The sequence below is a fragment of the Astatotilapia calliptera genome, chromosome 15 (assembly GCF_964374335.1).
Source record: "Astatotilapia calliptera chromosome 15, fAstCal68.1, whole genome shotgun sequence".
Classification (NCBI taxonomy): Eukaryota; Metazoa; Chordata; class Actinopteri; order Cichliformes; family Cichlidae; genus Astatotilapia; species Astatotilapia calliptera.
The window spans coordinates 34,358,274-34,416,903 of NC_137436.1; the positions used below are offsets into that span (position 1 = coordinate 34,358,274).

Below are 58,630 nucleotides of genomic sequence, written 5' to 3' on the forward strand. Positions count from 1 at the left end.
GATTCATCGATTAAAATCGATTCTGGCTTGGATAACGTAAAATCGATTCATTAAAATCCTGAATCGATTTTTTAATATAAATTTATTTTGTCCGAAATGCCAGAATCTCTGGTGACATCTCACAAAAAATTTCAAGAACCACCAAACAGTAAATGAGAGCAGGTACACGGATTCTTCACATAGACTTAAACACAGGGCGTGACCCGCGGATCAGAATCAGTTAGATGTCGCCTTTCTCACAGTCGGGGCTGAAAGTGAAAGCCGACAGCTCGCTGATCCGGGTCCGCGCTTTGTGTTCACGCCCTTTATGTGCTGATTCTAAGGCTGTTAGTTTGATCTCTCTCCAAACAATATTGACCGAACCAGCAGCAAAAGAAGATCCAAACGCTTCACATAAACATCGTCATGAATTCACTCTTTTACTGTTTTGCTTCCATTGCAATGCGCAGCTCTCTCTCTCTCCCTCTCTCCCTCTCCCTCTCTCTTTCTCTCTCTCTCTCTCGAACAGTTTTGCTTTCTTCATTATTCGCTTGCTTGTTACGCACAAGTCTACTGTTGCTTACAGCGCTGTCGGCCGCTGTTTTTTTTCCCTTTTACATTCTTCCGAAAAGAAAACCTCATTTCTGCTGTTCAATACTGAACAAATTTAAACTTTTTAATATTATTCAAAATGCAAAATGCTTAGCCGTGTCTCTAATAAAACCGCTGTAACGTCAGAGGTAATGTTCATTAATTAATGGTTTTCTTTCGTTTTTGATGTACTGCAGAATATTTTTATAAAATCCCAGGCCAGGAAAATCACCTACATGTTTTTCTGTGTTTTATCTTCAGCTACTTTGACACAAAGGCATCTGCTGTGATGCTCACAGCTTGGATAAAGTCTTGCGAGTGTCAGCTTCCTTTTTATAGATACAAAAATATGTAAATGTACTGATCTGAATTATATTTCTGACTGTCAAAATTTCCCAGATTTAAATTGAATCGAATCGAATCGAATTAAATCGAATCGTGGATCGAATCGATTCGGGACCTTGTGAATCGGAATTGAATCGATTCTAGAAATCAGTGACGATACCCAGCCCTAGTTGGAATGACAATGAAGCCACTTGACTTGACTTGCTTAGGGAGGGGCAGCGACTGGGTGGCGTGAGGGGAGGAAGACTGGACAAAGACCTCCTCTGGACTCCAGATATTATAATAACTAATAATTAAATGCAGAGAGGTGTATAAATACCAACAACAAATAGTAAGCAGGTCTCATAGGTACAGCCTATGGGCCTACTTCTAGCCAACTAGAAGTAGAGGACCGCAGTCCCAACAGCTGAGTGATTAAGGTAAAATTAACGTGGTAAAAGAGTAAAATGAATGCCTATGTGACCATCAACTATGGCTAATAGTGTGGCTTTTAAAAGAAAAGGCAGCTAAGATGCTAGTAATCATTTAACTTTACACTTAAATTGTCAATAGTTTCAAATTTAAGGTTGTGGGGTATGGTAATGAAATGGCCAGGTTTATATTTGCTAAATAAGGATCTTTCCTGATGCTCACTATAATTTTTTGAAGGAAAAAAAAAAATAAATCAGAAAAGGTCTGTTCTTCAGCATTAAAGTGACAATGGTCAATCTTTCTACTACTGCACAGCAACTGTTGATAATTGGGAAACTTCATTCTGAACACTGCTTATGTGTGGCCAATTGCATTGTGAGTTCTCTTCCTTTGGGCTCTGCCCTCCAGTCACTTGATTCATAGAGTGAGTGCATCAAACTGCAGCAGTGCTTGCGCAGCATATTGAATGGTTTGTGTGCATTGCTGCAGAGTTCTGCATGGGTAGGTTGTTGATTGCATGAGTGACAACAAATGTGGCCATCAAATGAAGTTATTTGCTCAGATGATATATTTTTCTCCCTTCGTACCCAAATATAATTCCATAGCATTTTCGGTAGGAGAAACATCCCTCTCAACTTCTTCAGCCTGAAGGTGGAGTAAGACCTCCCTCTGGTGGTACTCTAAAACACAGGCCCACCAAGAACACCTTGAACAGTGAACAGACTAGTCAGTCATCTCTAATTAAAATGTACCGATCTTCCAGTGAGTGTATTACACTACGCAAACAGTTGACAGAAATCTGGTTCTCCATGCTGATGACCTCAGGCAACTGAAACTAGCAGCATATGATGCATCACAACTACACCACCTTAAACCACTGCAAATTTCAGTGTAATACACAGAACCTTCCCAGTTATAGCAGTAGCGCTCCTTTAAAATTGATATTCCTGCACAGGGCAGATGCACTGTGATAGATGTTGTATAACCTTAAAAACAAACGCTTTAATTCAAAGCAGAAACAGACAACAGGTGTTTTCCAGGAAATATTTAATTAGAATTTCCAAATAATCTAAGGACAGGAACTGATAAAACCAGACTGATGTTTCTACAGAGAAAAATTATGTCAGACCCTTGATCAGCCAAGAGTGACGGCTCCATCTTCTCGCCCGTTTTGCTTTTAAATATACATGAGAAGTAGCACCCCTGGGCCCTGAAGAGCAGCAGGAGCTGAGGACATAAATACAGTGGCTGCTGTGTGCTGTAGGAATTTGGGGGTTTAAATGTGTTGCTTCTGGAGAATGCAGCTCAGTGACAAGATGGGTTACTCTGTAAGACCGAGCTTCTTCTTCAGGGACTCGGGCATCTCAGGTGGAGGGGGGCGTGGCAGGCGGAAGTACACCTTCACAGAATCGTAGATGAACCACTGCAGGGCTGTCAGAGTACCAATCATGATGATACGGGCAATAAGACCCTTCCACACACCTGAAAGAGACAGCAGTCCGTTATTCCTCACCTCACAAAACAGTGGTTCAGGTCAATCAAGTCCTACTTCAGTAGACACAAAAGCCACTTTGCTATCCACTGAACACAAAAATGTGCTAGACACAAAGTCATCATTCAACCCTACTTGAATGTAAACCAAGTACAGGAGGTGAGCAGTGTAAAAGTGAATTGTTCACAAAGTTGCACTCCTGAACCCCTGAGACACAACTGAGGCCTGATTGCAGGTATGCCATGACTCAAACTCCTCCCACAACATAGGAGCTGCTGAGAAGCTCTGCTCCTCCAGCAGTGGATGGTCATAAACCTCGTTTCATACTACTGCTGATGAAACAACTGAAATAATGTTGATACAAACCTTTGGGTCCCAGCCTCTTGAGGACCTGCATAGCAGTGCTGCCCTTCTCTTTGTTCAGCACAGACACGACCGAGTCAGCAGGGTGGGACACGATGGCACAGAACACACCAGCTGCACACAAAGCAACGAGACATTAGAAACCTCAACCTTGATTTTCTAGCCTTATACAGCAAAAATGATTGGAGTTTACTTTGCATGCTACAACTAAAGGTCTAGTAGTTACTCAAAATACATGGCAGCATTTAATCAACATCAGCAGGGAAACATCCCCAAACTCACCAATGTAACCAGCCGTAAAGGTCACAACCAGCTGCTCAGGTTTGGTGCACTCACTGCGGGGCTTAGGGACAACATACTTGTAGAGCATCTCCACAGTTCGCTCAAAGCAGGCAAACTTCATCATGGTGTAGGGGATCTGCCTCATCCACAAGGGAGCCACTCCTTTATAGAAACTGGGATTACAGGCAAAAAACAAGGAATGAGCTCAGAGACACTTGGCACTAGAACTTCATATAGAGATAAATATCCCCTAATTTTAAAGTAAGTTTTAGGCTCAGGTACCTGTGTAGCTTACACATTTTGCTGGTTAAATGTAGTTTAAAAAATAAATTAAAAAAAAAAATCACTCCAAACTGTCTTCCAGCTCTATGCAGAGACTATGTTGAATGTGTCCGTCCCCCAGGCTCGCTGCACTGGGAGATCCCTGCCCAGTGACAGGGTTGCCAGTGCAGCAGATGGGCTGGGGGACAGGTAGACTGTTCTCACACGCCAATGACTCAAGCACCTCCAACTGTACAGCCAGAAAGCTGCTGAGGAGCTCTGCTCAGAGAACAGCGCCCTCCAGAGGTGGATCTAAGGAGCGTGTTAGCATCACAAACTTGTTCTCCGTTTAATTATTCAATCAAGTGCTACCACACGTTATGGAACAAACTTACGCCCAGAGGCCCTCCTCTGCATACATCTTGGGGGCACACTCTCTGAGGGTGTTAGCATAGCCTGGCTGGGTCTGGATACGGACTTTGGCAGCCTCCATTGGAGCCAGAGCGATGTCAGCGAAGAACTCTGCGCTAGCTGAGGCAGCCAGGTACAGGGAGGTTCTCCACAGGTACGTATTCTCCTGTTGGTCACACAGTGGGAGAAAATAAGAGTAGTTCCAAGCAAGTCACACATAGCCTACACTGCATTTACACACATGAAGAAGGCAGTTCAGATTTCTCCAAAATAATGTGACAACTCAGAGCAGCTTCATGGTCAATAAACGCTCAAAGGACTCCTTTAAACTCATCCCATCTTTCTTCTGTAGACCAGAAGCATGATTCGTGCCCACCCTGCTTTGGCAGGCGTTCCCAGTCAAGTGTCAAAAAGTTCCACTCACCTCTCCTAGCAGGTCACTGTAGAGGATCTTGAACACTTCATAGAAACCAAACTTGCAGAGTCCCTGCATGGAGTAGCCAATGAAGGTAGGAGCCCAGCCCTTTGCCAGACCTCTGACACCATCTTCTCTCACCGTTACTGCAAATCCATTGCCAATGCTCTTGTATTTATCAGGATTCACCTAAGGAACAGAAACACTGGCGTGATCACCATATCAGCTCTGAACACAGGGGTTTTAGGGGTAGTGTTGTCTGCAGGTAACCAGCACCAGAAGGCTGACACTAAGAACATACTTGGACTGGAGACGTCTGTTTTCATGTCAGGTTACTGTTAATAACACTTATAATAATACTGTGTGAGGGCAAATAGAGTCATTTACTGTTAATTAAACTTGTCCATTTCTGCTTTGCTTGGTTTAACAAGCTCTTGTACACTCAGGATCCACATTCTCAAGAAGCAAACAGTTGTCTTTGTTTATTCAAAGTCACTTCAACTCAATGACTGATATTTATTTTAATATACAATAATTCGTAGACTCCTTGATAACATACTCATTAGTTGAAGGTTTGAGAGGCTGGCGTAGATGCTGGCTACTGGGAGGTTCAGCTTCCATACAAACCTGCAGACGGCACTTGACAAGGTCGAGGGGCACCACTGCTGTGTGTGTTAGGCCGCAACTCAGGATACCCCCAAAGCCACACAGAGCATAGTACTTTGAGGAGCCAAACTCGCAGCTGACTTCCTCTGTGGTAGAAGGGAGGGGACAAAGACATGCAGCATGCAAGGTCACATGCAACAGGACAAAAATCAACAAACACAGGGCCAAGTAATGGAAGGAGTCACCACTGAAACACCAAATAAGTGTGTTTTGCTCCAGGTCGCAACTGTTTCAATTCAGTGCCAACACCCTTCCATTATGGATGCCTCTGTCACCAACATGCCACCAATCATTAGGACAGTATGATCAAATCACTGTACAAATTCAGTATGAGCGGTCAGGGACCACAGTAATGTTTTGCAGTTAGGCAGTTCTCTCTCCTCGTTTACTGCTTTTCTTAACACACTTCAAACTTCCAACAGATCGTCAATATGTCAGTAAGTCTAAAAACAAATGCAAAACATTAGCAGGATCCCCAACTGATTAAAAACATGGTCTGATTAAACTGAAATAAAACAATATTCATTTCATTGGAATGATTACACACAGCAGAGAAACTGTCGTATCAAACGTACGGCTGTCTTTGCAGTCCTGTTAATGAACAGTCAGTGTGTTGCCTAAGCCAAACTCAGCTGTGTGTAATAAAACTGTCAAAAGAGAAACTGTTCTCCCTCAGGTCGGTCCTTCTGACCTTCAGACACTGGTCCTCTTCTGTGGGTGGCATTCATTTAACAATACCGTGAAAAATCATGCAGGTATGTTATGATCACTCCAACATGTCAGATTAATGGGAACTAATGGCAAAAACAAATTCACCACAACTATGCTGGTGACATTTCTCCCATGGAAAGATGCATTAATTTTTTTTAAAAGGACAAACAGAATTATGGTAAGTGGGCCAAAGACGATGGCAGCAAGCCGCAGCGACAGACCTGCATTCGGCATTTGACCAGATCGAGGGGAACGACAGCTGTGTGTGTGGTGCCACAGCTCAGAATCCCACCAAAGCCACACAGGATGAAATACTTCTGTGAGCCGAACTCACAACTGTCTCCCTCTGAAGAAACACAGGACAGACTTTAAGAACAGGGCAATATGAGCTCAGCATGACTGAGTCTGGAGCAGTGAGCTTATGGAAAGTTTGTCATCCACTTTTCCTCTTACCCAAAGAGCTTTTTACTGCCTGTATCATTTAACTAGGAAATTGGATATTTTGTCTTCCAAACTTAAACAAACACTAACAAACGTAAAAACTGCAGTTTCTGTTTCAAAAACAAATGATCCAAGCTTGATGTCAAATGGCTGGGCCTAGACTTGAGCAGGGAAGGAAGTTCAAATCTTGTGCTGAGACTTGGTTCTCTGAAAACCTGTTTGCAGACTGCAAGGCCCCAGATAAGAACACTGTTGTACTGTGTACCACAGCCATTGCGCCATCTGCCTTCAAAGGTGACCCCTGAGCAGCTCAGAGTCAGGGTCACATTCATTTTTGTTATAATTAGCGTTCAGAAAATCCTTAAAGTGTGTCAAACAGCGCATTGCTGTGCAAAGGCTGAGCGCTGCTGTGTCCTTCCGTGTCCTCCACGGGCGGCCTGTATGCAGGGCAGGCCCGACTGCTCCAACATCATCATCCAACAGTCCTCCGGACCACCTAACCCGTACATAAAACAAATCGAGTACACGTGCCTGCTCAAATAGTAAGTCCGACTACATATAATGTGCGAAAGTAGTTAGCCGCAACCGGGTACATCTGCTCAGCTAAGCTAACGCTAGCCTTGCAGCGACCTTTCGGAGTCTCGGCCGGCTTTACCGTCTACGGTGGCAGCTGCTGCCAATCGTCGGCTCCTCTGGCCCTTATGGCTCTGGAGGGGTTCTTCCACTTTCTGCAGGGTGAAGAGGGGGGCGCTGAACGGGTTGGCCCGGGCGATCTGCGTCAGTGTAGTGGGATACATGGTGGCGTCCTGCCGGCGGAGCTGCAGTGCAATGAGAGACAAGGTTAGCGTGAGCTAAGCTAACTGCTAACACAACCAACCCACTCGCGAAGAGTGGGTCACGTGCTGCTCAGCTTAGTTTGACTGTCAGCAGGAAAATCTTGGCTTAATGACCTCAACGCACCTAAACTACAACAGTTATCTAACGTTAATAAAAGTCGCCGAAAGGTTACCAACCAGCTGTACATGAGCTCAAAATGCACGGCAGGCTAGCATTACACTGGCTTTAACGACACGGTAAAATGCTATGCTACATCAAGCTAACGCGACCTAAAGGAGGAGTGTCTGCGCTTCACATTAGAGACAGAAATAAAATAAACCCGCCTTTCAACATGAATCGCGGTTTGACAGTTACACGTCCATAACAAACTAATCGCCATTAATTCTTTCCTCTGTTCTCTCTGAAGAAGAAAAGCACGACTCACTTTCAGTGTCCTAAGATGGCGCCTCCGCTTCGCTGTAACCGGCTGCTCGAAGAGGCCGAATGACCTCGCGCTAAAATGATTTGTCCTTTCGTGACGTCACCAATAGTGGGAGGTGGGGCACAACAAGTAAGTCTTCAGTCGTCATCAAGGCGGTCCTTGTCGACAGGTAAGACTGGGTAGTTGAAACACACTGGACTGTCATATTATATTCAACATTCAGGTGTTTGTGTTCTATAGAGTGACTTCTAATTAGAACTGTGAGAGGAACACCTCTCATAGTTCTAATTAGTTCTCAAAGTTCCGGCTGGGTAAAGCTTTGCTCTGAAGGTGTGATGAAGCCCCTTTGGAAGTACTGACATCTGCTGGTCATTCGATGTACAGCAGCCCTGCTGTGATAATACATATGGGCTACAAACACAGTGGATATGTTCACGTAATTATGTATCAGTTGCACAATACTCATGAAGTCCTGTATAAAATATTTTTATATATATATAAAGAGAGAGAGAGAGAGATAAAACGATTTGTTTATTCTCCGAGGAGAGTCCAGCAAAGCCTAAGAGCTCAGAAAAATACAAGAAGTCCTTCAGGAGGAAGCTGGAGTTCAAGCTTCAGCAGAACACCACAGGGGATGTGTGGAGTGGAATGAAGAAAATCACTGGGTTTAAAGTGACAACCGGTGGGCAGCCCGGAGATAGGAAATGAGCTGAACAGTTTCTTCATTCACAGCCCATGTCCACATGGGTCACGGAAAGACTGGCCCTGGCTCACCTGGGCAGTTCCCAGATCAACCAAATCTGGAAGTGGATGATACATTAATCTACATGCTCCAGAGAGGTTACGCCAACCTAAATAGTAATGACTGCACGGCCAGGATCACTCACGCATTTCACAACACCAATTGCCTCAGGGCAGTTTATATTTCTGGGGGGCACCGAGTCTTTTCCAAGCCAGCCGAGAGTTATCTCCAGCATGTCCTGGGTGTGCCACTGAGCCTCCTCCTGGTACGACCTACTCATTTTATTCAGGTGTGTTGCAACAGGGACACATGGAAAAGTTTCAGGACACCGGCCCTCAAGGACTGGACTTCCAGACCCCTGCTCTGGAGGATGCTACAATGATCAGTTTGTCGATCTCCCGTTTCACTCTTCACTCAATCACAAACAAGACCCATAGATCTTTGAACTCCTCCACCTGGGGTAGTAACTCATCACTGACCTGAAGCAGGCTCTACACCCTTTTCTGGGTGTGAGCTTTTTCCTGGTCCTTCTTTCAGTCCTGCTTTATTTTGACGGTTAGTTTAGTTATGCAACTTTGAGTTCTCTCCCTGGTTTAAATTCAGTCTGTATTCATTTCCCCATTCTCTGTTCAGTTATCGTCATCTCTGGTTCAAATTCCTGAAAATATCCACTGTGTGACCAGCACAACAGATACCAAGGCCAGGGTTATTAGACAGTCTGTCATGACCAGAAACGGCTCTTAACATTACAGCGGTTAAAAAGAGTTTCCAGTTATGTATGTTAGGTACACTATAGATTTCCCACTGAAGCATAATTCAGCCATTAGACTGCATAGTTATAGTGGAAGGCACTGTAAGTGTTAAGGAGTAAGACTGGTTTTCTCCTGACCTTCCAGTAACTGCTGACAGTGCAATAATTGTCAGTAGTTACTGAATAACTGAAGCCTTTCATTGAACTGCCAAATAAACACATTGGTCCTCTCTTTCTGGCCGGACACGTGGCAGCACTTCTGCTATCATTTGTTTGTATTTAACAAAATAAAAGTGCAGACATAAGTGTACACATTAGTTTTTGACTCTCTCACTGAACTACACAGCCTCAGCATGTCTGTACTCTCTGCTCATATTGCCTTCATATTAAATCATTGTAACATTGCACACAAATCCTGCCTAACAAAAAAAGTCACTTCATTAGCATTCTAGTTCTTCATGTGAGTATACGGGCCAGAAGTAGGAGTGGCGTGGGCCGCAAGTGGCCCCCCGGGCCGCGAGTTCGACACCCCTGTTCTGCAGTATTGATCAGAATTTCATTAAACTTAAGAGAAAATGTAATACATTGTTTGAGAAAATGTATTTGGGTATAAAATTTTATTACAAGAGAAGATTAGGAAAATAGTGGGGCAGGCTTTAAAAAGCATTTGAACTATAACAAGAAGCCTCCGTGTCTCAATAACAAAGATGGTCCAAGGTACAAACCAGAATAGCAGCTTCAGACTCTTAAAGACTGTTAAGAACAGAGATACTAAGGCATATTTTGAAAAGTTACAATCACACACACATTCACACCATGCAAGTACGACTAAAAACAAAACGACGAGGCTCCTGTGTCTTTGAAAGCTCCTGTGTGTGTTGATTAGTGACTGGCTTCGTCATCACCTGAGGTCCTAGCTTAAGGATGAACCGCAGACAGGGCTGCTGGGTGCTTTCACAATGAGAGTCATTGAAATGTATTTCTCTTCTCTATAAAAGCTTATTCAGAAATGAGGGCAAAAAAGTAGAATAGTACAAAATCTGTGATCGCAGCAAAATGTAAAGAACACTTAACACACTTAAACATTAATGAAACATGAACGAGTTAAAGCAGACTAAGTCTTCTTCACCTCTCAGTCTCCAGCTGTGCTCTCTATGCTGTGCTACCAGCAGCCACCTCCATGTCTGAGGTCTGAAATGGGTTTATGGAGGTGGTCTCCATGGCCTGGTAAACGAGGAAGAGGAAAGTGGCCACGATGGCCAACAGGAAGAGCTTTATCCACAGAGACATGCTGCGCTGTGCTGCTTGGGTCTGCCCTGCAGGCGGGAGGCTGGAGGAGGTGGTTTTGGGTGGCAGGCTGGATACTCTGTTTACTGAGTAGCTCTGAGTGTAGGAGGAGATGCTGGTCTTGGTGGCTTTTGGAGAGAACAGGCTGTCATCACTCCACAGGTCACTGGATGTCACAGGGCGCCCTGCTGCTCCTCGGATGGGCCGGCGACAGGTGGCACTACAAGAGAAACATTTAAGATTTAATATTCACAGAGACCTCAGCTCGTCATGTAGAGCAGATAATGTACTGGACTTTCCACTGTTCTGAGTCTCGGTCAATCCAGTAACTGCTGTCAAAAAAAATCCTTGTTATGACAGCACTTACTGACCCTGGCCATGCCAAGTTAAAAGACACTGTAGAGACTTCTGCTCCACTTACAATGCCATGGACTAGTATTTGGCCCCTTCACACTTGTTAAAGTAGTAATTTTAATATCTTTTACTTTCGCTCTGGGGTTCATGTCCTGCTTTCTGTGGTGCCAACTTTAGAAGATCTCGGAATATTTATTTTACTGCTGACTAAAAACATCAAACTTCATTTCCGGTAAGAAAAGAACAGCCGACTGCACTTACGTGATTCCCGCTGGACCGCTCCGGTCATTAAGAAAGAGCTCCTTCAGAACGTCTTTCTCGTCTACTTTTAGGGTTTGATCACTGGCTGCGATTTTCTCCACCTACACAGACAAGAGAAATCAAGGTTAAGCTGGGAAATGAACACACTGTTGGACAGTGTAGATGCACAGCCCATCGTGTCCTCCTCTGCCACTCACTTCTCCCCCTCGATGCCTCCCTTGGACATCGATCGCCTCATTTTGTGCCAACGAAGGAAAAAGCAACACCCTATCTGATGCTGCTGTCGCATACGGAGCACCACCCGCATTGCCTTACCCGGGACCTTTCAGTAAAACAAACATCTGGCTGAGTACCACGGGACTCTGGTCCCAAGTCCAAAACAGGCCAGCGAGTGTGCTCGTCTTCCCAGATAAACTGAGCTTTGCTTTATTCGTCCTTTTGTGGTTAAATCAATTCTTAATCTCTCAACTGTCTTGAGTTATCCAGAAATGTGACGATCCACAACACTTTCCGTGTCTCCCACTTCAAGCCGGTTCATTTCAGAGGGCTTGAGAAAGAAGACAACGTCACCTCTTTAGGTCTGTGAAGAAGTTTAAGTTCTCATCAAAGAGGCTGCTGGAGAGTCTCAGGCCTACAGCTGAACAGACAACATTGTATCCACACGATGGGTATAAAGGAGCTGTTATTAATTGACCTTTATAAACCCCGTTCATGCCTTTGCAAAGGTTTTAACTTTCTTTTAAATAAATCTCAGAAAGTCAGTTTGGTTTAGATATTCAAATGATTTTTCACAACATCTGCCACCCTCAGCCTGCTGCTGGCCTTCATCTGACAGAAAGTAAAGGACCTCAGTCTTTCTCGTAAAGGGTTCTGTGTTCTTAATGAAGTCCCGTTAATTTGTCAGTGGAACCCTTTGAAATTCAGATTATCTGGTAGCAGCATAAACCAGATTGACTTGAAGTTTGTCTTGAATTTTTTAAATTAAGAAAAGGAGATGGTGGTTTTATTACTTCAGCAGGAGGAAGTAAATTAAGTGAACTGCATATTGAAGACCACGCTATATTCATTAACTTCCCTTAATCTGATTACGGAGCAATGAGAGAACCTCCACAATATTCACAACTGTACTTACTGAAATCATGGCAACACTGGTAGAAATGAAATGGAAAAACACCTCAGCAGGTGCATGTGCAGTGCCTGAGCAGCAGGGGGTTCTGTTGCTACAACCAGCAGCACAGTATCAGATCACAGCACTCACATTACATAACTTCACACTGCTGTTATTTCTTCTCTTTAAGCAGCTTTGACTGTACAGACAGAGTGGGGAGAGGGCTAAAAGTGGACTGCTTCAGGTGGCTCCAGTAAACAAGGACACAAACAGACAGATATCACAGGCACTGTGGAGAAATTAATCCACATCATGTGGTTTGAGTGTGACTAGAAGCAAGCTGATCCACTGAAGCAGTCTCACACTGAGCTTGAGTGAGTGCACTTGAGCTTCGAGGATGAAGAAGATACCATGCCGTGTCAGAGGAAACTGTGATTAAAGGCAGCTGCAGGGGTCCCACTATATTACACTTACTACATCTGCATGATACGTCACAATGATCTGCTTCTTGCTGCCACATACAGCTTTGATCGCCAAAATCCAAAAAGTCCGGTCATTGGAACCATTCCACTTTCACTGATAGAGGAGCAGGGAGTCCTGTTCCTGAAGCAAAGACTTGTGGGTCACTTCCACACTTGTACTTTAGTTTTTCTGGTGCAGTATAAATTTCATTTCATATTCACGTACGTCTTTTCATACATGAATAAGAGCTCTATGAGAATTTAGCAGGTAAATTTTCAGCAGTTTCTCATATGTAGCACAGAGCAAGAGATACAGAGCCTGGTTCATTACAGGCCTTTTAAAGGACGCATGATGTGGTCCCTCCGAACTCCACACACAATACCCGTGGCCTTGCTCTCGGCTAGAAGCCTAATAGTCAAGAAGAACAGAACCATTAAAAACATGAGAACCTCTCTGAACGCACTTTCCGCTACAGTGCATTGACGGCATACAAAGTAAACATGGGTAAGAGCAGATTACCGTTGGATGCTATCAAGTAACGGACACCTAAGAGCCTCTTTGGGACTCCCCTCACCGCTTAGCCCGTTTCTAGGTGTGACACAAACAGAGTTGCAGCTTTAAAGAGTGACCAGCAGTGGAATTATGAACGGTCCGTGTCAAGCTGCTGCCGTCACAGATGAGTGGAAGCCATCACAGGGGGTCCCGGTGAGTAAGCGACACGCAGCTCTACTAACACAGCAGCCGGGCACTGACACAGAGCACCAGACATCCCTTTGTTCTGCTGCCAGTGACGGACATTGAGCGGAAAGAGTGACAGGTCTGTTCTCTGTAAGTGCGGTGAACACCCGTCTTACCGCAGCGTGCTGGCTGCTGTGGCTGCGAGTGGACATGACCGTCTTCTCTCTGCTCCTCACTGTTCTCTCAACCACAGGAGCTGGTTCTGGTTCCTCCACAGGCTCTGGACCACCAGCTGCAATCACCTCTGGCAAAACGGACAGTCACACAAAACACTATTTAAAACATTTAATACCTTATTTATTCATTCATTTCCAATTTTTATTAATTATTGACACATTTAATTCATTATTTAATGATGCATCTCTTTAATTCATTTTGGCACTCCTGACCCTGCTGCTGTGTTCATGAATTAATTTTATTGGTCAGCCTCACCCATCAAAGTCAGGGGGCGGGGTTAACAAGACAGGTCAATCCTAGATAATCTGATTGCTTTGAACTGGTGGTAGAGATGTCGCTAGCTCTGCTAACAGCTGACAGAGTGTACCGAGCGCTCAGCCCTGGCGTTCCAGGTTAACTGTTTTTTACATTAACTGGTTAGATTTTGTTACATTGTCAAAAACATGTCCATTATGCTAGCAGTGTCCAAGAATTCTTTACCCCCTCCCCCCTGCAATGGCTCTGCGCCCATTGTTAGGGCATATAGTTCAGGTAGTAACTATATGCTATAAATCACATAGAGCTGGATCAGGTGACCCTAGGTCTAGGCTGCTGGGGGATTCCCATGATGCACTGAGTGTTTCTTCTTCAGTCCCATTTTTCATTATGTGTTCATACACCTTTCTACGATGAATCATTAGTTATTAACCTCTGGCTCTCTTATACAGCGTCTCTTTGTCCTGTCTTCCTCCCCTAACCCCAACTGGACGCAGAAGATTGCTGCTCCTCGCTGAGCCTGGTTCTGCTGGAGAGTTCTTCCTGTTAAAAGGCGGTGTGGCCTTTTCATTCTCGCCAAAGCGCTTGCTCACAGTGGGTCATATGATTGCTCTCATTTTCTCTGTATTACTGAAGGCTCTTTACCTTGCAATGCTGCAGCCTTGAGGTAACTGTTGTTGTGGTTAAAACTGAAATAAAACTGAATTGAATTAACAAATTGACAACAAATTTTTTTCTTTATCTTTGGAGTCTTGGGAAGCTCCAGAGTCTGGAATTTGCAGGCAATTTGGAGCTCCTTTAATATGGCTATGTGGATATGTAGAAATACAGTAGTGAATTTTCTCCCGTGTGATGAGCTGGCTCTGGTTGATGTGATGGAGGACTGTCTTAAAGGAGAGATGATGGACCTCCAGCACTGCAACCTTTTCCTCAAAACCTCCAAGATAGTGGCAGACAAAGGTCAGGAGCTGGAGCTGCACTGACCCCATGCTACAGAAAGATGTCTGAATACATGCCTCAGCAGATCATGTGTTACACAACATAAAGCCCCCTTGAGGTAACTGTTGTTGTGATTTGGTGCTATATAAATAAAACTAAATTGCACCTGCTGTCTTGGAACGTCTGCCCCCCTCCTCCTTTCACGTAATGGTACGATCCCAGTCTGTATTTGATTGTGATATGATTGTGCCCCTCAAAATAAAGCCCCCACCTCTGCCTCCATGATTTTTCAGCAGGGCTGAAGATTCAGCCCCCACGTACTAACAGGCCATCAATAAATGACATATGAAATTATCTTGCAGGCCGGATACAACTGTATCAGGACATACGTTTGACATCTGTTCTACACACAACATCCCCTTCATCAACACACGATATCACATTTCTCATATAGGTGATGAGGGAACATTTCAAATCCAAGCACTCATTAAAGTGCAGCAGCGCTGAATGAGCTGCACCGTGGGTCCTTCCTACCGTCCTCCCTGTCACTGTAGAGGTCAGACTCTGAGCCTACGAGCATCAGCTGTGGTGGCGGAGGCTGTGGAGGCCCTTCATCCAGCAACTTTTGTAGCTTCTTCTCATACAGCTTCCGGGTGGAGGCTGGGAGGACAAGACAAGGGTGATGTTGTAGCAGTGAAACCAACCTGGTTAATCCAGTAATGGGAGAAGTATCTGTCCCCTTCCTAATTTTTTCAAGTTTCACTACAGCTCATAGAATAAATGCTGTTTGCAGACAGTCAAGCAAACTATAAGCAATCTCAGCAACCTTGCTGACGACCAAAGCAACAACGTTTTTGGTGCAACACCCTCTTTGCAACCAATTTTCCCCTGGGACTGTCTGCATCTGTCATTTTACAAATGCGCAGTGAGTGCAGTCTCTGTGCCCACTATGGTGTCTGCAATGGTGAGCAGGATTACACTCACCCACAATTGGCCCCACGTCTAGTCCACGCTCGAGCAGTTCATCCCTCAGGCTCTTGTCACTCAGCGCAGTCACATCAAGCTCAGTCGGTCGAACCTTGTCTGTTTTCCTGGTGGCTTTCTGTGGAAAACAGCAGGGCAGCACACAAAACAAATGATCAGAGCCAGAACGGAGCCAGCGATAGATTTTTTTTAGCCTGAAGGCAAATAATCACAAAGTAATGACTGACAAGAGTCACCTAACACAGTTTCATTTTCAAAGAACCAGCACACACACTGCTAAGTTCACCAAGCCATCAAAAATAAATAAATTAAAAAATACTTAGACGTTAAGCAACATTAAAAATGAATACTGAATTATATACTCAGTTGCAGTGCCAGCCTCACACAGACACACACACCTACAGCTGGAGTAGTTAGCGTGCATCATGTTAAACTTTAGGACTGTCAGAGGTCAGTAAAGCTGCTGATTCAACAACACTCAAATATTAAATTGTTACCATAAACATTAACACTAACCATTGACAATTCCGATGTTTCCATGTGTTTTTATGTATTCGTATTGGTTAACAGACTTCAGTGAACAGGATTTACAAAGGGGTTATACATACAATAAAGAAGTTACCCGTTTTGTAGGTACCTTTATGACTCTGTGTTACTGTACCAACATGATCCCTAATCCAACCAATCTGTTGTTGGTCACTTAAAATATCTTTGTACATCTATTGTTATATATGCTTCTTTCTCTCCCCGAAGCTGATTTTATGGTCAAAGGTAGCACCTCCTCTCTGCCTGCAGACAGCTCTGTGGTCAGATGGAGGCAGTGTACAGTCTGTGGGCCACTCTGCTTGTGTTGTTGGTAAGTGAAGTTCTAAACCTGACAGTGCTGAAGTGAAACTCTGTGTTAGAAACAAGGAAACATATCGCTGCAGTCACTGCCTGTGCTTTTAGTGCTGGATTTCTTTCTTTTTTTTGCAGTTCTCTCCCTCGTGCTGAACCCCACTATCGCTCCTTCTCTATTCTGGCCCAACATTTTGAGACAATTATGTCATCTGGTTCAGGTGATGTGTAGTCAGGATCTTGGAAGAGTGCACAGGAGTGCGTCTCAGATGGGTGAAAAGCCCTCTCCCCCCCTCTGTCACCCGGAATAGTGTAGCAGAAGGACTCTGCTCATAACATGGGAACTCATGTGAACGACAGAAGTCAAACTGCAGAAATTTTCCAGAGCAGAAAGGTGGTTACCACCTGTAACGTTCTGGATAACACTGCTGTCACTGCACATAAGCAAAGCCTTTTTCAAAAATCCAGGAGTAGTATGCAGGAAGATTCGTTATTTTATGAATACTTCATTCCTAAACCACCGTTGAGCAGATGTGAAAACTTACTCATGTACACAAACACGTTCTTTAATTTCCTGAAAGGAAGCTGCCAGGGGAAATATTTAGGGAGGAGAATGGGACCGTCTGAAGATGCTGGAGGCGCTTCATCATAGTCTGAAGTTTTACTTAGCGGCTGACAGGAAATTACTTGTGAGGCCAGCATAGTGGCATGATGCTGTGTCTCCTAATTAACAAAACTAAAGGCAGCTCTGCCTTGGAGCAAATCAAATAAACGTACAGTAAATATGTTGCTGAATGCAGCAGCGACATCATACTTCTGAAGACTCAACAGGACAGCTGTCGATAGCTTGTTGGTGGACAGGAACCCTCAGCTTTCTTCTTAGCTAGGCGCTACATGGCTCCAAAGGAGCGTACATGTGTGTGTTGAATGCACAGCTATAAAAATGTGACTCCTGGTTATTGAAGTAGAATTTACGGTCAAGCAGAGCGACCACATTCGCTGTCCACTGTACTCCACGAACTGCCGTCTGTCTGCAGAGGGAGAGCAAAGCTCTAACATACAAAGAGCTGAAGTGAAACTCTGTATTAGAAACAATGACAATTGTGAAACAGCTGGATGTGAACCCAGCTGTTTCACAATCACAGCAGCAGCTCCAAAGACTGCAAGAGTGGAAGGAGGAGGAGGAGGAGGAGGAGGAGGAGGAGAAGTGCCTCTGCAGACCACACCCTGGCCTTTACAGCCATAACTGAACTAAAGAGCTCACAGCTCTGTGGAACAAACTCACTGTGGACTCTCAGACTCTTCATAGAGTCCTGGACAGACGCTCACACATTCCTCACACTTTACAACAATCCATCCAAATCTCATTCAGACCAACATCTAATCTGAAAACATGAAGCTTTGCAGACTCGAAGAGTCACAGCGAGTATCCTCTTTCATGTCAGTCACTGAAAAATGTCAGGAATTCATTTTTGGGCACCTCCCTTTGCAGCCTGTAATCCCTCAGGTATGTGAGCAGCAGCTTTCACAAGATAAACGGCATCAACACTCTAGTGCCAAGACACCAACTATGCTGAGTCGGAGTTCTTCCTAGCAAAAGCATTTCCTCAATGTTCACAATGATAATGTAAGCAGCTGCAGGAAAACATCTGTCTGCTCCACCACCTAAACCATGAAACCGCACTAAACACTCACTGCAAGAGCCACAGCACATGGTGGCTCAGTTATAATAATGGATTGGATTTATATAGCGCTTTTCAAGGCACCCAAAGCGCTTTACAATACCACTATTCATTCACTCTCACACATCACCTCTGCAATCATTATACTCTTATTGAAACAGCAGGCCTTTGGACAACATGGAAATGTGTACTTTTTATAAAAACTACATACTAGTATCATCTAGTACTGCCTGTAGTTTTAAAGTGGGCACACATCCCACTCACTTTAAAAGTGGAAACGTGTAAGATGCACTGTTTCTGTTACAACCTGAACTGATCATCAATCTGCGTCACAGCCAAATTCAGCTATTTCATGAGAAACCCGCTAAAAAACAGGCTGGAGTGCCAGCCTCCCCAAGGGACAAAGCGGGAGGGCTGCTTCAGGAAGGATACCCTGCAGACTTCAACACCGCCTCCTGGTCTATAATAAAATGCTAAATAGTAGTGTCACTCCTGTTTTCAGACACTTTGCTCTGTCAGACCTGAACAGACATCAGTTCGAACACCTGCCAGTTTGTCCTCAGCATCAGAACAAATCTCTTCCTGACTGAGTGCATGGCCTCTAACCTCAAACTCTTTATCCCACCTACAAAAACGAGTAACCGCTGTGCACATGAGCGCGCTGATGCAGAGCTGAAAACTATCAAAAGGCTCTCGTTCCAGTTCAATGTAGTCGGCAGAAACCTTCATTCACAGATCTGTGTCTGTGTCTCTGTCTACATCTTTTCTGTATGTGCGCTAAAACTTTCTTCTGCGTCACGATGGAGAGTCCCCAGCTGCTGCGGGATTAGTAAGGATGGGGCTGGAACTGAAGCAAAGAAGGAAACTCTGTGGGGAGGTGAGACCTGTGAGACTGGTTTGTGGGAAGTGATCTGGATTTGCTCTGCGATTCATTCACGAGACTGCCTTATACTTTCAATCGGAATGACGTTTCCAGTTATGTCTGTGAGGAGAGAGCGCACGTTTCAATGTGAGCCGTGTCCGATGGATGTGTTCTGAACATCCGAAACTATGCTGCGAACATTTACAGTAGTTAACAGACGACGAGTTCAGAACGTGGATTTTGGTGGCTGAGTAATCCTGGTGGGTGTGGAAGTGTGCAAATGAGACGGGAGTGGGAGAGCACTTACTCTACCGGAGGAGCGGCTGGTGTCAGGCAGCGCGGGCGGAGGCAGCTCCTCGTCGCTGGAGAACGAGTCCGCAGCTGCAGCCGCGGGGCGTGTGCTTTGGCCGGCCAGCTTCGTAAGATACAGCTGCACGTACACGTCCTTCGTGGGGTTGCCGCTCGGGAGCTCCACGTTGTTGGCCAGCAGCTCGCTCTTTAGCTTCTCCTTGGTGAGCACAGAGGGGTCGCCCAGGTACTCCGGCATGTCGGCGAGAAGACGACCGGGCAACGGGTCAGCAAGTAACAGCTAGCAGAAAACAGCGGAGCCGCTGATGGCGGATCGGGCAACCAGCGCCGCCCACTGGACCGAACTGGCAGAGTAGTGTGTGCTTCAAAGAAGCACGTGGATATGAGCTGCTGTCTATCCTCTCGCTCCCTCCTCCTCTCGGGAGAAGGAAGGAATTAAAGTGGGAAGAAATGAGGAATGCTGCACGGTCCTGACCGGAAGTGGCAGTTGGTAAAGCCCACCTCCTTCCGCTACAAGCTGGGACTGATCAGAGCCAGAGGCTCAGTCACTGCGCAGAACTCATGCCCAGTGAAATCCAGCTCTTCATTCACAGACTGCTCACTGAGGAACTGGATACAGGAACACCATTAGATGTAATGTGATCATGTTAGACACGAAGATCCTTTTGGGTTCTGTCACTGAAAATTTGCTCAGATGTCACAGTTATGGATATTTGTGCTTTCTAGTTCACACCTGATGATCAGCTCTGTTGCAGAAGTCAGCCAGTGCTACATTATTTTATAGATTTAATTCTCTGAAACTGATGAACTATTGTTTACTCAATACAAAAAGTGTAGTTAGCAGAGAAACTCCCAGACCTTCCTCACCAGCAAACGTTATGGTTATGTTCTTTTCAGCATCTGGAGTGTGTATTTACAGTAAGCCTGCACATTTGGCAGGCGCGACGGTCAAGAAATAAAAGCTCAAAGTCCCTTTTTCTTTGTGCATTACTTTCAAATAAAAGTGTAATGCTCAGTTTATTTCATCACTGTGCACAAATGAAGACAGAAACCAAACAAGAAATAATCTCCTCTCCTTTGTCACAAAACAATATTAGCTTTGATTTGGACACTTTAGAACAACTTTAGATACTCAAGCAGAACACTGTAAAATACTCAAAGCAATGCTTCTTTAAGAAATGAAAGCCTCAGAACTTGAGCACTAACTCATTTATTCCTGTAACCATGAACAGAAAACAAGCCTTGGTCCAGCTCATCAAACACCTCAACACTGAAACCAAAACCGATGATGATGATGACGACGTCGTGCAGTTTGGGGTTGGCGGCTCTACATTAATAGAAGTTAGAGGACAGACAGAAGTGGGCTGATCAGAGAGAAAGCAGGCAGCAACGAGCTCACACTCACAGCTCTACTGCTTCACTCTGCAGCCCATGGACTGTCGGTGTGCAGGTGAGTGGACTGATGCTGTGACAGACAGGCCAGTCTTAGTGTCCACATCAGTTCTGATGGATGAAAATGCTCTGGACTTGGCTCCTTTCGTGGATCTCGTTGAGGCTCCAGAAGGCGACGCCCTCTCCTCAGGCTTTGATCTCAGGGGTGGAGGTGTACAGCTGCTCAGGGTTCTCACTCCCCAGGTCCTCTGAGAAGGAAGTGAAGAACAATGTGATACATGACAGTGTAATATCATCGTATGTGTGTGTACACACACACACACACACACACACACACACACACACACACACACACACACACACACACACGTATATGTATAATCATACTATGTTCTGTAAATATACACATACACAAACATTTTACATGCTGCCACAGTTTAAACTCGAGTATTTTCCATGTGGTCATGACATGGTTTGAAAAATGTGCTACGCTGTGGTATAACATCATATGGATAGTTCACAGAGCTCTGAGGTCAGAACAGATGACTGGTCAGCAGCAGCACCGCCTCACAACCTTTGTCTCTTGTGCATATACAGTGCACAACACCACACAACTGAAACAGTGTTGCCAAAGACTGCTTTGTATTGCTCTAATCTTTATAAAAACTTTTTCATTCATTCGTTCAGCATTGCTGTCATTACAGTAACAGTGCAACAGTGTAACTGAATCCAGATGAAAGCATGAACACGTGTCATCAGTTCAGAGTTCAGACTTACCAGGAAGGACACACTTCCACAGGCCGTAGGTTTTTCCCACCGCTGTCTGCCACAGTCGGAGAGTGCCGTCCTCCGAGCCACTCGCGTACAGCTCCCCGTCAGGACTGAAGCGAACACAATGCACCGGACCAAAGTGCCCCTTGTAGGATTCTGCAGACACATGAGCAGCAGCACCATCAGTTTCCGATTGGTCTATGAAAACATAAAGGAGTAACTGACCAAAGAATCAGGGTTTAACCTTTTTTTTTACATTTACAGATAAGTAAGTAGATCCTGTCATGAACTGAGCTGAGCTGGTCAAACAGCGAGTTTAAAAAAAAAAACAAATAAAAAAACAAAAACAAAAAACAACCCCCTCTCTCTCTAGTGACAGCAGAACAGAAACGTTGGGATATGTGAAACTGAAATGAAAACAACCTCGTGAACCCAGATGTTTTTAAATTAGTCTCCTGCTCTAGCACGCTGGCAACACATGTTTTTCATTACGCTCATTTTGAATTTGATCTCAGCAACACATTGGCAGCAAAAGACTGGGGGAAGAAAAAAAACAAACAAAAAAAAGAATCAGCTCGTGGAATGTCCTGGTCAGGAACACGAGTGGGAATGAAAAGATCATTTCTGTTAGAGAGCCAGAGGTTCACATTCAGTAAAAACTCGTGTACAGACTACGACAATCTGGTGGCGTCTCTGCGTGCAAGGGACAAGGCCAGACATAAGTATTGGATAGCTGAGACATTCAGGGCTCAGCGGAAAAGTGAGAAAAGTCAGCAGCTGCTCCCCTCAGCAGTTAAAAGAAGCGAGGATGGTGCACAGGGGGAAACACAGCCCTGTCCTCTCTTCCACAGTTGTGTGGCTGCCATCAAATTCAAAATGAACGGTTTGCTCAGTGCGATTATTCAATATGTTTCCTAGGTTCTGTTGTGAATAAAATACGAGTTTATGACTTGCATTTATTCTGTATTGACAGGTTCTGTTTCTAATTTCATTAAAGGAGTCAGACTGCTTCTCTTCATGATACAATGGAGCACTCTGCTGCTCACCCAGCTCTTCCTTAGTGCTGTAGTCAAACTTGTAGAGCTTGAAGTCATCACCACCGGCAACAAAGAAGTCCTTTTCTGGATGCAAGGAGGCTGAGTTGATAGGAGCTGGGGCCTCCACAGTCTTGATCAATTCCAAGCTTGATAATATTAATAAAAATAGAAACAAATTTAAATTATAAATGATGAATGCTTAATCAATAACAAAGTCAGTAATAAATCAGCATTAATAGAGGTGGTGGATGCCCTCTGTTTTATACACGTCACTCATTGACAATGAACGGGTGTGGCTGCAGGCTGACCTCAGAGCGTTGTAGAAAGCGATGGTCTTTCCATACGTGATCACAAGAATCTGTCCATCAGCTACGTACTCCATGCTGCTCACGGACGTGTCAAAGGTCAGTGTTTTCACCTCCTCCATGGAGCTCCTGTCCCACAGCCTACACACATGAACAGAGTGGTTGCTATGTCTACTGTCAGAAGTGAGAGGTAAGACGGGTGAGGGCGTGTGTCACAGTGCACTGACCGGATGGTTTTGTCGTCAGCAGCAGAGAGGATCTGCTGATCGTTGTTGCACCATAGAGCCTTTTTTATGGCCGACGTGTGGCCCGAAATTTCCTGTGGAGCTGACAGGGACACAGAAGCAACAGCCAGACACATTATACCACACCCAGAATCACTTCCTCCTGGTTTAGTGCCTCAGTAAACATCACATTGCAGGCTACCTCTACACCTGCTATAGCTCAACCTTTGACCTTCAGGGCATAAAATTTCATAACTGCATTTTCTTCTTTGGGGAATATCTAGGTTTTGACGTGTCCAGGATCTTTCTGTGAGGTTACAGTGAGCTGTGAACTGCTCCAAGCTGTGCTGACAGTAACCATCTGCTCACTGTAAACAAGTGATCGATAAAGGCAACTTCCTCCACCAGCACAGACGGCACCTTCTTCATGAGTTACCATAGTAACACCTGCTGCTGTGGAAGTTTTCACAATAAACTGTTACATTGTATATAATTATTTACACTTGATGAATTTGTCAGCTTCATCTCAAAAGAGTGATCATGCAGATCATTTTGTGATTTTACCAAGTCTTACTGTGTGTTCCAGCACAAACCAATGCTGCCGGCTGCTGTATAACCACCCACACAGCTCTGCAGTACATGCAGCAAGTGGCTAGTAATGGTCTAGCGACAGTACATATGGATATGTGGGAGCATGTACTGGTCATATGGTCCACACATACACGTGTGTGCATGAGCATGTCCACTTACCTGCTTCAGGGCTGCTCAGGTCATAGATACGCAGCAGTTTGTCGTTACCTCCAGTTAGCAGGCAGTTGCTGTCCTGTCAAAAAGAAGCACGTATTCATGGGAGGCTCTTCACTCCCACCCAACAAGCACAGAGAGTAAAGCTGGATTTATAATCCTGCACATGTGTCATTTTGCAAACAGTTTTCAGTTGTAAGAGGAGTGAGGGCGTGGGGGCTTGTCACTAGGAATGGGTATCGTTTAGGTTTTATCCGATACCGGTGCCAAATCGGTACTTTTGAAACGGTGCCGGTGCTCAAACCGGTGCTCAAACCGGTGCTTAAAGAATGGAGAACACAAAATTGGTCCAAAAACCTCTCATGTTCAGCTGTTTTTTGTAAAAAGATAACAATGTGTGCCTTTTCTGCAGCTATGGGGCATATATGGTATCACTCTTGGCTGGAAGCAGTGCTTAAACAATGGAAAAAACACAAACTTTGTCCTAAACCTCTCATGTTTAACTGTTTTCCACTTTTTCTTTGGTCATTTTAGCCTTTTTAGCCAGGGTGAAGGGAGTATCTGCCATTAAACAAGAAGACAGCAGCATGTAGCTATGATGATGTTTGCTAGTTCACCTTACATGCATTAATGTAATAACGTGGTTAGCCTACTCACGCAGACAAGAACGGCTGCTGCTGCCATCATCATCCGTCATCATTTCTGCTACACTGGCAGGGCTAGGGGCCAGGACTCTCCTCTTCGTGTTTTTGGGGGATGTTGCATAACAGGCAACCCACCCGCAGTAGATGTGCTCGGTGTGAGGTCTCGCAGCAAGCTATCAAATACGGCGCATTTCTGGGCTTTTAAAAAAAACGCTATGCGTCGCCAGGTGTTTCATCGGATTTGAGGTGTTACCTCCTTTGACAGTATCACAGTATCAGCTTAAAGCACTTGTTGCAGGCTGCTGAGTTTGCATATTTTGCTATGAAGTACAGCCAGACTTTTAACCGCTTCGCCTTGGACATTTTTAATCTGTAGCTCTGCTTTAACAGAACGTACGTACGTACCTGGCCCCGCCTACTATCCTCGGAAACCTAAAATGATTGGCTAGAATCTAAAGTGTATCACAGCTCAGGAAAAAAAAAGCACCGAAATAAAGCACCGAAATGTACGTTGCTTTTCGGTCTGGTTACTACCGTTTATGTCAGAACCGGTGCCACACCGGTACCCATCCCTACTTGTCACCCATGTGAGACATGCTACCGAATGTTGATTGGTTGATAAGTGAGCCGGAATAGAGCAGGAAGCTATAGCAGAGTTCAATGAGGACGAGGCAAAACGCAAAAAACAAGCTCAAAAAACAAAGCATGAAAAGCACAGATAGTGACACATTTCATTGTTCCACAGAGCTGTGAGCGCTATAGTGCAGTTATGGCTGTAAAGGCCAGGGCTTGGTCTGCAGAGGCACTTTTCTCCTCCTCCTCTCGCAGTCTTTGGAGCTGCTGCTGTGATTGTGAAACTGCTGAGATCCCACCGAGACTCAGACACAGGAGCTTGCCACTTCATGTGCCCTCCATATCTCTCACTTTGTCAACCAGTATCCAAACGTCATCATTGAATCCCTCTCATTTTCTGTGGGTTCTCTACCTTGTTTGTGTGTGTGTGTGTGTGTGTGTGTGTATTTGTATAATATTTATTTTTTCACTTTGAAAGTGAAGTTTTTGTGGGTAAACACTTGCTCTGAGTTCTTTAAGTGTGGTGCTTTATTCAAAATTCATGGTGCCCCAAATGTGTCCATCTGAGTACACTATTCCAGAATTCACCAGGAGTGGGAGAACTTCTAAGTGATTCTTAAGGTGTTTTCACAGCTGTGCGCTTAGTTCATTTAAATCAACGTGATTCAACCCCGATCAGAACCAACTACCCAAACCTCTACATTACAAGCTTGAGCTAAAAAATAAGTTATGTAGCCATCTCCTGATGATTGCTCAATCATCCAGGTAAGAAAATCCCACAAACGTTTTCAGTGGGAGAAACGTTTTTTCAGACTGATGAACAGAATGCTTTGTATTCTGGGATGGAACAAGGTACTACAGATGTGCAAAGGTCTGTACGGGCTAGAAGCTACCTGTGAAATGAATGTAAATTCTCCAAGTTTTCCAATAATACACAACACAGCACTTTCTTCCATCCCAGACACATCTAGCCAATGAGCAGACTGAACATTCTCACGCGGTTTGTAGTGTTGCATTTTGGCTCGAAAAGCTACAAGTTTGCAAACTCATCAAACAATTCAGACCAGAGGAAACCAACTATAGGTGAGAAAACACCTCACGCACTACAATAGGTTATCCAGATAATCTGTTTGCTTTTGAAGGCAATACTGTAACATGCATCCGGTGAATCTTTGCAAACAGCATATTTAACTAATATTTATTACGAGGCACCGCGTGCCTGACATTGTAACTGGAGCTGAACACTGCTAAAGCTTTGGCCCTAGAATCACTACGGGCATGCAGGCTCAAATGTTTACTTAAACATTTGAGCTTAAATCTTAAATCTTTTACTAAATGGTGATTTGAACTTGAGCAGGCCAGGGCCTGTTAACTTCTGGTTAGTGATCAACATTGACAAAGAACTTGTTTCACAGCACTGACTGGACTAAAATGTTACCTTATCAACTATATTCTGTTCTTGGTGAAAGGTGTGCATCAATTTAAACCCACAAGTAGAGAAACACATACAGAAACACATGATGAAGTGCACTGACCTGAGTAAAGCTGACAGTTTTCACAATGTGTTTGTGTGCCAGAGACAGGACCTCATCTCCACTCACTGCATCCCACACCTTTCTGCAAAAGTCCACAAGGGAGCTGTTAACAGTGACCTCACACTGGGGGTGTGTGTGTGTGTGTGTGTGTGTGTGTGTGTGTGTGTGTGTGTGTGTGTGTGTGTCAGTCAGTGTAATATGTGTGAATGCAGAGGCTGCTTTATACAAGAGACAAAGTCAGAAGACACATACAGTGGGGCAAAAAAGTATTTAGTCAGCCACCGATTGTGCAAGTTCCCCCACTTAAAATGATGACAGAGGTCAGTAATTTGCACCAGAGGTACACTTCAACTGTGAGAGACAGAATGTGAAAAAAAAATCCATGAATTCACATGGTAGGATTTGTAAAGAATTTATTCGTACATCAGGGTGGAAAATAAGTATTTGGTCACCTCAAAAAAAGGAAAATCTCTGGCTCTCACAGACCTGTAACGTCTTCTGTAAGAAGCTTTTCTGTCCCCCACTCGTTACCTGTATGAATGGCACCTGTTTGAACTCATCATCTGTATAAAAGACACCTGTCCACAGCCTCAAACAGTCAGACTCCAAACTCCGCCATGGCCAAGACCAAAGAGCTTTCGAAGGACACCAGGAAAAGTATTGTAGACCTGCACCAGACTGGGAAGAGTGAATCTACAATAGGCAAGCAGCTTGGTGTGAAAAAATCAACTGTGGGAGCAATCATCAGAAAATGGAAGACATACAAGACCACTGATAATCTCCCTCGATCTGGGGCTCCACGCAAGATCTCATCCCGTGGGGTCAAAATGATCATGAGAACGGTGAGCAAAGATCCCAGAACCACACGGGGGGACCTGGTGAATGACCTGCAGAGAGCTGGGACCAAAGTAACAAAGGTCACCATCAGTAACACACTACAACGGCAGGGAATCAAATCCCGCAGTGCCAGACGTGTTCCGCTGCTGAAGCCAGTGCATGTCCAGGCCCGTCTGAAGTTTGCCAGAGAGCACATGGATGATACAGCAGAGGATTGGGAGAATGTCATGTGGTCAGATGAAACCAAAGTTGAACTTTTTGGTATAAACTCAACTCGTCGTGTTTGGAGGAAGAAGAATACTGAGTTGCATCCCAAGAACACCATACCTACTGTGAAGCATGGGGGTGGAAACATCATGCTATGGGGCTGTTTTTCTGCCAAGGGGACAGGACGACTGATCCGTGTTAAGGACAGAATGAATGGGGCCATGTATCGTGAGATTTTGAGCCAAAACCTCCTTCCATCAGTGAGAACTTTGAAGATGAAACGAGGCTGGGTCTTCCAACATGACAATGATCCAAAACACACCGCCCGGGCAACAAAGGAGTGGCTCCGTAAGAAGCATTTGAAAGTCCTGGAGTGGCCTAGCCAGTCTCCAGACCTCAACCCCATAGAAAATCTGTGGCGGGAGTTGAAAGTCCGTGTTGCTCGGCGACAGCCCCAAAACATCACTGCTCTCGAGAAGATCTGCATGGAGGAATGGGCCAAAATATCAGCTACTGTGTGTGCAAGCCTGGTAAAGACCTATAGTAAACGTTTGACCTCTGTTATTGCCAACAAAGGTTATGTTACAAAGTATTGAGTTGTATTTTTGTTATTGACCAAATACTTATTTTCCACCCTAATTTACGAATAAATTCTTTACAAATCCTACCATGTGGATTCATGGATTTTTTTTTCACATTCTGTCTCTCACAGTTGAAGTGTACCTCTGGTGCAAATTACTGACCTCTGTCATCATTTTAGGTGGGGGGACTTGCACAATCGGTGGCTGACTAAATACTTTTTTGCCCCACTGTATATGCAGAAAACTCATTCAAAGCTCAGTGTGCAAAACTGTTTCCTCTGTGACATACATGTGATAGAACAAGTCAGAGCCTCGTCTTACAAATCAGTGAGAATGACGGGTACATCAATATATTGGCTTATAACAGACTCTTGGAAAATAAGAACATTTAGCGGGACTAAAGATTTAGCTGTTGTGTCACTGAATTGTCCTTGCTTTGCTGGAACAAAGGGATAGATAAGAATGAAATAATAGGCGCAGCAAGATATTCTATTGTCCACAGAGTTCAGCTCATGATCACACTAATAAAAATGGCTTTACTTTATTCAGTGTAAAGCTTTTTCTTAGAAGGATGCTGGGAAAGCAAGGGTCACCATGGTGACCATGTCTATCACAAAGGCATGTGGGCTACGTCACTGCTATAGCCAAGCTAGAAAGGTCCCTGAAGCTTGTACTAGCACTCACATCTAAGTGATCGATTTTCAATACCATAGCATGAAGCAAAACAGCCGTTTAAGGTTATCTTGAAATGAAATGAGACCAGATCACACATGAACTGAGGTTTCAGAGTACATACAACAATACAACACTGCCAATGGATGCATGACAGATTATCCACAGAGAGGAGCACTGAGGATAACTGCCTCTTTCAGGCTAGTTTAGTCTGAGTGTGTGAACTCACGCTGTGAAGTCGGCAGCAGCAGTCGCTGCTTTGGTGGCGTCTGTGTTTAGAGTGGCTCCCCAGACAGCGCCCTTGTGACCCAGAAACGTTCCTATCCAGTCCCCTGTGTCTCCCTGGCGCAACATGGGCTTGCCATCTGATGGAGAGAAGGAGAGAGGATGTGAGCATCACAGTGTAACGGCAGGGGGCAGTAAGGATAATCCACAGGTGTCTGCTAGGTCCTGCTGACCGTGCGACAAGCAGGGGTCACTGACTTCTAGGGTGACATTTGGTTGTTGCTAGGTAAAATTGGTTGTAAAGAGTTGGTACTGCATTGAAAACCTCCTTGCGGTTGCTCTTTTTGCTAGCAGACTGCCACGTCACAGTTTGTATGGAACATGCAGACTTGTCTGCAAGCACTTGCCAATTAGTTGCTAAGTGGTAGTGAAAGTTAAGAGTGCAGTGCAAACAAAAAGCAAAAGCTGCATCTTTTGCAATGTGTTGGTTTAACCCCGGAACAGTTAGGCACAACCTTGACACTGAAGGCACACTTTCACTGTTCAGAAAATGTTTGCCTTCAGTTGTAACAGCTTCACTACTGCTCACTTCAATACTGATTAGTTGGTGAGTCAGCATCCTCCATGCAAGCTATTAATAAATGACTCTTCCTAAAAGAAAGAAAAGGAAAAAAATGAACTTAACCTAGTAAATCTAGGAATAGGAACACTGTTTGCTCTCAAACGCCATCTTTCTCAGGGCTGTTTAGTTGCAGATCTGTAGCAACTCAGTGACATGAATACCATCTGACAGCCCAGAGACGATCATTATCTGATCATGGACTTTAGGACATGATCAGATAATGATAAACAGGATGCAATCTTTTCTATACTTTTTCAACAAAGTTGTACAATTCGAGATCAAACTTTAGGAGGAAGGTAAACCATCAGTAGTTAAGCTAGCCGCATGTGCCTCTCTCTCTCTCTCAGGCTCACACACATATGCGCCCCCGAGCGCACACAGACACACTTAATGACACCAGAAAACAATACAAAGACACAAAGTCAATCAATGGAAGAACATCATGTTTTATAAAGGGCTCATTTTAAAGCCCAACCCGCAACAGACCACGTCCAGAAGTAACACCAGATTCTCACAGGCTACTTTATGTTCATAGTCCTGCCAACACCTCTCACCCTTGCAGGCGCTGATGAGGAAGTATCCATAAGGAGTAATTCCACTGAAGGCCAGGTCCACCACAGGCCGGGTGTGACCGGAGCAGGTGAGGGGAGTCTGTCTCATCGCCATGGTCCTCCGGCCGGCCGGGAGACGGTTTGCACTGATAGAGGAGACGGTTGGATGCTAGCGGCTAGCTAGCAAGCTAGGAAAACTAGCGGAGTAGAAGGAAAACAAGATAACAAGCTAGCTTTGTAGGTTATGTTCCGTTGGATAGCAGTTAGCTGCTGCTCACACTGTGAATCAGAAAGAATAAACTGTAGGTCTGTCGTACAGCTCTACCTTCCAGCGAAGGAACGGCTACCGTGCTAATAGCTACAACATTGCAACTAACTAGCAACGTGCGACACGGCCAAACAACCATAGAGACGACGATGTTGCCGGTGTGTTACGCCAGTTCCGCTAATCATGACGATAACACTTCCGATGCCTTTCATAGTAAAAGTGTCATCGCTTCTAACGGACATTGATACTTTTAAAATTTTGATTGAACAAATATTGAATAAAGGCTTCTTCAGCAGTGCTGAGAGAAATGTTGATATCGATCTGTTATCAAGTAAAAACGGACAGTAATGTCCATACCAATACCTTTCACCCATAAAGGAGGCTTATGTGGGGGAGAGCAGTGTGTCATTATTTATTAGATGTATAATTATTTAATGGCGCTTCTATAGTTGAAATGTTCTATAAATATCTATCGTTATTATCAATACCTGGGTTGATCTACCCACCACTATTCTTCATGAGCTACCTGTCAGCTCGTTTTCGTTTTCAGACTTTAACTCAGACTTTTCATCGTGTAAAAGACACAGTTAAACGTTGTGACATGGAAGGCATCAAAGCTACTTTGTAAACAGGACTTATACTAATATTTCAAACAGAGATTGATTGTTTATTTGTATTACTTATGTATGTAATATTATCACAGCACGTAGTGTCAGTGTTACTTGGATGAGCGCACTTCAAGAGCCCGTGAAAGCTCTAAGGCTGTAAAAGACGTGCAGCTGTATGCGAATGCTTTCTAGTTTTTAGTGTTGAGGTACCGGCAGATCTCACACCAGGAATGAAACTATTAAAACTCTTTGTTTCGTTCGCCCCCATAAAACAGAAAGAATGTATTTATACTCTTACCTCCAGAGGGCGCTGAGTGCATGGATGTATTACTGTAAACGCTCAGTGTGCAGCAGGATGACAGGGAGAGAGGAAGGTGCCTTGCTTCACGGCTGCAGGCAGAGATGGCGTCCTGCTGCCGGTGAATAAGCAGAAAAACCAATCAGAGGGAGGAGAGAGAGGACGCATCTTTCCGAGCATCGCACGGCTGAGGATACTCCCGCTGCGATGGCAGCAGCGCTGTGAAAGCCGTGGATGCTCGCTGGTGCTGTTTGAGTTGCAGGACGTTGGGACTCCCCCAGAGGAGGCGGTGGGGCTTGTTTTCTCCCTCTGGCAGGGCTCTCTGTTCGTCCGCCGCAGGGAAGAGAGGGCAGAGGGAGGGACAGAGGAACGATGGCTGCCGGAGGAGCAGGATGCGGGGATACGGTAGAGGAATATCGGGCCGAGGTGGAGCGCCTGACCCGGGAGCTGGCGGAGGCCAACCGCGAGAAGATACGGGCGGCGGAGTGCGGACTGGCGGTTCTGGAGGAGAACCAGAGCCTGAAGCAGCAGTACGCCGACCTGGAGGCCGAGCAGGAGGCGCTAAGGGTGGAGCTGGAGCAGCTGCAGGAGGTGGGGTCAGCAGGGGTATGACTCCTTACTCGAAATCCATGCACTGATCTGATTAGCGTGAGGCGTTTCTGACAGCACCTTCTCACCTGCACCCGCTGGAGGATGTTATGAGCTCACAGGGTGGTTCATTAAAAAGCCTGTCTGTGCACACTTCACCTGTAGTCACACCTGCTGGACATGCCAGCTCTTTAGCCAATATGGCTTAGCTTGTCAAAGATTAAAGACAGTACTGTAATACAGGCTAGTTGCTTTATGCTCTTTATTTAATCTGTTTTTAAATCAAGTCATTATATTTCACACACTACAAACTTTCTGGGCAAAATACTAAATTCCCCTCATACACCCACCATTTCTTTATATCATGCTTCCAAGGAGTCTGGTTTTCTTGTCATTTTTAACTGGTTTCAGTAGTTCTTAGCTTTCTCATGGGCTTTTTTGGACAATGTCAGCTTTTTCCACTCATCTTCACTCCAGTCCTTGTACCTGACGATTTTCAGAGGAATGGTTTTTGTTTTTAAATCCATTTAACACTGACTTATGAATCATTCGAACATGAAAAGACACCCTATGACTACACATAACAGGCAACTTTTCAAAGAACCAGTTTAAATTGTATCTTTAGGAATTTGTATTGCAGGCTGCTGGAAACAAAACACATTATTATTACATAGGCTGGTACTTTTATGGTGCTGTTGTTGAGCACTCACAGGACTTCCTGCTGCAAGTCTCATTTACTCAATCCCATACATACGCATTCAGTGCTTTAATCTATGCCCAAGCATTTTTTTAACATTCACTCACACTCAAATTCCAATAGATGCATCAGGAGCAGGCACGGTGGTTAGCACTGTTGCCGCACAGCAAGAAGGTCCTGAGTTCAATTCCACCATCAGGCCGGGGTCTTTCTGTGTGGAGTTTGCATGTTCTCCCCGTGTTTGCGTGGGTTCTCTCCGGGTACTCCGGCTTCCTCCCACCGTCCAAAGACATGCAGCTTGTGGGGATAGGTTAATTGGATAATCCAAATTGTCACTAGGTGTGAATGTGAGTGTGAATGTGAGTATGAATGGTTGTCTGTCCCTGTGTGTTGGCCCTGCGACAGACTGGCGACCTGTCCAGGGTGTACCCCGCCTTTCGCCCTATGACAGCTGGGATAGGCTCCAGCGCCCCCCGCGACCCTGAAAAGGATAAGCGGAAGCGAATGGATGGATGGATGCATCAGGAGCAGCTCAGGGTTCAGTACATTGTCCAAGGTTAATTGTGGGCACAAGTAGGACTGGAGGAGTCAGGAGTCAATCCACTGACCTGCTCCACCACCTGAGCCACACCTGCCCATTTCTTTGTTTGCATCTATGGAAAATGTCTTTAAGAAATAGGAAAAAATACAATACAACAACGCTGAAACCTCATAAACCTGTTTGCGTTTGTGTCCATATAATGAACATGAGATTAGTATTCACTCTCCTTCAATCTCAGGGTAAATCAGAGAGGTCTACATATTAAAGTGTCCTTGGGCAGGATACCAAATCCCCAAATTTCCAGTCCGTCACTGTCTGAGTGGCAAAGTTGAAGCATTTATGGCAAAGAATAAAGGGCTATATCAATGTGTGAATGTGGCTTTTTGTAGAAAAGCACTTGGAGTGGTCAGTAAGACTAGAAGAGCTTTATATAAATCTCAGTCAACATACCAGATATAGTAGCAGTGTCCAGGCTGGGCGAAGTTTCTCCATTTAGAGTTAAAAAACGGTGCAGGCTACACTTCTGGTTGTCCCCTTCTTTTTAAGTTTCAGCTTTGCAACCATACTCCCCATGGACTTTGGTTTCCTTCATGCTAGTTGGCAGGTGGTGCAGTGGTTAGCACTGTTGCCTCCTGGCAAGAACAACCCCAATTTGACTTTGTGGAATCTTTGCGGAGTGTGGTGTGGTGGAATTTCCATGTGTTTGTCCAAAGACACGTAATTAACCGGGTTAGGTTAACTGGTGATTAGGTGTTCACTCATAATCGACTGGTTTCTGTCTCTCTGTGCTAACCCTGCATCAAGCTAGTGGCCTGTCCAGGGTGTACACCGCCTCTCGTGTTATTGGGACATTTCACCACGTGTAGGTTGTTTGTCTTTCAAGACTTTTAAGTACTCAGCTTTACTACTCAATATATTTTATAGAATTATGTAATTCTGCATGGGGTTTTTATCCACACTGGAGCTTAATGGTGATAATGATTCACCTCCAGTGAGTCTCATAGTCAGTCTCAGGGATAATTTTGGGATTGTGTAATTTTTCTGACTTACATTTATTGGAGAGCTACTGTATGCTAACACCAATCTGCCAGTTTGTGAGAATGTGTATGTGTCCATGCGACTCCATTAATTTAGAGAATATTTAGGTTTCTATAAGGAATTTCTTAAATTCAAGTGACCAGGCTACATCTCTACTGCATCTGTTTCTCTTCTGTCTTCTTTTTAAAAATACATTCAGGACAGAGATGACCTACAGGAGCAGGACTGAATCCATGATTCATTTTTGTGTTTTTTACAGTTTGTCTTGATGCATGCTCAATCATCTAGCATGCATCAAGAAATTCTAACCCACTTTGGCAAGGACAGCCTAAATGTGTATGTCAGTATGAGCAAACAGCACGTAAGATGGTGATTACAGGAACCACATGAGATTCAGCCTCAGATGCAGACAGAACAGAATCAACTTTTTGGGATATTGTACAGTTGTTTTCATTGCTATGAACAGCAACAATTAAGACTAAGTTAGCGTGTACTAATAGCAGCACAAGTTAGCATTGTGTTTGTTGTCTTCAGGTTGCAAAAAATAATTCTCATGAAATTTTAACTTTTTGGAGCTAATGTTTAGAGCAGGGCGATATGACCAAAAATATTTATCATACATTTGAAAATTTGCGATAACGATATAACTGACGATATAATTGACACTAGACAAAATACTTTACAATTCCTCAACTTTATTAGTGCAAAAAAAAACAAACCCCATCAATGTATTTTCACTTAAACAAGCAGCTTTTTTTAAGTGCATTAAAGTTATAGAAAAATGTAACAGTGCAAATGCAAATTCCTTGGTGACAGTTTAAACAAAAGGCATTTCCAGTGGAAATTGGCCGACATATCCTCAGCATAACCATGTATAATATCCACAAAACTTAAAAAGAGGTTATACACACACAATACGGTAATATTATGTTGAAGCACAGTACGTATCACTCCGCGAGGCTCCGCCTACGATAGCCGTAATGCTCCGACAATCCATCAAGCAGTGTGGGTTCATAGCTTAGCAAAGTCGTACTGAAACATTTGACAGATTTTCGAGCGCCGTGTACATAAAATCATTTCCAGGTCAGTAAACACAACCAGAATTCATACATAAGGCACACGGGATTATAAGGGGCACTGTCGATTTTCAGAAAAATCAAAGGATTGATTTTAAGTGTGCTGTATTTTCCAAAAAACACGGTAATAACGACGGCCCGCTAGCATGCGCTACCAAAAATAGTGCTTTGTTGTGTATCTGACGGATGAAAGCCAAACCAGTCCCACACCACTGAAGTTGCAGCATTTTTACAAACCAATTATGGTTCATCCGTTTCATTCAACGATCCACTTTCGCTCTTCTCATTCTGCATCGCCGCCATGTGCGTATGTAAACAAAGGCACTGCGCATGCGCGTTTTACCCATATTCTATGGCGATATTTCATTTTCCTATCGTTGCCCAACATTATACCGGTATTACCGTGAACGGTATGATATAGCCCAGCCCTACTAATGTTGTTTCCTATGACCATGCTTGAATAAATCCACTCCTAAGTGTTAATTCAGGCAATCCCTCACACATTTTAAAGTTTGTGTTAAGTGGCCCAAGAACACAGGAAACCATCCTGGACCAGGACATCACTGAGATTCTGGACAGTCGGAGGTGCAACCTGGCAGTGTCAGATGCAGTGAAATATGACGTCCCTTAGGTGTTCTTGCAGATTTAGGTCAGGCAAGCATGGGGGGCAGACATTGTCATAAATTCATTCATCCTCCAGGACTGCCTGCATGCTCTCATCCAGGGCTGCAACTATTCATCGAGTAAATAGTATATATATAAATATAAAATTTAGCATTTAAGTTTTTTTATTGTTTTTTTTTTCTTAACAGATGTCTTATGCTGGTAAACTTTAAAACATTGCAACTTCTAAAATGGAACCCAATTAGCAGTTCATTCTGAATTTTTTTCTCTTTTGAATATTTGCTATTACCCATCAAAGGTTGATTCTGTTCATCTGTACGTAGTGTTTTCATTGGGGGAAACGTTTCGTCACTCATCCAAGTGACTTCTTCAGGAGACTTCTGGAGACTGAAGAAGTCACTTGGATGAGTGACGAAACGTTTCTCCCACTGAAAACACTATGTCCAGATGAACAGAATCAACTTTTGGAGATTTACTTACCTGGATGATTGAGCATGCATCAAGACATTCATTATTGCTCATCAATAAAACAAAAGTATTTCTTATCTGATTATTCGATTCATTGATGGAATAATTGATAGATTATTTGGTTACTAAAATAATTGATAGCTGCAGCCCTAGTCTCCTCACATGAGGGTATGCATTGTCATGTCCGTGGAGGAAACCAGGATCCACGTCACTAGCGTAGTCTGACAGTTAGACCTAATAAGATGACCTAAACCAGCTTATTTTAGCGTAACTAAGGGATGAGTCAGGGTCACTAACTATAGTGACCCTGACTAAAAAGCAGAGAGTGTGGAACCAGCTCCCAAATCCAAACTGGGAGCTGGTTCCACAGAAGAGGGGCCAGAAAGCTGAAGGCTGTGCCTCCCATTTCACTGTTAAATGTTCAAGGAACCACAAGTCAGCCAGCAGTCTTAGACTAGGGTAATATGGTACTATGAGATCTGTGAGGAGACTTGAGATTTAACAGGGAGTCAATGAAGAGAAGCCAATTTGGGGGAAATATGCTCTCTCTTTCTAGTCTATATCAGTATTTTGGATCAACTGAAGGTTTTTCAACAAGTTGTAGGGCAGCCCATTAATAATGAATTACAGTAGTCCAGCCTAGAAGTAATAAATGCATGAACCAGTTTTCAACGAATGATGAAAGCGGATATTTCTAATTTTAAAGATATTGCTCAAATGCAAGAAAGCAGCACGCCCATGTTGGGATGACTTCTTTGTGTGTGTGGCTGCTGAGTTCCTATCCATCTACCTGCACCTGTGAAATTAAATTAGTTGCCTGAATTGTATTTTTTGTCACACTTGACTTTTGATAGAAATGTAATTCCATACTCTTCCTATCGTTTTCCTACGGTGTGCCATAAGGTTCCATTTCGGGGGTTTTACTGTTTCTGTTAAATCTGCTCCCTATGCAGGACATTTTAATCATTGGTATTTGGATGTCATCACTATCATTTTTTTATACTCACATAATACAAACAGGATATCTGTAAGAATATGCACAATGTACAATACTTGCAAAAGTCTTCTTATTTATTCTTCAGCACAACCTGAACACTGTCAGGCAGCTTTCTGTGATTTCTGGAAATAATACTTCAGGAATAGGTGTCCAGGGTTCATTCAGATCTCTTTGATGTTTCTGTCTTTTTCCTTCATTCTCTGTCAAAATGATGCCACGCTGCTTTAACAATGTTGAGGTCTGGGTTCTGGGCAGGGCATTTCATGACTGATGGTGTTCTTCTATGTCCCTTTTCTTCTATGAATGTTTTTTATTGCACTGGCAATGTTGTTGATAAGGTGCTGGTTAACAGGTTTGCACAGTAGTGTTAAGGTTTTAGGCAAAAAAAGTACTCTGATGCTAAGAGGTCAGAAACAAACACCGCATGTCTTTTAATAGTCAGCCTGAGTGAATGGGATATGTGACAAGTGAAGCAGAGGGGAAAATGCAGTGAGTTCATTAGTGTAGCTGATGAGGCTAAAAACAGAAGGGGACCGAGTGCAGTTATCCTCTGTGATGTCATGCAGCCAATGGCACCCCTCCCTTTATAGTCATCAGACACTGCCATCCTTACTCACCTAATGTTGTGGGATGGATCCTTTCACTCTGCAGGTGCTTTGGAAGAAAAGTCTTTATGCTGGCAAAAATCAGTTAGTAGAAAGTAATTCTCATCCAGGAGGAGCTTTGCTTGAAAATTGCTGAGATATGATATATATAGATATATATAGATATATAGATCGAGACGCTGCAGTGACTTGTTTTTGGCCTCTATTTCTGATCTCTGTCAGTTGTGGAAGGAACAACCAAAACTCAGTTGCTCTTAAAAACAGCCTGGAGGTCTAAATGATGCATGCCTGGACAGGGTTTCAAAGCATCCGCACAAAAATGGAGAGGATGTGATGAATTATTCATTAAGTACGGGCCTATGATGAGTCCAACCCGGTGACAGCTTACTGTAACACATAATGATGTTATCTTGTTAAGCAACCTCAAGAGATTTGGTCACAGCAAATGCTTAAAAACGACTTATTTTTGCATTCTGAAGTCAAAGTAATTATGATGGAGGCAAAGAAGGTGAGGTAGAGTCATGTGAAGAAGAAAGTAAGCCCTCGTTCACTTTAAGGTTTTATTTAACAGGACTTAATAAGACTTCTGGGCCCAACACTGCGTTTAATAAGGCTTTTGTGTTTTTAACATGTTTTAATGCTTCGTATCCTGTTCTATTTAATCTCAAAAAGCAATACGTGTCATTTAGACCCCATTCCCACAAGACTGCTCATCAAAGTCCTACCATTAAGTAATGCTTCAATCTTAAATATCATCAATCTAGAGCTGTAGCTATCAGTTATTTTAGTAATAGCATCACACTCATTTTAACAATTCTTAACAGAGATGGATTGATCTAGGGCTGCAAAGATTTGAATAATTTGAATAGCTTTATTATAAAAAAAATCACTTTTGCAACAAATTGGAATGTGAAGAAAAGTGAACTTCATAGCTGCTCCATCCACTGCCATTTGTTTCATACAGTAAATGTACAGAAGTAAGGCTGCATTAAAACATACAGAGGAACTGTCAACTTAGTCTGATACAATGTTTAAATTAGGTCACTTGCTGAAGGCTCACGGCAGTAGTTAAACCATTGCCAGAACTCAGTTCAGCGTCAGATACTGTTGACCATAATATTTTATTAAAGCGATTAGAGCATGCCGTAGGTATTACAGGTACTGTGCTGCAGTGGTTTTTATCATATTGATCTAACAGACTCCAATTTGTTCATGTAAATACAGAATCCTCTTTATACACTAAGGTTAATTATGGAGTTCCACAGGGTTCAGTGCTAGGACCAGTTCTGTTTATGTTACATACGTTTCCTTTAGAAGACATAGCATATACTGATGATACCTAACTTTATCTGCCCATGAAGCCAGATATCAAATACCAATTAGTCAAACTGAAGTAATGTCCTAGAGACAAAAAAGAGCTGTGTGACCTTTTATTTTCTGCTTCTAAATTTAGATAAAACAGAGGTTCTTGTACTAGGCCCTAAAAATCTTAGAAATATGGCCACTAATCAGATACTTACTCTGGATGGTAAATAATAAATAGATAGTTAAATGGACCGGGTCTCATGTAGCACTTTTCTATTCTATCTGGCATGCATTACCTTGGTCTCTACTAATTGCGTTAAAGTACATGAAACAATATAAAAATAAAGGATAAAAAAAATCTTGTTAATCACTCATGTATCATTTATACAAGGTGAAAGGGACTTTCATTTTTGTACCTTTCTCCCCAGGTAAAGTCAAGAGAAATAATCCTTTCCCCTCCTGTCCTGTTCCAGGCATTCGGCCAGGCATACTCCACCCAGCGTAAGGTCGCAGAGGACGGGGAGAACAATGAGGAGACACTGCTGCAGGAGTCTGCCACCAAGGAGGCCTACTTTAGGGGTCGTCTCCTGGAGCTCCAGTTGGAACTGAATCACAGTCGAGTGGCTGCCTCCAGTGCACAGGCTGACAGCGAGCACCTGAGCAGCCTGCTGCAGGAGCTCAGGGAGGTACGGTACAATCATAAGGCTCTCATATTTAATAGAGATACTTACTCTGGACGTTTAGACTTATGGATAACTTGATAGAGTGTTTTTAAAGTGTCATCAAAATCATGATCATGGCATGTTTAATAAGACTTGAAATTCGATCACATTCTCATCAAGAAAGTGACTACCGAGTTCATGGACAAGGGGCTGGAAGGGCTGTTTTGTCAGAGACTTCAGTACAACCAGACTTTAAAAACCCTTTACATACAGTCATGACCAAAAGTTTTGAGAATGACTCAAACATTGGTTTTCAGAAACTTTCCTACTTCAGTTTTTATGATAGCAATTTGCTATGATTTCATTACTCCAGAATGTTATGAAGAGCGATCCGACGAACTGCAAAGTCTTTCTTTGCCATGAAAATGAACTTGATCCCAAAAAAAGCCTCCACTGCATTTCATCGCTGCCATAAAAGGATCTGCTGAGATCCTTTCAATAATCTTCTCGTTAACACAGGTGAAAATGTTGACGAGCACAAGGGTGAAGATCATTATGTCATGCTGACTGAATTAGAAAAGCAGACCGGAATTGTTAAAATGAGTGTGAGGCTTGAAATCATTGTTCTTCCTGTTAACCATGGTTACCTACAAGAAAACACGTCATTGTGCTGCATAAAAAGGGCTTCACAGGCAAGGATGTTGTTGCTACTAAGATTGCAGGTAAATCAACCATTTATTGGCTCTTTAAGAACTTCAAGGAAAGAGGTTCAGTTGTTGTGAAGAAGGCTTTAGGACGCTCAAGAAAGTCCAGCAACGACCAGGACTGTCTCCTAAAGATGATTCAGCTGTGAGCTCAGGAATTGCAGCAGGCAGGTGTGAGTGTAACTGCACGCACAGGGAGGCGAAGATTTTTGGAAGATGCCCTGGGTTCAAGAAGGGCAGCAAAGAAGCCACTCTCCCCAAAAAAACCATCAGGGACAGACTGATATTCTGCAAAAGGTACACGGAGTAGGCTGCTGAGGACTGGGGTGAAGACATTTTCTCTGATGAAGCACTTTTCCAATTGTTTGGGGCATCTGAAAAGGTAGGCGCTACCATCAGTCCTGTCTCGTGCCAACAGTAAAGCATCCTGAGACCTTTCATGTGGGGTGCTGCTTCTCATCCAAGGGATTGGGCTCTCTTAGTATTTTGCCAAAGAACACAGCCATGAATAAAGAATGGGACCAAAACATCCTCCAACAGCAACTTCTTCCAACCATCCAACAGTTTGGTGAAGAACAACACCTTTTCCAGCATGACGGAGCACTGTGCCATAAGGCCAAAGTGATAACTTAAGTGGATTGGGGAACAACGCACTGAAATCTTGGGTCCAGGGCCAGGAAACTCCCCAGACCTTAATCCAATTGAGAACTTGCGATCGATCAATCCTCAAGAGGCAGGTGGACAAACCAAAACCCACTAATTGTGACAAACTCAAAGTGTTGAATATGAAAGAATGGGTTGCCATCAGTCAGGATTTTGCCCAGAAGCTGATTGACAGCATGCCAGGGCCAATTGCAGAGGTCTTGAAAAAGAAGGGACAACATTGCAAATACTCAAAACTTTTAACCACGACTGTATATGAGCTTCATTCTCCATTTTTTTTTATGTCAGTTTTTCATGGTTTTGTGTGGAGATATACTGTAATCCATCCTTCACCTTCCCTCTTTTAAAAATTTCATCCTGCAAACTCTAAATACTGGTTACATTACCTTCCTTTGTGAGAACTGTGTCATAAGCAGCTCCAGCTCTCATTTTGTGCTGTCTTAGCAGAGCAATGAGATGTTGGAGCTACAGCGGACCCGAATGCGAGAAGAGATCAGAGAATACAAATTCAGAGAGTCACGGCTTCTCCAGGACTACACCGAGCTGGAGGAGGAGAACATCTCTCTGCAGAAACTGGTGTCAACCCTTAAACAGAGTCAGGTACAGACAGTGCTCAAGTAACGTCGTGAAACTGTTTCAAAGTGTATGTATGATGCTGAAGGTCATTAGACTTTAGCGCTGTCTTTGACTTATTAGCTACAGTTACCAGACAGTTATGTATATTCCCTGCTGGCTCAGATGTCAATCAAAGGTGTACTTATCTACTAAGAGGTCCAAAAGTTAAAGAAGCACAATTCATCTAGCACAAAGAAAAGATTACCCTTCTATGTCCCTAGCTGCCGCTGACAGCCCTCTGTCTTTCTGTATACTTCTTTTCTGTGTGACTCTGAGAATCCATCCATTAGTTAGTGTTCTTACCCACTTAACCAGCAACAATTGCAGGGGAGTCAGAAGCCTGTCCCAGCTTTATACCAGGTATGCCCACGCAGATGACAATATGTGGTCAGGCTAGAGCAAACAGGTGGTCCTGGGTCCAAAACTTCCAGGGCCTTTCTGCATCTGTAGATTTTCTCCTTGTCATCTAGTATTTTATCACAATCCAAACATATGGATATAAAAGAAATGAAGCACACAAAGTGATTTAGAATATGGGCGAAGATGAGATTTCTTCATAATCTCCGATTCATTTCACTTTCCTGTGGAACTTCCAGTTTGACAGGTAAGACATTAAGAGTAGTCAGACGCTGAGCATGTGCAGCATTTCAGTATTCATCCACTGTCAGGCCAATGTCTGTGGATTCACTACATTGTATTATGGAGAATCTTCAATCAGTCAGTCACTACAGTTGGTTTTTCTACCTGTTCAGTGTTAAATGACTAGGAGTGGTTCTCCTCATATTTACATCACCGATTTTTTTTCTGTGGCAGTCTCTGATTTCAGGTCATCCTCTACCTCCCTTACTTACGGTGTCCCTCAAGGTTCGGTTTTGGGGCCTTTATTGTTTTTAATATATCTTCTTCCCCTCCAACATATATTGAGCCCCTTCGAGGACATTTCCCATCACTGTTATGCTGATGAAATTCAATTCAATGATTTTCTTTTTCATTGAAACGGAGCAAATCTAGAAGATACCATCCTGTGCTCAATCAGTCGCTGACTGGTCCGGCGTCCCTCAGCTGGTTCAATAGACTTCCCGCGGAAGTAACCACAGGTTCCAACAGCAAACCATCTGTGTGGGTTACCATGCTTGAATTTGCTTGACAGGAGGTTGGTTCCCTTCTTCCAAGGCCAGGGCCTGTAACAAGAGGTGTTTTTGTGTTTGCTGTGCTGGTGCAAAGGTGAAGGATTGGAATCAGAGATAGAGACCCTTTCTGGCAGCAGTCATAATGAGAAATGTCAGCTCTGCCCAACAAAAGTGATAATCTAGAGATATTGGTGAAAACTCAGAAAGTATACTGTGGTGTAAATGAGACGCGGCGGGTCCAGGGATCATAGTTTTGAGCCATTTTATTTAAATCACATCACACCACAACTCCCACCAACCCCCGAGTCCCTGTGTTTTAACTCGGCGGGCTTGATTAAGGATGCCGTGCAGGTGCGTCCACCCTCGCTGCACGGCACCGCAGACCACGCCCGACCACATATACCGTCAGTGCTCACTCATGTTTTTCTGAAACATGGTTGAATCAGTACATCTGAGACCAATGTGGATCTGCCTGGTTTCACCCACATATGGGGAGATAGCTACTGGCAAAACAAAAGGTGGGGGTTTGGCTTTATTTGTGAACTGTCAAGGAGAAGATGTTCAGAATACTTTATTGATCCCTAGGGGATTTATGTTGGTTATAGTGCTCCAGTCCAAACAGTAAGAATAACAGACAATACAGGAAGTAAGAAATAGCACAATATATACATTTAAGTCACTTACTGATTAATATCTAAATAAGAAAGAAGAGCATGTGCAAAAAGGGTGTAGCTATTGCAGTATACAGTGTGTTAGGTGGATGAGTTGTACAGGGAGATGGCCACAGGCAGGAATGACTTCCTGTGTCGTTCAGTGGTGCTTTTTGGTAATCTCAGTCTCTCACTGAACGTGCTCCTGTGGCTAGCCAGCATGTCATGGAGTGGGTGGGAGGAATTATCCAACATTGGCTTTATCTTGGACAACATTCGCCTCTCCGACACCACCTTAAGAGAGTCCAGCTCCATCCCCACAACATTGCTGGCCTTGCAGATCAGTTTATTGAGTCTGTTAGCATCAGCAGCCCTCAATCTACTGTGGCATGTGACCACAGTAACAAAACCTGCTTAGCCTGGTGAGTGATACCAGCAGCAGGAGGAATGTGTTTTTTACAAAGTTGGACCTACTTGTCACTCTGGGCATCAACATGCCTATCTAAGCTGAAGTATTTAGGTTTGCAATTGCACAAAATATATGCATAAAGTTTAGAATAAATATATATTGTGTTTACAAACATTTCAAAGCAATTTTGATTTTAATATATATTAATCACCTAAACAATGTAGCAGCAACTCAAAATAAAGGTTCATACATTTGAATGTGAATGTCCACTCTTGTTCAGGTGGAGTATGAAGGCCTGAAACATGAGATCAAAGTTCTGGAGGAGGAGACAGAGCTGCTGACCAGCCAGTTACAGGATGCACTGCGTTTGAAGGACATCTCAGACGCCCAGCTGGAGGAGGCGCTGGAGTCTCTGAAGAGTGAGCGCGAGCAGAAGAACCACCTGCGAAGAGAACTTGTTCACCACCTCAGCATGTGTGATGTGGCCTACACTGGGAGTGCAAATCTAATATTCTCCTCAGCACCGCCCAGTGGCACTGCTACCCCAACTACTCTGCTCTCCCCAAACACAGAGGAGCCAACAAGGTGGATATCACACCTACAAACACAGGCACACAGACCTGTCTCCTCGACCCAGTGCATTCAGACTGTAATCTGCAGAAATGGGAGAGTAAGGGGGGGTGCAGCAGTTACTAATTGGTCACTGGCCACAGCTGCTTGTGTTCAAAGGTCGTTGCTTACATGAAGTTGCTTTAAAACTTTTCTTCTTACTGTTATTGACACTATAGCTTGTGACAAGACACTTTCTGCTCTAATCTGCCAGATGTAACGGTCACCTTCAGAGTGGCTCAGGACCAGTGACGGCTGTGGGCTCAGCGCTCAGGGCTAATGGAGAGTGCAGAAGGCAGTGTCTGAAAACTGAGGGGGCCGCCACATCAGACCTACTTACTGAGATGAACCTGACAGAGATTCAGAAGCTCAAGCAGCAGCTGATAGCGGTACGTTCCAATGATATCATCCTGACATGTAGACTAAGGAAGACAGTCAGTTTAATAAATGTAATAGTTTATGTCAAAGTAAATTAATTTACTTCTACAACCGCACCCAGTCTGCTTCACATTACCAGCAGTGAGTCAGACTGCTTCGTCACCAGTTCTGTTCAAGGCATTTAGGAACAGGCTTTTTAGGAGCAGCCAAGCCGTGGACTGTTTGGTGGTCTCAGGATCTCGTCTCTGCTATTTGGAGATGATGGTTCTGTTGGGTTCATCTGCCCCCAGCTTGCACTGGAGTGCTGTGCAGCTGAGTATGAAGCAAGTGTGAAGAGAATCAGCACCTCCCAGTTTGAGCCCGTGGTTCAAGACCGGGAAAGCACAAAAATGCACGAATTTAAGGATGTTCGTGAGTGAAGGGTGAATGAAGCAGGAGATAGAAAGAATGAGATCATAGATATAAGCAGAAATTTGCTTCCTCTGAAGTAGGGTGTGGAGCTTAGAGTAGAGCTGCTACTTCCCCTCATAGAGAGAACCAGGATGCCTCCTGAGCATCTCGTGGGTGAGGCGTTCTAGGCTAGAAAAGTGGCAGACCCAGAGCATGCTGGAGAGATTTACTGACCCTGGGGGGATTAAACTGAGCACAAAAAGTGTTTGTTTAATATGACTAAAAACTGTGAGGATGATAAATAAGCTTTTGAGGAAAAATGTAGCATGTACTTTTTGAGGAAAAATGTAGCATGTACTTTGAATAAAAGTACAAAAAACCAACAACAAAAAAATCAGCTTTTCTTTGGATGACATAACTAATAATGCTTTAAGAAGAAATATATCTGGCTATTATTCCTGTTTTGCTGTTATGACTAGAGATGCACTGATGTCTTCACTCACTTACATGCCAACAGTGTAGCATGTGGCTCGCTGCTGTGCACAAAATGTGCATGAAACACACCGGTTCATAATTGGTCTTCTGGGATAACTGTTCCTGGCTGAAAACTGGAAATCAGTGCATCTGTGTGATTCTCAAAGTAAATTGTTCTTGTGGTCCCCAGGAAGCCCAGTTAGTAAGAATGTATGTGAAATATATCAGTGAGATAAGGGCTAGGCTAACAGCTAACGTCCACCTACGCTTTAGCCACCAACAGCCAGTGGCTTCCAGGTTGCAGCTTGCTGCTTCTGGGTTTGTTTGCACAGTTGCTGATGAACTTTAGTTTGAATTAGTGCTGGACAATCTCATTCTGGTGGCAGACAAGGAAACATTTCTAGGTGTCGCTTAGATGATGATGGTGTCAAACATGGACACAAGTATACACGGCCTTGGCGGCAAGTACCGGCTCAGAACAGTTTCTTCCTGAACGGGTTCTAATTCACATCTTCACATCAGTAGCAGCGTAATCTTTGGTTTTCCCCTTTTAATACGTTTAGATATTAAAACGATTTTTTCCAGAAGATGGTCAGATTGTGATATCTGTGCTACTGTCACTGAATTACTTCCCATTTAAATGTTGTGTTTTTATTTTCATTTAAACAGCCTCTCAGTTTTTTCAGAAATGGGATTGTGGTTGCACCTCTTATCTTTTTACTTTCTTACAACGATTATGTTGACATCACTGTAACCTCAGAAACTGCAGTTTATTAAGTCACGCGGGATACGGCTTTCCTTAATCATGCACTTGGCTTCTTCAGGTTGAACATGAGAAAGCAGCACTGATGACGAGCCTGCAGGAGTCCCAGACTCAGCTGCAGCACACCCAGGGGGCCCTAACTGAGCAGCACGAGAAGACCCTCCGCCTGAGCCAGAAAGTCTCTGCTCTCCGCTGTCTTCATCGAAGGGTCAGCCAGGAGGCTTGTAGCAGTCCCACCTCTCAACTCAACTGTGAAAGTCTGCTGGTGCTGGATAGAGACGATGAGGCTGAGGAGGAAGGAGAAACTGCAGAGGAGAAGAGTAAAAGTCTGGTATTTTCATACCAAACTCCCAGTCTGGAGATCTTGCAGTGCAAGTACCGTGTGGCTGTGACAGAGGTGGTGGAGCTCAAGGCAGAGTTAAAAGTGCTCCATGAGAAGCTTGCTCAGTGTGTGGAGGGAGCTGTGGAGGAGAAGCCAAGGCAAAGGAGTCGGCTCCAGAAGCTGGAGAGGCAGGTTGCCTCTCTGGAAAAGAACTGCCGGGAGGGACGGGATAAGGTAACAAAGTCATACTGCCTGTTGTCATAGAGTCTGTTTCCTCTCCTCTCCTGTGAGTCTGTGAGAGTGAATGTTTCACATTCTCTATCTTTACACTGTGAACTTAATGTGAAGGTAAGATTAGTTTTGCCAGTTTCATGAATTTGTGTGTTGAGTGAATGAAACCTAGCGGATTGTGTTTGGAGGCCCTCTGCAGAGAGAACTGGCCTCCCTGTCTATCAGACTCGGGGTTGGTGGCTGCGGGAGGACAGGTGGATGTGAAAGTATCACTTATTGCTTTCCAATGAATGTGGCTGCTGTTGTCTTTCTCTGAGAGGAGTGTTCAGTTCAAACAGTGTTCAGCTGTCTCTTCACAGATTTATATAGGTTTTTACAGTGGTTATACCAGCTAAGGCAGGATGGTGATGTCAGCTACAGAGTGCTGGTGACACCAGCTCCTGCAGTCATGCAACAAACGGGCTGCAAACCTGAAAACTGATTTGGCAAAGTTGTAAGAATAGTGCATGAGAATAAGGAAGTCGGCTCACAGATAGGTGGAGGAAAATGAAGGTAGTGGACAGATGGGGAATGAAAGCTGAAGCCGATATGCAGTATGTTTGAATGAAAGCAAAGAGATGGTTCTCTATTCCAGTTCTCAGATACTGAGTAACAGGGTGACACATTTATTATCTCTGTTCTGAAGGGAACAGCATTTGGTTACGAACAGCTAAGTAAACAACAAAGAGTTCATGGAAAGGATGAGGACACTGAGTAAAGTAAGGGGAGAAAAGCACTTACAATAATGTGGGTGAAGCACAGATATCAATGGTAAAGAGTAGGCTCAGTGGTAATGGTAGGAGCAGACTGGAATATACCAACTATCCTTCAGCTCATAGCAATGAGAAGGGTTTGTTTAACTCAGGGGTAGAAAACTCCAGGCCTCGAGGGCCGGTGTCCTGCAGGTTTTAGATCTCACCCTGTGTCAACACACCTGAATCAAATGATTAGTACATTAGCAGGCCTCTGGAGAACTTCAAGACAAGACTTGACAAGGACATAAAAGCCAAGCGGGAAAAGATAAGGGAGGGAGAGGGGAAAAAGATGCGTCCACCTCCACCAAGAGCCAAGAAAGAGAAAGAATTTCACTGAGAAACAACTTCTGGGACATCAATCAATATTCTGCTTTTTGTTTTTTGGGGGACTACAATTTCAGTTTTGTTTTTTTGTTGTTTTTTTATTTTATTTATTTATTTAGGACAGTGCATGTTAATGAACATAAATGTAAAAAAAAAAAAAAATTACATGAATGTAAACATGCCAGATTATAGCCAAAGGCTAATTTCCATCTGTTGTCCTTAAACATAAAAAAATAGACATAATAATTCATAAAAATTCATCATTCATTCATAATAAAAACTCCATCACCAAACTTACACATACACACCATTCTGTTCCCAAATAAAACATTAAAACTATACAACTCATACATGATCACACACTTGATTTGTCCATAACCAGTTTTTAACCTTTGCCTTAAACAAATTGAGTGTAGAGCATTCTCTAATGGGTTGAGGAAGACTGTTCCACAGATGGCCTCCCTTAACAGAGAGGACGTTCTGCCCAAATGCTGTCCGTCTGTGGGGTATAAACAAGTCTCCTCGGATTGTAGCTCGAGTGGTCCTGTCTGAGCTTTCTTTATGCCTAATGAACTGCTTTAGTGGTGGTGGAGCAAGGGAGTGTAAGACTTTATATATTAAACTCACTCTTTTAAGTTTCACTAAGTTATTGAAGTTCAGTAATTTATGTTTTTTTTTAACACATGACAGTGGTGGTGGGAAGTCGGTTTTTTGTCAAGTAGTTTTAAACTTCTTTTATAAATGTTTTCAATAGTTTTAGTGTTGTTGGACAAGCAAGTGACCAGGACGTCAAACAATAGTCCATATGAGAGATGATCATTGAGTAAAAATAAGTTTTTGCAACATTCATATTTAAATTATTACGTATATGATTAAAATTTCGATTATTAAATTTAAGTACCTGGGACACTTTATTTATGTGTCCCAGGTACTTAACAATTGTGCATATGTTAATTTTTTCTCATTTCCTTCTCCTCTCTTTTCAGATTTGTAGCCTGGAGTTTGAATTGCAGGCTGTTCAGTCAGCAGCCAATGAGAGCCAAGGGGCACTGAACGCAGCTCAGGATGAGCTGGTAACCCTGAGTGAGGAGCTCGCCCAGCTCTACCACCATGTCTGCCTGTGCAACGATGAGACGCCCAACCGTGTCATGCTGGATTACTACAGGTGTGACTGTTTTACTGCTCTTAGAGTATCCATGGAAATTCAAATAATAAATAAAACCACTCACATCATAGGTGTGTTTGTCTGTTCTATAAAAACTTCTTTAAAAAATAATATCATCTACGAGAGGCCTGGGAGCTTAAGGGTGAGGGTTTGGTGAGCATTGAGCTGTTTGCTTGCTTTCTTTTACTTGATGTCTTAGTTGAGAAAGCACCTATGACACTAAAGGTTCTGTTCCATTATCTGTTCTATTCTTCCAGACAAGGCAGGGGCCTCAGGGGCCTTAGTTCTAGTCTCAAAGCCATGTGTACAGACAACAGCAAAGTTCTTCTCACACCACGCCTAGCCAGACGGCTTGCTGCTGTTGCTTCAACAACCTCAACTCCAGGAGAGTCGCGGACGCCCTCGGAGTCTCCATCCAAAGAGCCCTTACATGGAGGGAGCCGAAGAGTGGAGAAAGAGGTCCTTCAGGTGCCATCTGAGCAGAGCCTGCCACCTAGCACACCTCCAACCCGCTCACCTAGCATCAGTGCCTCTTCATCATCATCGTCATCTTCATCGCCAGCCATGGAGCCTGCTGGTGAGCTGCGCAGGGAGCCCATGAACATCTACAACCTCAGCGCCATCATTAGAGACCAGGTACATCTGCCTGTACCTCCTGATGTGCTGCTATATTGCCAAAGGTCTTTTCTCATCCCTACAAGCATTCAGGTGTTCCAAATACTTCCATGAACATGGGTGTATAAAATCAATCACCTGGGCATGCAGACTGCTTCTACAAACATTTTTTAAAGAAAAGGTCCTCACTATTAAATATCCCACAGGCAGCTGTTAGTGGTACATAACAAAGTGGAGGCAATCGGGATCAACAGAAAGTCAGTCAGAAAGTGGTACGCCATATAAAATCACAGAGTGGGCTCCGCGGATGCTGAGGTGCATAGTGGCTGTGGTTTCCAACTTTCTGCCGAGTCAATCGCTGCAGACCTCCAAACTTGTAAAGATTAGCTCAAGAACAGTGTGTAGAGAGCTTCATGGGATGGGTTTCCATGGCCGAGTAGCTACATCCAAGCCTTACATCACCAAACACAATTCAAATGCTATAAAGCACGCCACCACTGGACTCTAGAGTAGTGGTGACATGGTCCAATTCATGTTCGTGTGAAGGCAGATGAGCAAATACTTTAGGCAATATAGTGTTAATCGTTGTTCCTCCTCTCTACCACCTTCTTTTCTTCCGGCATAAGATGTGACACCTCCAGTGGTTTCCTTTTTTCTTATCTGCTCCTGTCTCCTCCCCAGGTGAAACACCTACAGCGGGCAGTGGACAGGTCACTGCAGCTGTCCAAACAGAGGACTGCAGCCCGGGAACTGGTTCCTCTCTTGGATAAGGATAAGGAAAGCTGCATGGAGGAGATCCTGAAGCTCAAATCTTTACTCAGCACCAAGAGAGAGCAGATAGCCACTCTTCGACTGGTGCTCAAGGCTAACAAACAGGTGAGTATGGAAACGTGATGGTTAAGTTATTATAGGCAACAATATTTCAATAATTTTCCATTGCTGACATTTCCCTACGTGTATTTAACAAAAAAGTAAAACCCCTCAGAGAGTTTTAAGCACCAACCCAACAAGTAGTGACATAAGCATGTAAATAAATGGTAAACGGACTGATTCTTATATAGTGCTTTTCTACTCTCTCATAGACAGTGAAAAAGAAAAGAACTGTTGGTTTGAATGGACGGAGCAGTTTGGTTTTTATGCTTAAGTGCTTTCTTTCTAACAGTCACAGATGCCAACTTCCCTTCTTCCTAAAAACTGGTTCTTGGACTTCCTCACATGTTGGCCATGTACATCTCACATTTGCTTTCTTCCTCTCCGTTATGCATATGAAACATATAAATGATATTTGCAAACAACTGATTACTGCTGTCCACTGCTAAATATTCTAGACAAATAGTCAAGGAAAGTCATTCTGAATCGGTATGCATAATATACACTAAAACCCCTGTTATACGAGTACCTACTTGGATCAAGGTCATAGTACCTGATACCAGGTACCTGCTCAGCTGGGGTTCCAAGCGATTTGAGCAGGTACTAAAATGTGACTTCATGTCAATTGGCTGTCAGATAAGTGTCCATAAGAGGGTCCTGGAAACCCTATTGATCCTCTACCTAATCACACGAGCCAAGGTGTGAAAACAGGTGTGAATCACAATCAGCTAAGGTTTTGGATGAACCCATTGTGAAACCTAGCCCCACCCTATCATGTGATTTACTGAGGTCAAATGACCCAGGATGTGAGTGGGCGTTAAGGCGTCTGGGAAGGATCTCAAAACTGGATCATAGGTGGCAGACAGTTGGTGTCATAAGCCACCTCCTCTGTTCAAAGATGGTCGCTCACAGTGGACATAGATGGCTTCTTTTACTCCTCTTTCAAACCATCTGTCCTCTCTGTCCAAATTGTAAGCATTGGCATCCTCAAAGAGTGACCTTTGACCTTTAGATGCAGATGGACAGCCAAGTGTTGTCCTATGGAGGTGGCTCTTCTATGTTGTGCCATGTGTTTATGAAGTGGCTGTTTGGTTTCTCCAATGTAGAGGTCTGAGCATTCCTCACTACACTGTACAGCATACACTACATTGTTAAACTTGTCTTTGGGATGAACCAGTTTTTGTCTGACTGTGTGGCTGGTCTGAAGTACACTTGGATGTCGTGCTTTGAGAAGGCTCTCCGGAGTTTCTCTGACAAACCTGCTACATAAGGGTTGACAGTATTGTTCCATTTGCCCTTCTGATTCTCCCTAGACAGAGGAACCTCTTAGGGACACTCCCAATAGGGCTTGAAAATCTGGAACTCTCCACAAATTGCTTTTAGAACTGAAGAAGCTTCTCGGATGAGAGGTGAAACGTCTTCAAGAAACTTAAAGTCCAGATGATTTTCTTTCCAAGCTTTTTAGACTACGATGAACCTTCACAGACACTTCACAGTAATTCAAAACCAGTTTATCCAAGTAGGTACTAATGGAAAAGGGGCTTAATATACAGTCACTAATATGTCTGTGTGTTTAACTAGACAGCAGAAGTGGCTCTGGCCAACCTGAAGAGTAAGTATGAGGCGGAGAAGTCCATGGTGACCGACACCATGACAAAGCTGAGGAACGAATTAAAGGCCCTGAAGGAAGACGCCGCCACGTTCTCCTCTCTGCGAGCCATGTTTGCTACCAGGTCAGAGAACAAAACAGAACATACTGAAGCACAAACATTTCCAGAAACTCTTTGAGAATCCATGTGTTGGGTTAGTGTAGGGGTGTCGAACTCCAGGCCTCGAGGGCCGGTGTCCTGCAGGCTTTAGATGTGTTCTTGATCCAACACAGCTTATTTAAATGGCTAAACGACCTCCTCGACATGTCTTGTAGTTCTCCACAGGCCTGGTAATGAACTAATCATTTGATTCAGGTGTGTTGACCCAGGGTGAGATCTAAAACCTGCAGGACACCGGCCCTCGAGTCCTGGAGTTCGATACCTGTGGGTTAGTGTGTCAGGGAAAGCCTCTAAAGAATTTAACCAGGATGTAATAAGAAGTCCAGTCATTTCTCTTTCCAAGCTCCTTAGGATTACCATGATCTGGATGACCGAGCACCCACACAGACAACCAGGAATGTACTTCATTAATGTACTAATGTACATCACAGCCCAGCTCTATTTCTAAAGACAAACGGTCCAAAAACTCAGCTTTGTGTTTCCTCTCAGTCAACAGACTTTGTCATCTTAAAGAATAGGTTGATATTTCATGCATTTACATTTTCCTCATTTTACTTGTTTCAGTCTTTACAAATGCTCCACACAGCACCCAGCTGCTTTTATCTGGAGCTTATTAACTAGCATCACGTATCTTTTTCACCATACTCAAACTTAGACATTCCACCAGGTAATGTGTAGCTATCCAATTAGAGTGCAAACATCATCTGTCTTTCTTTCCACATTTTACATTTTAGTTCATTTTCTACACTACTCAAATGTCTGCTTTGTGCAGGTGTGATGAGTATGTGACCCAGCTGGATGAGATGCAGAGGCAGCTGGCTGCAGCCGAGGATGAGAAGAAGACTCTGAACTCTCTCCTGCGGATGGCCATCCAGCAGAAACTGGCCCTCACCCAGCGTTTGGAGGACTTGGCCTTTGATCAGGAGCAGTCCCATCGCACCCGGGGGAGCAGGTTGACCCGTGGAAAAACCAGCACCCCCAAAGTAAGTCCCTCGACTTTGACTACAGCCTCCAATCCTGCTCAAGGGTCCAGTCCAGCTTTGGCCCCTGGCAGCCTCCCTTCTATCAGCCCCACACCAGCTCTTCGCAATGATCCCTCTGACCACCTTAGCCCAGCCACTGCGGCTCTGGCCTCAGCTACCACCTCCCTCACCTCGCACGCATCCCCTCACAGTCCGTCATTACCATCGGTTGCCTCGCTGAGTGGCCCTCCAATGCCAGGGAGCCCCCCTTCTCTGGAGCCCCCCTCGCCTCCTTCAGCACAGACCCCACCCTCAACCCCTCTGAGGGTTTCTCACTCCCAGTGGACGGTTGGGGTGCGGACGTTTGTGGTCGACTCCCCCAGTTTCAGCGCCAACATCTCCCCTGCTCCCGCTCGCCCCTCAGGCCTATCCAGGCACTGCACTCCACACACTCACACCCCTCCTCTCTCCCCCACTACCAGGCCCACCCAGCCAGGATCTGCTCCCTCCTCTCCCTATCGGTCCCCTGGTCTGGGTCTCAGACGGTCCACGTGGAGCCCCTCACCTCGAACTCGTCCCCTGCCCAGCATGACACGCTCATCCGTCCTTTACACTCCCTCCTCATCCTCCCCTTACTCCTTCCCTTACTCCCCATCTTCTTCCCACAGCTATTCATCTGCCTATTACAGCTCCCCTTCTGCTTTTACCCCCTCTAGCTCCTACCTCACCTCTGGCACCTCCACTTCCTACAGCCATTCCTCACACTACACGCCCCTCTACCCCAGATTCTACAGCTCCTACAGGCCCCGGGAATGACGCTGTACTGCAAGTCTGTCAAAGGCTACTGCACTGAGCTCCCCGTTTCTAACAAACTGCAGCCCCCATAACGCTTCTCTTTTATCACCTAAGAGGGGGCTCACAGAAAGGAGGACAGACTGGTTTCCCGTTTCCTGTGCCTAAGCCGTGGCCAGTGGGTTCTGAATGTTCAGTGACTTTGCTCAGGGATTATATGGAGCACAAACGTCCCCGCCTTCTTTTATTCTGAGACTGCTGACTGGTTCACAGGAGGACATTAACGAAGACTTTCCAAAGTTTTTAGCATTTAGATGAATCAGGTTGACTACACATTGACTGGACACTTACATGTTTAGATGGGGCTCATGACACATGAAACACTGTACTCTGTATTCAGTTTAATACTCACATTGATTGGTAGTCTGTCTCATATCCTCTAAACCGACACATTTTTGACACAGAGGAAGCAGTGTTTTTGCTGTGGGTCCTCTGTCCTAGACCACGGTGAAAATCCTCATGGCACAGATAATGATGCATAGCTTGGGCACTCAGTTACTCTCGTGGAGCCCACAGGTTGTGTGGACAATTGTCTACAGCTGCTCGTTTTCATTTCCTTCCCTCGCTGCAGGCCAGTGTACATTCTTGGGACACTCCTCCCGTTGTGGTCTTCTTTGTCCAGGGTGTTGCCATGATAAAGCTCATCCCTCAGTATTTTTTGTTCATCTCTAGCAACACCCAGTGTTCTTTTTTATATATAGCCATACACTCAGCTATGCATGTTCACTGTCCCTCCGCTTGCCTTTGAAAGGTCTGTGTAATTGCAGTTGAAGGCTGTTTGGAAGGTTTGGGATGGAGAAAATCTTTTAAGATGAACAGGAAGCTGGGATGAGGGACCTTAAACTGTATGATCACCGTATGATCAGTTGATACTATAGTATACCAACCGTACCATCTCATCTCATGTGTTCTTGTAGCCAACACACAGTTTTCTGGTTAAGTTTTTTTCCCCAAAGATTAGAGTTTTCGTTAAAAGGAATTTTTCTTTTCTGCGCAGTACTCAAGGCTGCGTCAGGCTCTCCAACCCATCAAATTTCAGATTTGCCTGAAACGATTCAAAGGGAAAGATACACTTCTGTGTGTTTCTTTTTGTCCATTTTTGGTCATTTTAGTAAAAGTCATCACATTTTGTGGCAAAAGAACGAAATGAAGGATGTTTTTCCTGCTGTGAAATGTCAAAACTGCTCAAATTTGACCTGAACAGTATGTGAGGGTTAAACAATATGAATTATGTGCCTTGTATACGAGAAATGTACAGAATACAGCAGCCCCCACCTTCAACACTGTGCTCTCTACAGGCCTCTAAATCTGATAGCAGAGACTGGACATCCAAATATTTTAGATTTTTCAAGGATCCATCATTCCAAGACCAATTTATAGTCTTTACCAGATATTTACCCTAAAAATGAATAACCTAGCTTAAGTTAATCAGTGTTCATTCCTTTAAGGATTTTTTTTGAGGAAATCCTTTTCTCTGCATATTCTTTTTAAGAAGCGCTGACCCATGAACATAATCACAGAACACACTGCATGTATGGCATGGATATATAGGGAAGAGCACATTAGCTATTAACACATTAGTTAGTAGATCACTGTGTTGTTTTCTTGGAAAGCTACCATATCCTCCAGAACCATCATTGAATTCTTTCATGTATTTATTTTCCCTAAAATCACTTTTTCTGTAATATGCTGTCATAGACACTGAGCGGAAGTGATTAAGCATTACTCTGACTCACTCCTGTCATGGTAGACTTGGTTGTAATGGCATGCCAACAGTGTAGCATCTGTAAAAGAATGAATGATTTCAGCATAGCTGAGGGCTCACCTCACCAAAGTTAGTGAACCTGACATATGTTATTCAGCCTGGCACGAGTCATCCTGGAGCTGGATGACCTGTAGCATCATGGTGTGGTTTGAACTGGGAGAAGAGACTGGCTAAACCGAGTGAGTGAGTGAAAAGAAATACGCTTGTTAATCAAGGTTGATATCTGTTTTGAAACTGGCCTCTTGTGTAACCACTTCTTGATTGACAGATGATGTGAAGCTTCTTGTGATGTGAGTCTACTGACAGTTATTTTGAAAGATGCTTGACGGGCCTTAAAAATTCTGTTACACCTGATATCTCAGCAGGAACCAGCTGCACGGTACTTACAGTTTAGCCTGCTCTGGCAGCTTGCCTTCACCTGGACACAAACAGATAATGTGCTTCCTTTTACATGTTACTCCTCCTGTACCTCAGGCTAAAATGCTGTTCTTTACGTATTTGTCTTTGGCTTGGATTACTTTTAGTCATAATACTTTTTTTGGTCTGGATACTGTTCGTGAAAAAAATCTGGAGCCAAAATGATCAACTTTGTGTGGCCTGTCACTTGCTTTTTAGATTTAATTGATACTAAAAACAGTCAGAAACATAAATAAATAAATAAATAAACGATTTGTTTGTTGCAGTGCCATTCATTGACAAAGCGCAGAGCCAAATAAACCAAGGAGCACCCCTGGGGTGTCAGGCCTTCAGCACACGCACCAGCAGTCGCCTTCTTTGGAGTGAGGATGTCTGAGTCCTCGTGTCTTTGTTACTTAACCATAACGTACAACAAAATGTGTCGTGCACTAGCATACACACTGAGTATTCACACGCTCGTTAGACTGACTCACAGTCACAGCTTGGCCTTCTACAGACACCTGCCCTCAGCATTGTTAGTCTCTTCTGCCCATTGACTGTATGACAGCCTCCCTGTAAGGCCAGTTTACTGTGCTGGGTTTAGCATACAGGGCTTACAAAATAGAGACACAGCTTTCTGAGGTCAGTTCTTCAGGCACAGAGGTCACTCACTAAGGCACACAATAACAGTAATGTTTCCACACTGGTTACATGTAGCAGATTAAGAGAACGTCAAATCTTATCCACTGCGGTCCTTTCATTTCAAACACATTCACATTGTCCTGATCTAGAACAGTCATACTGCATTTCCTTCTCCACAAGCGTTCAGTTAGTTCATTACAGAAGTCATTTAATACATAAATATGTTTAGCTACTGTAAGCTGGGAAAAAGCAGACAAAAAATGTGATTTCTTACTCGTGTTTGTAGGGCTGTGTGCCAAATCATGCTCCAGGAGACAACTGTGTAGAAGATCACAGCAGAACAATGCTTGTACTGTTTTGTAGTCATGATGAATACTACAATTTGATTTCAGTGCAGAAGTGAACTAAGTGAAGGCTACAGGAAACAGGGAAAGCCAACAGTATTGTCAGCAACACTGCAGGTTTATCACTCAGAGACATATTTACCGCGTCATACAGTATATCACTTTAGTTACATCGGTGAAGCCAAAGAGGACACATGTTGTCCGAGTTAAAGTTAAAAACACCTTCCCACTTTAACCCGACTGTGGTACATGTCCTCTCTTTTTTTATGCAACATCCTCCGGTGATTATTAAACACGCAGGACTGCCTTTCAAGTGATTATTTTCAAATGGGTTTGATGTTTGAAGGCTCGCAGTGACAAAGTAACTCGACCCAAATCCGTTAAAGCAAACATAACGTTTTCTGTTTAGAAAATGTAAGAAGTAGAAAGTACAGATATTTGTTTAAAAACGTAGGGAGTAAAAGTAAAAAGTAGTCGAAAATGAAACTACTCGAGTAAAGAACAGATACCTGAAAATTGTACTTAAATACAGTAACAAAATATTTGTACTTTGTTACTTCCCACCCAGAAAGACAAGTTACAGTGATGGGCAGCATGGCTGTCTGCGGTCACAAAATCGGTCCTGGCATTTTCAATCCAGATGATTGCTCAAAGATATATATATATATATATATATATATATATATATATATATATATATATATATATATATATATATATATATA

General features: G+C 43.8%; 4 protein-coding genes, 1 long non-coding RNA gene and 1 other non-coding gene across 17 annotated transcripts; 2 read left to right on the forward strand and 4 right to left on the reverse strand.

Moving 5' to 3' along the window:
- Positions 1 to 2,356: 2,356 nt before the first annotated feature.
- slc25a3a (solute carrier family 25 member 3a) lies at positions 2,357 to 7,776 on the reverse strand. Of its 4 annotated transcripts, none has more exons than XM_026142457.2 (8): positions 7,630 to 7,776; positions 7,024 to 7,186; positions 6,149 to 6,273; positions 4,560 to 4,739; positions 4,120 to 4,301; positions 3,464 to 3,636; positions 3,185 to 3,295; positions 2,357 to 2,808 (listed from the first exon to the last, which is right to left on the reverse strand). In XM_026142457.2, exons 2-8 carry the CDS (start codon positions 7,163 to 7,165, stop codon positions 2,648 to 2,650), a joined length of 1,074 nt encoding a protein of 357 aa, XP_025998242.1. In that variant the 5' UTR covers positions 7,166 to 7,186; positions 7,630 to 7,776; the 3' UTR covers positions 2,357 to 2,647. The 4 variants fall into 4 exon arrangements, with proteins under 4 accessions (XP_025998242.1, XP_025998241.1, XP_080146190.1 ...); XM_026142456.2 differs by lacking the exon at positions 6,149 to 6,273 and adding an exon at positions 5,178 to 5,302 and having other exon boundaries at positions 7,630 to 7,772; XM_080290064.1 differs by having other exon boundaries at positions 7,529 to 7,647.
- LOC113007211 (small nucleolar RNA SNORA53) lies at positions 3,851 to 4,050 on the reverse strand. Its single transcript, XR_003269889.1, has one exon. It is a non-coding gene; the product is annotated as a small nucleolar RNA SNORA53 (small nucleolar RNA).
- LOC145420643 (uncharacterized) lies at positions 7,658 to 14,479 on the forward strand. Its single transcript, XR_013901960.1, has 2 exons — positions 7,658 to 7,795; positions 14,214 to 14,479. It is a non-coding gene; the product is annotated as an uncharacterized LOC145420643 (long non-coding RNA).
- On the reverse strand, positions 9,722 to 19,759 carry tmpoa (thymopoietin a). Of its 2 annotated transcripts, XM_026194132.2 has the most exons (6): positions 19,373 to 19,759; positions 15,685 to 15,802; positions 15,235 to 15,360; positions 13,446 to 13,573; positions 11,022 to 11,122; positions 9,722 to 10,626 (listed from the first exon to the last, which is right to left on the reverse strand). In XM_026194132.2, exons 1-6 carry the CDS (start codon positions 19,610 to 19,612, stop codon positions 10,272 to 10,274), a joined length of 1,068 nt encoding a protein of 355 aa, XP_026049917.2. In that variant the 5' UTR covers positions 19,613 to 19,759; the 3' UTR covers positions 9,722 to 10,271. The 2 variants fall into 2 exon arrangements, with proteins under 2 accessions (XP_026049917.2, XP_026049919.2); XM_026194134.2 differs by lacking the exon at positions 15,235 to 15,360.
- A 588-nt stretch (positions 19,760 to 20,347) lies between these two features.
- strap (serine/threonine kinase receptor associated protein) lies at positions 20,348 to 31,607 on the reverse strand. 5 transcript variants are annotated; one of them, XM_026194136.2, is made up of 10 exons: positions 31,469 to 31,607; positions 30,298 to 30,491; positions 29,126 to 29,261; positions 26,600 to 26,681; positions 23,854 to 23,926; positions 23,107 to 23,206; positions 22,883 to 23,020; positions 22,584 to 22,720; positions 21,544 to 21,735; positions 20,348 to 21,014 (listed from the first exon to the last, which is right to left on the reverse strand). In XM_026194136.2, the coding sequence occupies exons 2-10, from the start codon at positions 30,407 to 30,409 to the stop codon at positions 20,953 to 20,955; spliced, it is 1,032 nt and encodes a 343-aa protein (XP_026049921.1). In that variant the 5' UTR covers positions 30,410 to 30,491; positions 31,469 to 31,607; the 3' UTR covers positions 20,348 to 20,952. The 5 variants fall into 5 exon arrangements, with proteins under 5 accessions (XP_026049921.1, XP_026049922.1, XP_080146191.1 ...); XM_026194137.2 differs by lacking the exon at positions 31,469 to 31,607 and adding an exon at positions 30,620 to 30,737; XM_080290065.1 differs by lacking the exon at positions 31,469 to 31,607 and adding an exon at positions 30,620 to 30,728 and having other exon boundaries at positions 21,544 to 21,693.
- Positions 31,608 to 31,840: 233 nt separating this feature from the next.
- Positions 31,841 to 57,194, forward strand: LOC113037257 (protein bicaudal D homolog 1-like). 4 transcript variants are annotated; one of them, XM_026194139.2, is made up of 11 exons: positions 31,841 to 32,074; positions 39,881 to 40,093; positions 41,881 to 42,036; positions 44,521 to 44,825; positions 45,064 to 45,238; positions 46,916 to 47,410; positions 49,512 to 49,690; positions 49,948 to 50,326; positions 50,987 to 51,181; positions 52,757 to 52,908; positions 53,717 to 57,194. In XM_026194139.2, the coding sequence occupies exons 1-11, from the start codon at positions 31,841 to 31,843 to the stop codon at positions 54,720 to 54,722; spliced, it is 3,489 nt and encodes a 1,162-aa protein (XP_026049924.2). In that variant the 3' UTR covers positions 54,723 to 57,194. The 4 variants fall into 4 exon arrangements, with proteins under 4 accessions (XP_026049924.2, XP_080146185.1, XP_080146186.1 ...); XM_080290059.1 differs by having other exon boundaries at positions 41,884 to 42,036; XM_080290060.1 differs by having other exon boundaries at positions 31,841 to 32,059.
- Positions 57,195 to 58,630: the final 1,436 nt, after the last annotated feature.

Coding starts and splice junctions, on each gene's coding strand:
- tmpoa (XM_026194132.2), bottom strand. CDS start 19,612: ATGCCGGAGTACCTGGGCGACCCCTCTGTGCTCACCAAGGAGAAGCTA. Junction 15,803..19,372: donor CCAGCCGCTCCTCCGGTAGA/GTAAGTGCTCTC, acceptor TGTTTTCCACAG/AAAGCCACCAGGAAAACAGA. Junction 13,574..15,234: donor CTACAGTGACAGGGAGGACG/GTAGGAAGGACC, acceptor CCGTTTTGCCAG/AGGTGATTGCAGCTGGTGGT.
- strap (XM_026194136.2), bottom strand. CDS start 30,409: ATGGCGATGAGACAGACTCCCCTCACCTGCTCCGGTCACACCCGGCCT. Junction 26,682..29,125: donor GCTGCTGCCGACTTCACAGC/GTGAGTTCACAC, acceptor GGACTTTTGCAG/AAAGGTGTGGGATGCAGTGA. Junction 22,721..22,882: donor GCTTTCTACAACGCTCTGAG/GTCAGCCTGCAG, acceptor AATATTATCAAG/CTTGGAATTGATCAAGACTG.
- LOC113037257 (XM_026194139.2), top strand. CDS start 31,841: ATGGCTGCCGGAGGAGCAGGATGCGGGGATACGGTAGAGGAATATCGG. Junction 32,075..39,880: donor AGGAGGTGGGGTCAGCAGGG/GTATGACTCCTT, acceptor GTCCTGTTCCAG/GCATTCGGCCAGGCATACTC. Junction 47,411..49,511: donor GCCGGGAGGGACGGGATAAG/GTAACAAAGTCA, acceptor CTCTCTTTTCAG/ATTTGTAGCCTGGAGTTTGA.
- slc25a3a (XM_026142457.2), bottom strand. CDS start 7,165: ATGTATCCCACTACACTGACGCAGATCGCCCGGGCCAACCCGTTCAGC. Junction 3,637..4,119: donor GCAGAGGAGGGCCTCTGGGC/GTAAGTTTGTTC, acceptor CTGTAATCCCAG/TTTCTATAAAGGAGTGGCTC. Junction 2,809..3,184: donor CAAGAGGCTGGGACCCAAAG/GTTTGTATCAAC, acceptor TGTCTCTTTCAG/GTGTGTGGAAGGGTCTTATT.